Consider the following 72,089-nt stretch of genomic DNA (forward strand, 5'->3'; position numbering starts at 1 on the left):
TGTGCCAACTTAAAGAATTCGGAGCATGTGTCCAGTGCACGGTGCCTTTTCGTGGGCCATTGCGAATGGCTGACGCGGCATTGACAGCAGGAACAGGCAGCGACGAGACGGGGCGCCACCTGCCTCGGGCATTGACGTCACCTCAAAACTCGGCACGTGAAACAGTGTCCGCCGGGGTCGCGGAGTGGCATTCCCGGTGCGACCCCTCGGCTCTCAAATTTAACGCGGCCATGAAGCTTGACGGATGGGCAACAGAGGCTACAAGTCACGCATACGAACGCCAACGCATGCACGCAGATGCACACGCGCACACAACAACGTCTGTCACCGCCGAGCGGCAGCCGTGGTGGTGTCACCAGATAACCAGCGTGCAGGTTTTTTGCAGCGATTTGTTGTGACCGAGAGTGGGGGGGGGCAGGCTCACTGACGGAAGGTCGCATGGGGACACGTGCAGGTAGTGCGGTGTATAGGAGTGGCGAAGTGTGTCCCCGATAGGTGATGGGGGCAGTCAGCGTTTGCGAGTAACGCCGGTGTTTGTGGTTCTATCCTGGCGCATGGCAATACGTTCAGAAGCTGGATGCAAATTTAAGAGGTCTGGCTTCAGATGAGAGTTCGTGTCGCTTTGCTGTTCCTCCTCAATTGAAGGAGCGCAAACTACAGCAGTTTATTCTGTGGTCCATAGTTGGGGTTGCACTTTGGCGTGTCTTTTATTTTCAATTAGTGGTGGTGAAGGCTTTCTCAAAGGTCATGGTGGAGTGGTGAAGCTTCTAGCCGCACAATAACATCATAATCATCACCGTCATCACCACCACCACCATCATCATCACAATCATTATCATCAGCATCATCACCATCACCGCCACCTTTCCCGAGCCTCTTTTCTACAACGAATCTGCCCCAAACACCGCTGGTACCCAACAGTGGCCAAAACCACCGCCGCTGGCCAGCGCCCTGACTGACCACGGCTTCGTTTTGATCTGCCGGACTGAGAGACACCGAGAGAGAGAGAGATACATGCACCCACCCATTAGACTGCCAATGGCCCGGGACACGCTTAATGGGAGCTCAGCCTGCGGGAACCAGGGCGAGCCTGAAAGATCCGGGCTGGGTCGCGCCCCACAGTCTGAGCCCCGTCCCGTATCTCTCGGGGGGGGGGGGGGTTAATGGAAGAGACGGCCTCCCAATTCCTGTCGCGACCATTATGTGGGCGCCTGCGTCAATGCGAATGTCCATGGGGTCATTCGCTGCTTGCGGGGGGGGGGGATTGCCGTGTGGGTGGTGGTGGCGGTTGGGTGGATGTGCAGGGGCGGCGGTGTGGGGGGCGAGGGAGGAGGAGGCCGATTGGGTTTCCTCGCATGGGCGTAGGCGACTCGCAGTGACCCCGCGAACTCGAGCGCCCCCTCCCCCCTCCCCGCAGGCCCCCGGGCTCACCCCGCGCGACCCCAGCCGCGAGCTGCCGCGCTCGCCTCGATCGCCCTTTCACCCCATTAGCCACGCCGACGGAGAGACACCCGCACGCAGGCTACACCACACCGGTGCGCACAACGATAAAGATCCCCCATGTAGCCTTGAGCGGGCTTTTGGGGCAAGTGCTCACTCACACGCGTAAAAAAAAAACTAAGACAAAGATCCCACGCACAGCCTTAACAGACTGTTGGGACAAGTGCTGTGAGCAAGCACCTATGAAGGCCAGCACCTATGAAGGCCAGCACCTATGAAGGCCAGCACCACGCCCGATCGCCTTTTGTCTCCGGAGTGGCGACGTTTAGACATCGTATCAGGTACTCATTTGAGGCTGAGTCGACCTAGGGAAGGCCCAGGTTCCGGTTCAGATAATCGTCACTGGTTTTGGCCTTGAGCGGGAATCGAACTCGGGTCTCTGGGTTCGTAGGGCAGCGCACTAACCACTACACTAACGCTCCCCACACACACACATATACATGCACTTACATCCACAGACGCACGTACAGAGACAAAGATTCACCATATATCCTTCATAGGCTGTTGGGGCAAGTGCTGTAAGCTAGCATACCTACAATAATTACCCAGGACTGTCTGTCCTTAACGCTCGTGACGTCACTCCACATCGACCACCCCTCATTAATAATCATGCGCGGGTGACGTCACTTAATATGGAGTACTCCCCCCCTCACTTATATTCATGCGCAAGTGACGTCACTCCATATCGAACAGCCCCCCTCATTAATAATCATGAGCAGGTGACATCCTCCACATGGACCCCCCTCATTAATAATCATGAGCAGGTGACGTCACTCCACATGGCGGGCCGAGGCACCTCCTCCCCCCTCCTCGGCGTCAACTTACAACCCTCACTACAAAGGCAGAACCCTCACGTCACGTGATCTCCATAACGCTGTTGAGACATCAAAGTAAAAGGGACGTCATGATGAACAAGGGATTATAACATTCAAATGAAATAGGTCTGTGTCACCGCGCCTTAACGCAATGAATATATCACGTGGTGGTCTGATTTTCGCTTGCAAGTTTGAGATTTACTACAATACACCCGTCCTTGGACAGGCAAAAGGCTCGTCTTATAAAATGGCTCGCACGGCGCACGAGGGGGTTGGTTGGCCAACACTATGCCCGGCCGCCTTTGTCCCCAAGTGAAGATGTTACTTACACTCTGCACCAGGTATTACTACTTTAATGCTGAGTAGACCTAGGGGAGGCTCAGTACCGGTTCAAATATTTGTTGCTACTGTAATTGACCGTGAGCGGAAATCAACCTGGGTCTGTAGAGCAGTGCAGCGCTGACCACTACGCTACCACTGCACCTTTCCTTGGCGTACACGCACGCATATGAATTCACATACAAAGACAACACAAATATTTTAGGGCAAGTGCTGTTAGCGAGTACCTATGGTGGTCGGCACGGGTGGGTGGTCAGCCCCCACGCCTGGCTGCATTTGCCTCCCCAGTGGCGATGTTTACAACACCGCACCAGGTACTTATTTGAGGCTGAATCGAGCTAGGGGAGGCCCAGGACGGGATTAAATGTTTTTGGTCGTGAGCGGAAATTTCACTCGTGTCGCTGGGTTCGTAGTGCAGTGTGCTAACACACGCACACAGGTGCCCGAGTCGACAGGGGCGATCCCCTCTAAACAGTCGGGCGAAATTATAGAGAACACGGAATTTCACCTGAAAGCCTCTGCACGTCTCCCACAGGAGTGGAGTCCTCTAACGACATCTCCCTCTCAATACTCAATCAGCTTTTGGGTGTTGGGAAGATAATCAGAGGGGCATTGGACTGCACTGCTGTACCTTGGAATTCCCTCCCATTGTCTATTTCCCCAACTTCGTATCTTACTTAATCTAGCTCAATCAAAAAAATATATGTTCACTCTAATCCTGTATAACGTTAATGGTGCTGTTAGTTGCTGGCCACTTGGCATGCTGTGCCTTTGCCGCTCAGCAACCGTGGTATCGCAAACAGATGCACAAGTGCACACATTATCGAGGCGCTGCCTCTGACAGCGCTGCCTCTTATTACAACGCCGTTTCACTACAACGCTCTTTGTCCGTGGACGGAAACTTCCTGCGCGGTTCAAAAATTTGTTGCGCGAGACCCCCCCCCCCCCTTGTCTCTGAGCCACGCGCTCAAACCGGCGAAGGTGGCGGTGTGACGCTCGGTGGCGGCGAGCCAATCAGCGCCCCCCGCCGCCTCTGCCCGCCAGTCTTGGACACTCTCAGCGGAGCGCGCGTCGACTCGACCTTTGGCAAACACTTTTTGCTTTATTGTGATGACAAACAAAAACATAATATGACCCGCAATGTCTGCAAAAATGGCGTCAAGTGAGAGTGCTGGTTTATGTAGATACACAGTCAAGCAAAGTCATCAGATAGCCTACCAAAGATCACAGAGGTCCTGGAGACGTTATCAGAAAATGAATCAGACTGGGGAGCACAGCAGCACAGTGAGCTCCGACCTACATACCAAGTCATATTCATGTCATTATAATTAAAAGCTATTATTTAGTATTTATATAATAATTTGATCCATGTATCTTGTGTACAGTATCATTAAGGCTACTACCAATGAAGCCCACATATCACTCAAGAGTAAAAAATTGCAGTCGATAACGCATCTTCATTGGAATCATGTTTTGATGACCTCCTATAGCGATGTCCTGTATAACGCTCTGTTTACCAAGAAGACATCCTGAGTGCTATAAGAGGTATGCATGTACAGTGAACACGTACCGTACATAATACAAATGCTACGTTTTTTTACTTTTATCACGATTGCTGAACACAGGTCCGAAGACCCAAGCGGCCAGCAACAATCTGCACTGTTGAGCTTGTGATAAGAGTTAACACCTTCCTTGAATTGAGCAAGATTATCATTAATATTGTTGTAAGAACTTGAGAATAGTTATAATGGGAGGGAATTCCAATGTGCAACGGTAAGAGAGAAGAAGCAGAAGCAGTGTGGTAAATTGCACCCAGCGGGATCACCTTACTTGCGGTCGAACAAAACATAAACGGACGAAAGGAAACGAAAATAAAGATATTTTGCCACCTAGAATGTAATAACACTCATAGACAGCATCAAGAGTGCTTGGCCCGAACGAAGAGCGGACATGGTGTCCAGAGAGTCAGCGAAGTCAAACATTGACACCGCTGCTCTCAGTGCAAAACGACTTCTCAGAGAGGGGCAACGGAGAGGAGGGTATTACACCTTCTGCGGGAAGGGGAAGCTGGACAGTGACCAAGGATCCACAGAGTCGGCTTTGCAGTAACAAATAAGATTTCCAATGCACTCTTGGATCTCCCTACTTGTATCAACGAAAGGCTATTGACTCTCCACCTCAGCCCAAACCTACATGTTTAATGAGTCATTCTAAGACACTATTTAACAGGCAACAACATTTATTTCACACTTACGTAACACCGTTACACACGGGTCTAAATACACATATTCTCACTCTTGTTATGCATAGGACTACAACACACCTATTCTCACTCTTGTTACGGGACAATCTATAATCGGGTCAGCGCAGCCATGTGCTGCCTGTCCACAATGTCGAAGATGGGGACGAAGACATAGACGTAGCTCTTGGGTTCCTCTTCACACTCGACAGCCCGGATCTGTGATCGGGGCTTCCCTTTTATCCCTCTCGGCGCGGCCTGCCTCCACCCTCGGCCACGCCCCACGTCGTCCCGACGGTTCCTGGCTTCACCGCACCTGTTCCCTCTCTGGCTCAACCACGCCTCTATCGATAACTCTCCAGACGTACTCAGCTACTCCACCCCGTGCTCCCTCGTTCACCTTTGGCCCACATTACGCATCCTCACATAGCCCCTACCACCAGCCGCCCCCAACCACACTCTTACAGTGGCGTACTCTGTTGTGATTCCCTGCGGCGCTGGTGGGGGCTGCAATCCCCTACTCTGTCGGTAGGACTTGTCAGGCTTCCTCCTGCTAGCACCCAGCACCATGCCCCTAGTGGCCCACTGCGTGGAACTACACAGTGTGTTAGCCTCTGCACCTGTTTCACGCCACTTGGCACTACGTGCCGTAGTGATCCATTTAATATCACTACACATGCAACCAACATCAGCGCTTATGCCCTGACCCTTGACACAGATGACGACATCAAGGAGCAGTTCTACTCCGATCTCGATGACGCCCTCACCGCCATCCCGAGGAGCGACAAGGTCATACTCCTGGGCGACTTCAATGCCCGGGTTGGATGTGACCACAGCATCTGGAGCAGAACCATTGGCAAGGACGGGGTGGGAAAGTCAAAGGCAATGGCATCCTCCTCCTGACCAAGTGTGCTCATCGTCCACCTGGACAATGTCATCGTCCACACCAGTGATCTGTGAGACCTTATTACAAAGGCCATAAAGGAATCCGAGGAATGTTGGACCGACCACCGTCTTGTGCGCTCCGTGATGGTCATTCACCTGGCGCTGAGATACCAGAAGACCAGGAAGGCCGGCCAGAGAATGCTGAATCTCTCAGCCCTAAAGGTATGACCTCTGAAGTGTTCTGTCATCTGCAGAGAAGTGGAAGTCACAATAAAGAGAATAACATAACACTGCAGAGTTAACGGTGACGGTATCAGTCGCGTTACCTTTAACGACCGCGCGTATTGATTGACCTCTCGGTAAAAGAAACCCTGTAAATCCAAGCTTGCAGATTAGAGTGCACCGGTTTGAATGATGGTACCTTGGCACATAGTGCATGATGCCATTCATTGTAAGTTACACACCAACAACCCATTATAAAGGTATCTGTCATTTATTTTACTATTTGATTTGATTAAGGTATGATTCATTCGTTATACACATTGAAAGGAACTAGCCTTATTGTCCAGATTCTTAAATATATCGCGTGCAACAGATGGATTTGCCACACTGTTCAACAACAAAGATCCCCCGTATAGCTTTAACAGATTTTTGGGGCAAGTGCTGTTAGCGAAGGCAATCAACTTTCAAGATATGAAGCCTGGTTAAAATAATTATGCATTTACAAATCCAGACCTACCAATGGCACCATTGACTCTGAGGCCTATTGTTTTACATTCCGTTATCAATATAATTTATGATGAGATTATCGTGATGGAATGGTTAAGAATGTCAGGGAATGATAACTATGAATTCATCTTCATTTCATGCAATCTGCAGACGATGGCTTCTCACGCACCCGTCTGTGCTGCTGAATGTGAAGTCATCGCACACACCGTCTCTCTAACAGTGCAAACAGCGGCTTGATGGATGATAGCACATCAGCCAAGTGGTTGATGCAGCTGGTGACTTGCCAGGTATGGTCGGGTCTTGACGACGTGTATTTTGTCCTACGACGTCCAATGTACAGATGTGACTTCACCATAATAATTCACGGAATTGTATTACAAGTGGCTTTTTTTCGTTCGCGTAATTCATGGCACGTGACCTGGTGGCACAGTTTGGTGCAATACTAACGTCTGTAGGTGTAGGTCCCCCCACCCTTCTCTTCCGCCACATCCACTCACATGGTCTTTTTGGCGCTCACCCCAGACAATATACGGAGACCAAGCTCGGGTTTAATAATATTCTTCACGAACTCCAAAAGACGACTCCTGAATTTAGATGTCAGCTGAGAATTTCTAATCCTAAATGGCAAGGTGCATCTGGGCAACCGTGAAAGAAAAGCAGCAGAAAAATATTCCACAATCCATAATAGGTGTTTTGGTTAGATCGTGCAAATATGTATCCTGAAACTCGCCACCACCCGACACAGCCAATTAGAAAGGTTTGTCACGAAAACAAAACAAGCCTATTAGTTACTAGTTCAGCACACCGGTGTGTTGGAGAGTACATCCACATTTGCAATTCGATTACCATGACGTTTTGCCAGTAATTACAACCAGTCTCATCAGGCTACAGCCAGAATTGTGGTCACGAAAGTCTGCGTGTTAACATTCTTCCACAACATACCTGCATAATTATATGTGCCAGCCACGTCAGTCTACAGAGTTGCAGTCCTAGGACCTCGTGGTTCCACGTTCTGGAGAACATGAGTTGCCAGGGTACAGCATAAGAATAACAGGCCCGAGGGGTGAAAGGGAACAGCTCATGGAGAAAAGGCCCTGGGTGCAATGGCCATGAACTCCATGCCAGGACAAGGTCACTGACGCCTGGAAGCAGGAGCGGACTCCGCAAAGGTGAATCGCATTCTCATCAGCGCATATAGGGTCAGCACCGCGCCAGGCACAAGGGCAGCATGTGCCAAAGTGATTGCCATCAAAGGTGAGTTGCGTTGTCACCCACACAAAAGACTAAGAGCCACCGGAAGCACGCAATAGCTCGGAGAGCCTGGAAATCTGATACTCCCAGCCTAAGGTCTACCATTATCCCGAACACGTATTGAAGTGATAAGCTGCTTTGTATTTACATTTATGGGATTCTCTGCTCTCAGTCACATTTGATCCTGGTTGTAAGGTAATCAGAGTTAATCTGATAATCCCAGGACTCACTACACCCTGTTTCACCAGTTCCTTTTCACACTGGGACCCTGGATTATTGTCAAGTTAAGTCGAGTTCGACTTGAAATCCAAGTTCTCACTGTCCTCTGTTATGCATATGTAGTGACATCGCGAATGTCATTCTGTAATTCCGGCCCTAGAGAGGCACGGCGTGCGATGTATAGACATCGCGGACACCACGTATATGTGGGTGCAGTACCGGCCCTAGAGGGGCTCGGTGAGCACTGACTGGCAGTGCTGGATGGCACCATGCTCTGCGTGCAGTGCCGACCCCTACAGGATAGGGTGTGAGAGTGATGGCCAAGGGGATGGGGTTACCAAGGGCCATGGCACTCTGGTTGACCCCGAAGGGTACGTGACCGGTAAAGTCTACACAGGGCCCCCAGGTGGGGGCTAGGGGTGGTCACGTGTCAGGGCCGAGATCCTGCTGGAGGGTTCTCGAAGGTGGTCGTGGTTAAGGGCAGAGCCAGCCACACCATGGAGGATATAAGCCGGGTCCCGGAGAGGGACCGACTGCTGTTGTTCATCCTGAAGAATCTACGTTCTCCGTTCTCGTTCCGAGAAGAGTCACCAACACGTGGACCTGGACCCAAGCTGGGGTCCTGTCCATTGTAGCTACTCCCAGTGTAATTAGTGTAGTTAGCCTGGTGGTCCACCACCATAGGTTGTTATCTGGTTAAGGGTCAGTTACCCCTTTGTGTTGGTATTAATAAATGTGTTGCCTCCAAAGAGTACGTCTGCGACTCAGTTGAACTCACTACAAATATATCTCCCTTGCACCTCCCATCTAAATGATGTATTTGTTTATAGTAAAAAAAAAATGATAACCACCTTGATCAAATGTGCTCTATATATATAAAAGTGTAATGATTGTGGTATCATTACTGTGTGCACACGTATGACGTCACTGTGCTGGGAGCGTTACTACCATGTGGGTCGACACACACACATGACGTCATCCCGGCTGGAGGCGGGAATGACGTCAGGGCCGGTGCTAGACACGTGACCGGATCCCAGTGGGGGACGGGGGTCCAGGGGGACCTCGGGGGGCACGTGGACAGCAGGGGGGGCTTCGAGAGGGTACTCGAAGGGAGGCGTGGCCGGGGTGGGGCCCGGGCATGCCGAGGCCCATATAAGCAGCCTCCTCAGGAGGTTCGGGGCTGTTCCTGCAGAGAATGAAGACGCCTCGTGAAGATGCCAAGAAGAGAAGGCCTCCAGGGAGCGGACTGCCAGCAGCCACCTGGCTGGGTCACGCTGGAGTAGCTAAGATACAAGTGTGTGTTAGCTAGGGTAGGTCGGTGGTCACCACCCTATGTGTAGAGTAAAAGTAACTGTTGAGTAACCGTTGTGTTCATTAATAAGTGAGTGTTGCCTCCCAAGAAGTGTGTGCGCCTAAATTGAACCCATTACAAAAGTATCACCGTCTCTGTCTCCGCGTCTCTCTGTGTATTTCCATGGGTCTCTCCATATATTCCTGTTTGGTTCTGTATCTCTGTGCATCTCCTTGACTATCTTCATTTCTCTCACTGTCTGTATCGCCATGTCTCTGCACCTCTCAGTCTCAGTGTGTCTTTGTATCCCTGTTTCACTCTGTATCTGTCTCCCTTTGTCTCAGTGTCTCTCTGTCTCACTGTCCTTGTGTCTCCATCTCACTCTGATCAACAGCCTCGAAATAACTAAACTCCGAAAATTGACCCTGAGTAGTTCAGGGTCATGAGAGTAGCCAAAAGGTCATTGAGATGTTGAGAAGACGTCTCCGAGGCAGGGTGTCCAGGCAAGGACCGGCTTGGCCATGTGGTGGATAGGCCCGTAACAGCACATTCAACGATTTCCTGGGAGGCTCGGTTAAATACCCAGCCTGTGTCATTGTCGGTGGCAAGGATTACCACCTCACTATTTGTCCAGCTATCGAGAGGCACCTGCCTCAATGGTAACTATTTCAACTTAAAATGTTCTCAAAGTTTTCCCAGCCCGGGGAGCAATACATGTCTTCCTGCCACGTGTCGCCGGTCGAGCTGTCCCCCCACCACCGCTTGACTCTCCGCCCTTCCCTGGAGCGTGGGGACCCCAGAGGGGTGTGGAGGGCGGCGCAGGTGGAGTAAGAAGAAGGAGAGGCCCGAGGCCCTGAGCGGCCCGCCCCACCCAACTGCTACAGAGGGCACGGGAGCACACACTACCTGGCTAACATGAACATCAGGGCTGCCCCTGGCTCTCTGGCCCCCTTTTGGCTGTTCCGCTCGTTCTGGGCCCCTCTGCATAGCTCGTTCTGGGCTCTTTGCTTAGAGTGAACTCACTCGTAGTAAAATGCGGGTTATTATGAGAGTTATTGTAAAATATATGTTGATATGAGTGTAGAATGGACGAATGGGTTAACCCATAAAACACCCCTCATGAAGAGCAGGGGAATGGTTTGTTATATGAATCACCCCCTCATGAAGGGTACAGAAATACTCTTTGGTTTTTCAGTAAAGTCACTTAGGTAAAAAAGAAAAGAAAATAAATGAAAACAACTACAGCGACTTTGGCTGTAACGGTTCCACCTGAAGACGGAAGCTTGTGTTGCCTCCGAAACGTCGTGATTTATTTTAGTTGTTTTCTTTTATTTTATTCTTTACCTACGTGACTTTACCGAAAAACCAAAGAGTATGAATCCTTGCAGTCACGAAAGCTTCAAATCTAGGAACAGAAATCGTACAGCCCATATTGCGTAAGGGGCGTACGCTTGTGTTTGGGGGTCTTCTGACAATGTACGTACACATCGGGGGGGTGCGTCAAGCGTACGTACGCAGGTGGAGGGGAGGTGTAAAAAGTACGCATGCGTACAGGGATGGGGGAGGGGTCAAGTTTTGACAGATTTTTGCGTACGTACAAAATTGATGGCCCTTAACTGGTCACAAGGAGGGGAAATTGCGGCAAAAATCTGGAGCCACCATATTCATTTGCACGAGGTATTTTCTCAAAGAAGAATCCTTTTTTATATTTGGACCTAAGGCCAGGCCTCAGTAGAATCATTTAATACACTACCTGTAATAAGAGATGCATTCCTGTATGAAGAAAGTAGATAAATGGGGGAAACTGGTTTAAAATTAAATTTTTTAATTGAACAACAGTATAGATAATCATTCTGTATATTTACTGTATTGGCATAGATATGTGTCACAATATTATTACATAAACCAACAAAATGTCGTATATGGTTGTTTAACATATTACACCAACAGAAAGATGTTTACATGAGGTGAATCTTTTTACTAGGGAGAAGAAATGTTAATTTGTAAAAATGTAGATTCTTACCAAAAGTTATTCCCATGAGATAACTTCTGCCACACCAACTGTGCTACCTCTTATCTTGGTCCGCACCACTTGTGTCCCTACATGACCGACCCTATCCCCTTTTGCTGTTCTCATTGCCGTTACATTCTTATCAACCGTTATCATTCCTGTTGTTACCCTTAATATCGCTGTCCTCACCCTTGCTCTCATCCTTATCATTATTTTCCCTGCCTTAGGCCTAGTATCCTCTCCGCCCTCCCCCGCCCCTTTTTCCTTGCCCTGTCCTTGGATGTACTTTGACCATCCCTTTAACATGAACCTCCAAAGCCCACCATGACAGGCCCATATGTTATCATCCCAAAAAGTTGGTGCTATCTTCACCTCCCTGGTACCCAAACCATCTGACGCGTCCTTCTCACAGTCTTCCCCTTCCCCGCCGTGCCTGCCAGGCATTCCTCATCCCTTTCCTGACTCACCAACCCTCTCTCTCGTATGCACATTTATACAACTAAATCCTGTACCTGTGTACCACCCATACCCTGTTTATCCTATTTCACTTCATACGACTGGGAACAACACCTGGACCACGTGCAACGGACCTCTCAATAGCCATGTCAGTTTTATAGATCGCCCTCTAGACACAACGGGACACCACAGCCACATCAGGTACCCACTTTCAGTGTATGATCACACCTGGGAGCTTCCTGTGAGCCCCCCCCCCATCTATAATTTGCTATTCATTAAGGACAATGAGCTTCCATGGTACACATGAAGAAGAACAGTGAATACCCGGCATGAGGCGTCGTTTCGTATATGAACAAGACAGTCCCCAAGTGGTGATCGTCCTGATTAGATTGGCACTCATCGACTGCATGGGACAGCCTGTTTCTCAGTGTATGGTTGAATCACTCAACCATACTGTCTGTTTTCAGATAGGTTAACATACGTGTAGTGAGTCCAACTGAGTCGCTGACGTTGTTCTTTAGATGCAACACATTAATGTAACACGAATATTCAAAGGGGTAACTGCCCCTTTACCAGATACAGTCTGGAGTGGTGAACACCCAGCTAACTACACTATACATAGGAGTTACAGCTACGAAGGGTCGGACCCTCACTTGGGTCCCCGGCCACGTGTTGATGTCTCGTAGGACGTAGAGCTTCCAACTTGTAGACGTAGAGCTTCCAGCGACCCCGTCCCTCTCAGGGACCCACCTTATATCCTCCCGGGTCGGGGCCAGCTCCGCCCTCGGCCCCGCCCACCTTCTCGAGCGTTCTAGCTCCCTCTCGAGAGCTCTCCCTGGACACGTGATCACCGCCCGCTAGGGCTGGTACTACACCTGCCTAAGGGGTGTACGCAATGATGGTGCATCGCACACTGTGCTGTGCTAGAGCCGGCCTCACACAGCAACCCGCGCGGTGCTGTCTGCGACGTAAGTACATCGCACGCCACGACCCTCCCGGGCCGACACCATACAGTGACAAACGCATGCGCACCAAATACAAACACTTCAATTCCACCCACGTCAAAGTGCGCTGAATGCCTTGAGGAATCCAGATCGTCGTTGTCATGACAAATATGTAAAGATGCATCTTATTAACTGTGTCCGGCTGCCAAGGTGGTGTGAGCCATGAAATCCGTTTTAAACAAGACACCCGTTCTCATGTACATTTCCGAGTGGTGAAAGCATGTCATCCTTTCCCTCTCAGTTTGTCAATTTACCTTAAAGTAATTCCCTGTCCAATTTGTGCTGTTCAATCCATTGTTCTCACACCAACCTCAGATAATCGTCAATTTGCGAAGTGCCCTGCACGTTTAGCCGGCATCCTCATTGACCTTTAACATTCTCTTCATTAGCCTGAATATCACCAAACATGCCCTTACCCATCGCTCTCCCGAGTTAAGGTCATTAAAGACAGCAAACGTGAAATCGTGCCCTAGGATACCTCACTTGCTCTGCAAATGCTCTCCTTAAAATTTTACATGAATTTTTCATTTCAATGACTGAATATGTGTAATTGTTATTCTTTTGTTATTTTTAAGGCTTAAGGTCTGTGGCTGGTTACGTACGGTACTGTTTCCCCAAACCCAGGGATAGAAAAAGCGCAACTCAGCCTCTGATCGAACCAGGACACCCCGTACCCCTGCTTAACGTGAGCCTGTTGGCACAGAACATCGCGGGTCTAGAGGATACAACTCAGTCAGAAAGAATGTAGTGGGGAGGGGGGCAATGGCATAGATGGCGGAGGAAGGTCCGTGTGGAGCCCCAATGGCCGATATGACAGAAGGGCTACCTCCTGCCGTCAGGCAGGCCCGGCTTCAGCTCCTATCGGTTGGGGGGGGGCAGTAGAACTGTTGTGGTGGCCACCATGACAGCGATACACCACTCAGGAGAGTGAACTTTGGTGGTGCCAGAGGAAAGGTTTGGTGGCGTGGGCACCACCCAGCACACCCCCCTGCCATCGAGGCTGTTGAAATTACGCGCCTAGGATTTGACAAGGGAGATGGAGCTAGAGCGTGCCCCATACGTGACGCGCAGCAGTAGCCCCTGACTGTTGTGTGAAGTGGACAAGGGGGGCCGTAGGTGTTACGACTGCAGGTTAAAGAAGCGAGCGGCAGACGAGAGCCAACGACGTATATAGGAATGCGTGTCGAACATCTTTTGCACCATACGAAGCCAACCGTACTAAGCAAAAGGTGCAGGATGTGGCACGGAGATTGGAATGTGGCAGCTTGACTGGTAATGGTGGATAAATTGTTGATGCATTCCATCAAGAAAGTCAAATGGGCTTCAAGGCACTTGTAGCCCTGAGCCAGTGGTGAATATTCCTTATTCCTGGCCGTGGTTACCGGCCAGTGTTGACAATCAGATTCCTATTAGTGCTCGGCAGCACTATAGGAGGAAGTGATGTTCACGAGCACCATTTAAAGCTCGCGTCGTGCATGACGGGGCTGTGAGGCAAGTACCTCATATCCCGGCTGCTTTTGTCACTCTTGAGTATTGCTATCTCTCGATTTATGTAAGTTCGGTTTACGAAATTTAGCTTTAACGCGATTAACAAATTATGGACACTTTTCGATGAACGAAATCGAATTCTCGCTTGTACGAAATGTTACTACGGCCACACACCACGAGATCATCAAAGTAGAAGCACCCGGGAGGCTGCGTCGTCATCCATCAACGTCAGCATCACGATGTCCCTGCAGTGCAACAGTGACGCCTCCACATCGCCTTTCCCAGTCATTTCAACATGCAGCAGATCTTTGGGTGTAGATCCCCTGAAAAGGTTAATAATTTATAATGAACTAGCTTTACTACCCGGCTTCGCCCGGGACTTGGATTCACCACACCCAGCCACCTTTGTCTACCCAGTGGCGATGTTCACACACTACACCAGTTACTCGTTTGAGGCTGAGTCGACCTAGGGGAGGCCCAGGACCGGTTCAAATAATCGTCACCGGTGGTGGCCGTGAGCGGGAATCGAACTCGGGTCGCCGGGTTCGTAGCGCAGCGCGCTAACCACTACACTACCGCTCCCCCCCACACACAAATGCACATACACGCGCTTGCTGCAGACACACACAACTTGCAGGGTGCATTCGGCAGTAAACGACTCAAATAATAAACCAATGCTGCGCGAAGAACGCCTTAGACCTGCAACACATTTGTATTTCACTTTACCCGCGATCAGCAGGAACACTCCGTTACGCTTCCGCACACGGGTCACATGACAGATGTGACGTCACAGCTCACTTGCCGTGCGAAATATATGCATAATTGTGCCCCCCCCAAGTACCCACGTGGCTAATTTCAAGTTTGTTGCATGTCGGGAAGTACGCTAAACATTTAGAACAGACACACATATTCACAAATTTCCCTTTTATATATATTTTAATTCGTTTGAATATTTACATTCATAATTATTTTTGTATTGTGATAAGCGATATAGATATATTATTTAGGTGCGGAGTGATTGCCCAAACACATCCATAATTTTTTTGTTTAAAAATACTGGGAAAAACCATTCCGATTCACGAAATTTAGTTTTACGCGTCTCATTTGAAGAACACATCCCTTTCGTAAATCGAAGGATACCCGGATTGATCTTAACACACCACTGCAGGTACTCATTTAAAGCTACGTTGACAAAAAGGTAGACCCATGAACGGTTGAGATAATCACTTGCCACTGATTTTAGTTTTTATGTTATTTGCGCTCGGGCAGCTCGGGTCACCTGGTTCATAGCAAAGTTCTGAAGCACGATGCCACGCACGCACGGACACACACAAACATATTTGCCTTAAACAACCTTTGACGTGTTTCCTTTTCAAGCATATATACACACACACACATTCACGACCATCCTTATCACCCTTTGACCTCAGCAATCCACCAAAGTACACAGAAAGACAAAGATCCCCCGTATAGCCTTAACAGACTATTGGGGCAAGTACTGTTAGCGAGCACCTTTGAAGACTGGCACGGCGCACGAGGGGGTGGGCGGCCAGCACCACGCCCGGCCGCCTTTGTCTCCCTAGTGGCGATGTTTACATACCGCACCAGGAACTAATTTGAGGCTGAGTCGACCTAGGGGAGGCCCAGGACCGGTTCAGATAATCATCACTGGTGTTGGCTGTGGTTAGCGCGACTCGCTGACCGCGGCACTACCGCTCCCCACCACAAAGCAGCTGCACACACACACAAATACGCATTCACCTTAAATAACCCTTGATCCATTACCCTGCTTAATAATGATTGTTCTTTGTTTATTATAGCGTTACTTTCTTCGCTGCAACGTCTCTAAAGAGTGCTTTACATAAAACAAGCGACTCGCACCACATCTCATCCCAGACATTTGAAAGGGCACCCCAGTGTCAGCTGTCCCTGTGTGTCACAAGTTAACTCAGCACATGGCCTGCAAGCGGGCATGAGTCTGATGGTAGGTGGCGATGATTGCTGTTGTGTTAATGCCCTATTTGGGAAATGTGCAGATGATTTTTTACTCTGGCACATTTTTGACAGTGACAATTGCCGGCAGACAATGGCCTCCGCGTGTTAAATGATGGCAAAATATCTTTAGCGTCCACTGTGAAGCAGACAGCGGTTATTTTATGGTTAACACCCCCGCAGTAATAACCAGGGACGCCTGCTGGATTCGAACCGCAAACCAGTGCAACAAGCGGTGAATGCGCCACAGCTGGGCCGTGTCACGAGACACGTGCAGATCCATTGTAATAATGCGCCCTTTGACCTCTACAAAGACAAAGCCAAAGATTTCCCCGAAAGCCTTAACATACTGTTGAGGCAAGTGCTGTTAACGAGCACACAAATGGGTGGTGTCACAGCATAACTCATTGCCGGCCGCTTTTGCCTCCGCTTTGCCACTGATATTGACCACATCACAATGGTACAGCGTGTTACTCAGGATTTGTATTATTTTATTTTAAGTGTGTTTTTTTTTCTTCAGAACCTTTATCGTGGAGGAATCCGATGAGTTATGAAGCTCTTTGTTCACAGATGTCCAGGAGAGGCGGGTCGGTAAGTGAACTCATTGAGGCAGTGTCGACCTCGGGCGAGGTACAAAATACCCACAGGCACTGTGGCCGGGAATGGAACCTTGGTTTAATTGGGAGTTGCTTACAATAGTTGAACCGCTAAGATATTCTCATACGTAACAAAGACAAAGATCTCCCCCGTATAGCCTGAACAGATTGTTGGGGTAAGTCCTGTTTAGGCGAGCACCTATTAAGGCTTGCACGGCTCACGAGGGGGTCAGTGGCCAGCACCATGCCTGGCCACTTTTGTCGATGTTTACACACCGCACCAGGTACTCATTTGAGGCTGAGTCGACCTAAGGGATGCCCAGGACCGGTTCAGATAATCGTCACTGGTGTAGGCCGTAAGCAAGAATCGAACTCGAGTCATCGGGTTTGGAGCGCAGCGCGATAACAACTACACTCATGCTTGAACAAATATATGCATACACATATAAAGACAAAGATCCCCCCATATAGCCTTAACAGATGATTGGGGCAAGTGCTGCTAGGGACCACCTATGCAGGCTGGCACGGCACATGATGTTATTTCCGTGGCCGGAATCGAACCCAGGTAGTCAGGATGAGTATTAACCACTACACTATACAAAGCACATACACACACACTCGCACACTCCTACGCCTTAAGGTTAAATTTGTAAATAAATGTTCTCACCGTTATTAAAGTGACGATGTTCCGAATGTGGTGACTCACCTTCCTCAGGACGTTTTACAAATATTTCGAATGCTTTTCGACTGAAAAGTAAATTCCTGCTATTTTACTCAGAAAAACAACATTCCTTCAGTATTTTGCTCTAATCTTCATATAGTTGCCGAGTCAGCAACATTTTTTTTTAAACCACACACATGCATACCTTCACCTCACACAACCTCTCACCCTGCCCCTTCTGCATGCAATCGCTCCCCCTTTCCCTCACTCACTCACGCACATAAAGCCAAAGACCCTTTGCGCAGCCTTGTCGAAGCAAGTGCTGTTAGTGAGCACCGATCGAGGGCCACGCAGGTCACCTGGGGTGGAGGTCAGGGGTCAGCACCCACCGCACGTGTCTTTGTCTCTCTCTGAAAGCTCAATTTGGTAACCGTTCCATGCCACTACCCGGGCCAGCAGTCTATTTAAGGCTGAGTCAACCTATTGGGAGACCTACATCAGGTTTACGATGTGGACTGCGATCAGAAATCTAACCTTGGGTTGCCAGGGATCATAGTGTTAAAAGCAGTGTGCCAACCCAACGCTTCACCGGTCCCCCTCACACAAAGACGAGGTTGTTCCGTTGTGTGCTGCTGTAAGCGAATAGCTGTTGGAGGGCGGGACAGCACGTGAGGTTGGGAGGTTTGAATTTAAATGAGCTTGTTAACTGCCTTGGTTGCAATCCACGCGCGTGGCTTTGCCAAGTAAAATCGGCCACCATTTAGTTTCTAACACGTTCGAGCGAGATCATCGTCTAGTTGGTGGTGGTGCTGGTGGTAGCATTGACACTTTGGACAATATTAGGCAATGGTACTGTGATGTTACTTCCGGGTCATTTTCCAATGATTTTTTTTTCAAAAAGAGTGCAGCTCAGAAGCCTTCTCAACCGAGGAAAAGGGACGGCGTCCATTTCCGTTCACCACACCCCGACGTGCCGCTAAATGAAGTCACACAAAATGGAACGTGCGGGATGATCTTGCCCTGGCAAGCAAAGCAGCCACCTTCAATGACATTGAGACCACCTTGAACGGTGACCTAAACACCACGGAGATACATTTTCAGAAATGGATGCTCTGGCCAAACGCCTCACAAAACTAAACTATTTTTTATTTTAGTTGGTAAGGCCCCACTGAACTACATAGCTCTTGTTTCAGAAGCGACCTAGCCACAAATTATAGTTCAACGAAGTGGCTTATCACGTGGAAATGTATATCAGCCTAATACTCTAAATGCATGTTGATTCTAAATGTGGAGGGAAAACTCGAAGGACCTGTAGAAAAATCCACGCGGCCATTAGGGGGGAGAGACATGCAAACTCCAAATCTACAGGCGTTGAGTTTGGGATCAACCCCACTACCTCCAGTACACCAGGCGAGGTAGTTAACAACTCGTCACCATTCCATCTCGAGAACCGGATCGCGAAGCACACCATGAAAGTCTCCTTTTGTCGTCAGTAATGTCCAAGTTTGAGCCCTACTCGCACCTATCTAAGCATGAAGCTGTACCGCACACCGATCTTCCACGACCACCTGAAGAAGGTAACCACTAAGACGAAGACAATGGTCAGCCTAGTAAGCACGAGCCGGGTGCAGCAGCGTGGGCGTTACAGACGTTGGCAATGGCCCTTGCATACTCTGTAGCCGAGTGCTGTGCACCGGGTGGACCAGAAGTGGCCGCACTCGATTTGTTGATGTCCAACTGAACGCTGCGGTGCGGTGGTGCATCCACTGGAACCCTTGCGTCGACCCCAACACCCTGGCTTCATGTGTCGTCGCGCATCTTTCCCCCATCCATTCGCAACCTTGACACTGCAACCATCCGGGCCGTCGAATGAATTGTGGGAAATGTGCATCTACCCATCCACCAGGATCTCGATCACGTGCCTCACCACCGCCGCATGAGGTTGCACGAGTCCTTTTGAATCCACGTGGTTAGTCTTCAACATTGCGACTTCAACCTTCTGGCGACGCTCGAAAGCCGAAAGGAGTTCACAAGAAGGGTCAAAACTCCTCGCGAAAGACCCGATACAGATGATCCCTGGCTTCGGTATTCCACAAAGTTCATAGACCACAACCCGTGGAATATACGCAACCACGATTCTTCATGTAAAGGACGAAGAGAACTGGAACAAAACTACGCTTCCGTTCCGCAGTATTTACATGGAGCAATGCAACATATGCAATCACATTCTTCTCAAGTTTGAGAGTAGCTCCTACATGATGAGAGTGGACGCTGGTCATGTGTAAGTGATGATCCATAACCAGCCGTGTGGTTATAGCAAAATAAACCACGATAGGAGGGCGTGATTTTAGAACAGGAGACGTTGTAAAGAGGGCCCAATGGTCGTAAACTATATTTGTGATTTCAAGTACACTCTAATACTGTACACTTTAACTATAGCTAGTAACAAGCTATACATTCGGAATATAGACCTACTCATTATTACAAAATTTCAGTGTTTCTCCCATCAACTCCTCTGGCCAGGCGGCGTGCCGTGCCGGGCCTACTGAATATAAAAAAATGTGTAGTTTTAAAATGCTGTTTTACGATCGCATAGAAAATGAAATGATACTCAAATAAATAAGTCAAACTATGCTACAATCCCTAGAACCGCATCTGCACACAAACCATGGCAGCAGCAGATATGTATATTTGATGCAAAAATGGTACATTAAAAACTCTCCTGCAGTGCGAGGTGACTAGCCACCTAGAACAAAAACACGGAATATACGACTGGTGATTCAATGCCCGATTCATAAATGCGAAGGAGGCATCACAGCGATATACCACACTACTCCGGACACAATTATCTGGCTCAATCACCTCATTGCAAAATTTCAGCTGTTGCTCTATTTAATCGGTGGCCAATTGGCGTCTCCCGAGCCGCATGCAGCTCTTAAATCTCTTCAACTTGCGGCTCGATCGAAGGGGCAGAACGTACAACGATCTGCTATCCCAGTATCAAAAAATAATGTCTACCGTGCTGTGCCGAAAACTGCCAATATATATACACTTTTACAGAAACACTTTGCTATTTGCAGAACTCGTGGTTAATGTTTTAGCCAGATGAAAAAGAAGCCGCCACCGAGCCAGTAACTGAAAGTTTCACATTCCCATGGGCAGATGCCAGTCCACATTTTTGCATTGAGCGCTCTGTCCACAGCAACTTTAAGTAGAGGACGGGTAACACTGTAAACATGTAAATAGGTCGGGCAGAGGGAATTAAAGATGATTTAAAACGAAATTCCGCGTATCAATGCCTTTTGTTAAGCAAACCGACGCGTCACGGCGATTCACGATTTGAGATCATCTCATTGAGTCGCACACACACAATTGACGGAAGATAAATAAAAAATGGCATTCAGTGCCACACTTTTCACAACTCTAAGGCGAAACCTTCCCCAGCTCCATTTCAATTCAAACAATTGCGACACAAATCACCGGTTTACAAGTTTCTCTCTCCCGGTCGGTCTTTTCTCTGTTACCCCCCTCCCTCTCTTCCTCTCGCTCTCATTAAGCCAATCAATCCGTCAGTACTTGCAAGCTAAATATTTTTTTAAACAATTCGACTGCTCGATCACTCGCTTCGTATCTTTAGCCGCAGCGAACAGGCGAATGTGAGTCTTGTTAATATTTGAATACACTTTCTCCGCCGTCTATTTTTTATAATGACCAGCTTCATTCGCATGCTCAATCCGTTCAATTGAATTCTGTTTCAGAGAAAACAAAACTGTAAAAAAAAAAATCGGTTTAGCTTTCCAAGATTCATTGTCCTTATACCCCACGAAGAACTGCGCGAAACCTAGTAAAAAAAAAATCTCTGCGAGTTTGGGTCAAATCGGGACACTGAGCCTCCTAAACATTCACACGCAAAGCCACCCAAAAGTTGTGCCCACAGAGGCACAGTTTGCAGTGTTAGGGCAGAGACACCAAGCTGCTATTGCGGCTTTAACGATGCCGCTTCGAGGGGCGGCGGGGGCGGGGGCTGGGAATGCCCCCCTCCGGGTTTTTTCCAGCAACAGCAGCATGCATTTGTAGTTTATATGTTTTGTTCTTTTCTGCATTTTAAGCCGCCAAGGTTAATCTCGTTTGGAAAACAGCTTTCACATTTTCACGCAGCTTACCCCGTCCCTACTGGGAAACTCACCCGCAGTTATCCTTTGAAAGGACCGGCCCTCTCATCAGCATGCCCGAACAACCGCTTTGTAATGAGACCCTGAGAGTCAAAGGCGGCCCGAAGGTTTGTAGCTTAAGCAAACGCAGGTGGCAAGTACACGTCGGCCCAGAATTGTGCTTGTTATGTGTAATTTGTTTATCATATTTTTTTTATATTTTAAGAGCGTTTGATAGTTGAACTGGTCACAAACCTGTCCTGACCAATGTTGTGAAGTACGGCGCGGGGAGGCCTTAATCCAGCAGTGGATTGACAGTTTCTATAAAGAACTGGTCACCAACATCGGGCATGGCTATGTTCTTGTTTGGACAGAGAAGACGAATGAAGGATTGGTTACCCAGAGGTGGTCGTGACGGCCGAGGTCTGTACAGCCGTGGTCTGTCTACTGACCTCAAAACGAGATATGTCATTCTGAATGAACCGTCATTCATGCCTCCGTTGAAAAGGGTATTCTGGGGTGTACTCTTAGCTGGGTTTCAGTCGAGGTCTGCACCAATGTTTTAGTATAATTTGAGATATTTGGTTTAACACCTAGTAGTATTAGGGCTTTCACGACCAATATCCATAATCGTTTTTTAAAATTCGATCACGTAAATATAAATGTGAATGTTTGCTCTTCAACACACCGGTGTGCTGAACTAGTAACGAATTGGCACGTTTTGTTTACGTGACAAACCTTACTAGTTGGCTGTATTGGGTGGTGGCGGGTTTAACGACAGATGTTTATGCGATTTAACCCTAAAAACCTCATGATTGATGTATTTGGATTCGGTTTAAAATTAAAGTATTGCATCTCTTAAGACCATAAGATCTGAATAAAGAGATAAAGTATACATCAGATTGGGAATTATATTCAGGCTAGATTAGAATTGAAATATTTACAATAAATAAAATAATTATTGCATTTGTAGTGGGTTCCACGGAGACACACACTTGAACTTGGAGGCAATGCGTTTATTGGTACACCCCGACAGGGTAACTGCATAAACGGTATAACAACATAGGTGGTGACTACCACGTGTAACTAAGACCACAACCGGGTAACGTACTGCCTGACCCATGAGCCGAGCGTAACGATCGAAGAGCGAAGAGACGAAGCACGGCGGGTTGATTTCAGACAATAGCCCGGATCGGTTCTCGGGACCTCCCTGATATGCGCTTGAGCGTGGGCTGGCTCCGCCCACGGCCACGCCCCCTTCTGCATCCTACTAGAAGGTTCTAGGCTGCATGTCACGTGTCCCACTTGCCCCCCTCGGGCCCCCCTCGCTACCCTGTCCTGGTCACGTGCCCTCTCGGGTTCACCCAGAGTATCATGTCCTGGCGTGCCCTCTCTCTGCCCGTTACCGGAACCATGCCCCCTAGGGGCCCCTTCCATGGCCTATACACCCCTGGTGCCAGAGAGAGGCTCTAACACGCGTAATTCCTCTCTATTCTCAATAGCTGGCGCTAAGCACCGTAGTGTCTCAATATACGTCACTACACATTCATACGAATCTTATTCTAAGGTGTGCTGTTGGTCTCACCACCCTACCGTGCGCTGTGCCTTAATAGGCATCTCACTAACAACACTTGCTCCAGCAGACAATGGGGCTAAACGGGGGATCCTTGGCTCTTGTATGTGTGTGTGTGTAAAGCTTATAAAATTGAAAAAGAGAAAAACACATTCTTGGCAAAGTTAACCACGAGCTTCTCGATGCCAAGAAAATCTCACGTAAGCTCCGAGCGTTTACAATCAAACAACGGTTTGTACAATTTTTTTGGGGAACGACTTCACAAAAAATATTTTTTGGGTCTCAAAAGAGACCACCGATGCGCGTCCCAAAAATGTCCAATGCACTCGTAAGTTGTTTCATGCCCAGGGAAATTACGAGCGCGTCCGTGTGCAGTGAGGAGGAAAAACTTTGGCTGCCGAGGATTTCTCTTCCACTCTTTCCCCCCCACCCAGCCCCCCGTGGCTTACCGCTGGGTTCGTCCACCATGGCAGCATTTCCATGAACGGCCCTGCATAACGGGGAAAGACCTGCGAGTTCCTAGAAGAAACGTATTATTCTCAAAGGAGGTGGCTGGGTGGCCTAGGCATCTCTTACAATGCCCATTGAGCCTGCGGCACTGAGGTCCCGACGATTGAATTCTGTGCCGCGCTCCCACCGGAGTGAAACAAAAGTCAAAAGCGGGTTCCAGCTCGACCGAGCGTGGGGCAGTTTCCATCTAGAGCCCTGAGCCAGTGGTGGTAATTCCACATTCCTGTGACGGTAGGAGATGGATCACACGACGGCCGTCGTCGAGTCTTCCCCCACAATGTAGTTACTCATTAAATGAACTCCAACGCTTGTTTGGGTTAGAGTGACCCCCATGCAGAGATTTGCACCGGTAACATTCCTCCTGTTTGAGTGTGCACGCTATGGCCACGCAATCAGCTCAACAACGTGCCGGATTCTTGAGCGTGGCCAGCTTGGTTATTGTGCGTCTCATATCAGGGAATTAAACGATGAAATGAAGCCGGCTCGCTCTCTCCACCACGGTTTTCCTCGATCCAACGCCTCCGTCCCCTGCCCGTTATTTTAAATTGACTTAGCCAGCTACGGAATTCGATCAACGCACTCTCCGACGCTTCGTGTGTGTGTGATTCACTTGCTGCGCTGGGGTTTAGTGGCAATCGCAATAATAAGAATAATTAGCCCTGTTGGGATGAGCGCCTCACCACCCCGACACCCCTAACGGCAGCCTTGGTGATTCATGACGTCTTCGAGTCGCCATTAAACTCATGAATGCATTGCCCCATTACATCGTCTTACGTGCATTATCATTTCATGTTATGTTTCCTACTGTTTTGTTTTGTGCTCCACTCGCCGATTTAAAAGGTGAACACGAGTGTAGTCTTTGCATATGATTTGCATGTAACTTGCAAATAGGTTTTATTTGCGTGCACATCTATGCTGTGCATTTCACTGAATTAATGTGTGCGCTTTGTGCGGTAGAAAACCGGAGTACCCAGAGGAAACCCACCACTCATGAGATGAGATTTTAGACCCAAGAGTCCACACATATCGGCCCATTAACACAGCTGCTTTATTGTCATGTCCTGACCATAAAGGAGTTTTTTTGGGTGAGATCGTGTAAATATAACCGTGTCATTAAACCCGCAAACGCCTGATGCAGAGCAATTAGTAAGGATTGTCACGTAAACAAAACGTGTCGATCAGTTAGTAGTTCAGCACACCGGTTGTGTGTCGGAGAGGAAACCCACGACAACATTTACAATTTGAGTCCCGTGACGTTTTTCCGGCAAAAACAACAACACCAACCAGCAGCATCATCAGGCGAGAGCCAGAATTGCGTATAAATCGTCCCTCCTGTTTCTGTCTTAAATAGACGGGGGATGAATGTGACGTCGTCACTCGTGAGCCAATCAGGTGCGAGGAGCTGAAGGGGCGGGAGGGGGGTAATGTATTCATATAAATTACAATGGATATATTATTGGTTTGGTTATTTACAGTTAATCATGTTATGTACATCACGCATGTCTGTACATTATGTATGTACATTCTGCCGTGGATATGTATAAACATGATGTATGTACATACAGTGAGGGAAGAAAGTATTTGATCCCCTGCTGATTTTGTACGTTTGCCCACTGACAAAGAAATGATCAGTCTATAATTTTAATGGTAGGTTTATTTGAACAGTGAGAGACAGAATAACAACAACAAAATCCAGGAAAAAGCATGTCAAACATGTTATTAATTGATTTGCATTTTAATGAGGGAAATAAGTATTTGACCCCTCTGAAAAACATGACTTAGTACTTGGTGGCAAAAACCCTTGTTGGCAATCACAGAGGTCAGACGTTTCTTGTAGTTGGCCACCAGGTTTGCACACATCTCAGGAGGGATTTTGTCCCACTCCTCTTTGCAGATCTTCTCCAAGTCATTAAGGTTTCGAGGCTGACGTTTGGCAACTAGAACCTTCAGCTCCCTCCACAGATTTTCTATGGGATTAAGGTCTGGAGACTGGCTAGGTCACTCCAGGACCTTAATGTGCTTCTTCTTGAGCCACTCCTTTGTTGCCTTGGCCGTGTGTTTTGGGTCATTGTCATGCTGGAATAACCATCTACGACCCATTTTCAATGCCCTGGCTGAGGGAAGGAGGTTCTCGCCCCGTCCATCGTCCCTTTGATGCGGTGAAGTTGTCCTGTCCCCTTAGCTGAAAAACACCCCCAAAGCATAATGTTTCCACCTCCATGTTTGACGGTGGGGATGGTGTTCTTGGGGTCATGGGCAGCATTCCTCCTCCTCCAAACACGGCGAGTTGAGTTGATGCCAAATAGCTCCATTTTGGTCTCATCTGACCACAACACTTTCACCCAGTTGTCCTCTGAATCATTCAGATGTTCATTGGCAAACTTCAGACGGGCATGTATATGTGCTTTCTTGAGCAGGGGGACCTTGCAGGTGCTGCAGGATTTCAGTCCTTTACGGCATAGTGTGTTACCAACTGTTTTCTTGGTGACTATGGTCCGAGCTGCCTTGAAATCATTGACGAGATCCTCCCGTGTAGTTCTGGGCTGATTCCTCACCGTTCTCATGATCATTGCAACTCCACGAGGTGAGATCTTGCATGGAGCCCCAGGCCGAGGGAGATTGAGAGTTCTTTTGTGTTTCTTCCATTTGCGAATAATCGCACCAACTGTTGTCACCTTCTCACCAAGCTGCTTGGCGATGGTCTTGTAGCCCATTCCAGCCTTGTGTAGGTCAACAATCTTGTCCCTGACATCCTTGTAGAGCTCTTTGGTCTTGGCCATGGTGGAGAGTTTGGAATCTGATTTATTGATTGCTTCGGTGAACAGGTGTCTTTTATACAGGTAACAAGCTGAGATTAGGAGCACTCCCTTTAAGAATGTGCTCCATATCTCAGCTCGTAACCTGTATAAAAGACACCTGGGAGCCAGAATTTTTTCTGATTGAGAGGGGGTCAAATACTTATTCCCTCATTAAAATGCAAATCAATTTATAACATTTTTGACATGCGTTTTCCTGGATTTTGTTGTTGTTATTCTGTCTCTCACTGTTCAAATAAACCTAACATTAAAATTATAGACTGATCATTTCTTTGTCAGTGGGCAAACGTACAATATCAGCAGGGGATCAAATACTTTTTTCTCTCACTGTACATAATGTATATACGTCCTGCCGTGACCACTCTGCAACTCGGCGTGTTTTTTGAGTTTCACCGATCGGCGTAATCCACTAAGGCAGGCGACACACTGCAGCAAGCCGCCGCGATTCACCAATGAAATATGAGACCGAAGCCCTTTGGGGCAAAAAACCCCGCCTCCTTTAATTTCCGATATCACCCGAGGGCCTCCTCCGTGTTTGGGCTTTGTCGGGGGAGGGACACACACACACACACGAAATGTTCGCTGAGTCACTTGAGAATCTTCAAAAAATGTCACAGAGTCCTTCCCCCCCCCCTCCCAGGGCTCACATCCCCTCCACCGCTCGCTCACACACACACACAAATGCTTCGCTCGTCAGTTATGTTGGTGGTTGGGACACGCGGCGTGACAAATCGGCCACGGTGTCTCCGGCGCTCTCCGCACTTGTGGAGTTTATCTCGGGTGCTGCTAATTCAGGTTCGAGGAGAGAGAGAGGAAGGGGGTGGGAGACAGCCAAGTGCTCTTTTGCCTGAGGATTAGTCTCTATTCTCTGCAATGCACACATACTTTCGGATGTCTATCTCCCAGTAATTGTTTTTTTGGTTGGGCTTGTCCTTTGGAATATAACGGGGAGGATTTTCTTCTTGTTCATCTACATGGGGGGAGCATGGCGGTGTCTCGTGGACAGGTAAGCAGAGGTCAAAGTGCCCCCCCCCCGCCCAACTCAAACGAGAATTCAGCAGATGTCGTCCACGTTGGTGACCCCGAGCCTGCAGTGTAGATGCCTGTCTAGTTACGTTCTCCTGTAACGCCGCGTGTTGCTTCCATAAATGAGACTTGGATATGTAAAGCGGTGGACGTGATCAGGGGACACGTTATAGTGATAGGGTTTTACCCGTTCAACTGGTACAAAAACTGACACCTTTATACGAGGCATCATGTTTGCAATAACCACAACACAAGCAGTCAAAATGCAAACAAAAATAAACAACTCTGATAATGATATGCACTGTCCTTGAAGTTGATTGGTCCACACCCGAGACAGCTTTCCTTAGAGCCTAGTCTCCATTGGTGTTGGACCAGATGACGCCAAAAGTCCACGCGTAGCCATATTTCCCGTCCCGTACGTCCTCTTCTCAGCTCCCTCATTCTCGAACATTCCATCAGCCGTTGCATCTGTTACTTTGCAGTAAAACTCTCACCAAGCCAATCCAATGCTCGCTGGTTTGACAGAACATCAATCGTTAGTGACTGTTCTGCCTGACCAATGAGAATTATCCCGGAACAGCGATTAGCCAGTGGGTAAAGGCCAATTTATAAAATTAGGAATGGATCATCTTGGGCGTTATTTACAATAGTCTGCGTTCAGGAATTGTGGCGAGATGTTAACTACCTTGCGTGGTATGAAGGAGGTCGTAGGTTCAATCCCGACCTTGACGCCACACTATATATTTGGAGTTTGCGTGCCTCTCTCCCCGTGGTCGCGTGGATGTTTCTCTAGGTCCTCCGGGTTTTCACCTCCATGTTTAAAAAACATGCGCTTAGAGTATTTGGCTGCTATAGATTTCCACATGATAAGCCGCTTTGTTCAGCTATTATCTGTGGCCAGGCCAGAGCTCCATATCTCAGTGAGCTACACCTGGTAAAATAAAAACAAGTTTAAGAGTTTAGTGTAAATAAAGGAAGCGCCTATAGAAGGGGATGTTGGGCTGAGTTAACCCCTCGCTTGCTGGTGTCACCATAGTGAATGACAAAGACAGCTCGTGATATAAGCCTCACTGAATGACTTAAAAATGTAACTTGAAAAACCCAATATGCAATTGTGAATGATAGCTGTGCTCTTACGGAACTCTGTTGCTGTGGAAGGCTGTGGGAAGTGGACTGCAAGATCTCTGGTACTCTGCAAGGCCATGGGAAGTTGACCAGAGATCCCTGATGCTCCGCAAGACTGTGGAAATTGGACCGCAGAACTGTGGTGCTCTGCAAAGCCACGGGAAGTGGTTCACGGAAATCTGGAGTTGAAATTCAGTCATGGAAAGTCTTAAGCTACTAGTGAGTAGGAGGTTCACTGTTAAGAATTTGATCAATGCATTGGCACATTAAATTAATTATCTGAAAAGCGTGAACATCTTGTGTGGTGGAGGGTTCATGACAAGGAATTTAGAATCCATCAGCAAGGTTCACATCTGGATGAAGTTAGCAAATGGTCACCTTGGTAACTTGACCCACTGTTGATAATGGAGTGGTCACTTTCTCAGCAAAATGTCGATGAAAACAAATGTTTATCATGTTTCTATAAACATGGCTGCTGGACGTTTGCGGTGTGGCAGTGGAAACATCTGGTAGCTCCTGATGATGATCCAAACTAAATACTCGGATTTATGCAAAATTTAACGTCACATGAAGTGACGTCTTGGGATCAGAAGTCTTCAAGTTTTTAGACAACCAACCCCCACGCAAGTGAGGAAGGTGGTACAGCCCGCTGCTGAAACGAGTCAAGACATTCTGAGGTCAGCATTGTTGCTTCTGTAGCACCCAGAAGTACAATCATCACCGCTAGAATGACCTTTTCTTCAAACATATCTCAGCTCTACAAGCACACATTGATTTCATGCTGCAAGAGAAAGCAAGTTTCCCCATGAGTGATTCTCTACCGCTGGAGAGAGGCAGAAAGCATTGGACACTTGGTCTGATTAGGAAGGGTTGTCTCCAGAATCCTTGAGACGTTTTTCTCCATTGTCCTCTTTTTTTTTGTACACTTCTCCACTCATTTAATTAACGCACAAATAAGAATAATTTCAAACAATAACATTTTTTTAAGTTAATGTCACGCTATGACATTGCACTTTTTTTTCTATAATTCTTAGAGCGCAGAGCTTTCACGAATCAAGGCATTGCCTTCCACAGATGGGTACAATCTCTGATAATTTCACAGTAGGAGATGATGTTGCTACATGTAATCCCATTTGAGAACATTTCAGATAATTGGACGAATTTGGCAAAAATGTGGATCCTGATGCCGGAGCACAATGTCCTACTCGTTTAGAATAACCTCACTGGATCTTTTCAGGTCCCCTGTGAAGTGTTAATACACGCAGTATTAACCAGGACGGGCTGCCAGATTCTGCCGCGAACTTCTACAACAGGTAAGTCATGCCGTAGCCAGAAAAAAAAAACATTTTGAAAAATGTTACGTCAATTAATTTTCTTTCACAGAGCATTTACACTTTGTGGTTGCACCACACCTCGCATGTCAGGCCACAGGCATTGAAACGCCCGCGGGATGTTTCTGAATAACTGGGTAAAGGGTCAAAGGCAGTTTAAGGTGACTTTGTATCTCGTCTCAATCATCGACCCGTGACACGTGGCTCCATCCCAAGACCCCTCGCCAGGTAACCTATTGCATTTCACATCCGCCGCCCCTTGACCCCCTCCTGCAGATGTGTACACAACGACTCCGCGTGTCCATCGGATTCGAGAACCAAGTGGACTCGGCGGAACTGAATCTCACCCAGAAGGAAGGGCACGCCGCTGATGGCTGCTTGCGGCCCGGGAATTGAACTCGGGTCGCTGGTTTTGTCGCGTGGCTGCATGAGGCGATTCGCCACCACTCTCAAACACAAAGGACAAAGCTCCCCACGTGCAGCCCTGAGCAGACTGCTGGGGCGAGTGCTGTGAGCGAGCACCTGTGAAGGAAGGCCAGCACCCCGTACGAGGGAGCCGGTGGACAGCACTTCACCTGGCCGCCTTTGTCTCCCGAGTGGTGATGTTTACACACCGAAACCATGTACTCCTTTTAAGACTGAGTCGACCTAGAGGAGGCCCATGACCGGTGAAAACATTCGCCTCTTATTGGTCGGGTCACGGTGTTCGTAGCGCATTGCACTCACCCCTGCGCCACCGTTCCCCACAACACACGCGCAAACACACACAAGGACGAATCTCCTTGTATGTACATGCACGCAGATGCACACATCCAGGGGAGAATGAGTGACTCTGCTGCGGATTTCCCATCACTCAAATCACACACTCAGACCCTCCTCCCTCCACCCAGCTTCCCCTCACACACGCCGATTACGAAAATGCCTGTGAGTCACCTCATGTCACAGCGACTGTCAACACAGAGCAAACGCCAGCAGCACGACTCAGCACCAATTTTGGAGAGAGAGAAGAGAGAGGAGAGAAAGAAGAATTGATAGCACGCTTCGGTCAACGAGCGAATCGATATCTCTAACTCCTGGATGTTGGGAGTCCACAAAGTCACCCGGGTGACCGAATCCCAACCAACTGGCTTGAAAAATCGGAGAATGTGGGGGGGGGGGGGTCTTTACATTCCATGATGATGGGCGGGCAGGGGGGATCTAAACGCCAGATGCTGATGGAAACGACCGTCAGGGTACGTTCAATACAATCGTGCAATCTGGCAGAAGGAAGGAGGAGATGGCAACACACGGTGTGCTTCGTATTGGCAGTCAGCACGGTACGGCCTTGTTATGTCTCCCTGATGCTGTGTACATGTTGTGGATTTATTAGGGATCGTCAGTGAGGAATCCAGCATGTGAGAACGCATCAATTCATACATCCATGTTTTGTCGTTCACAATACATGCATTGAATCATAAATGTGAAACCTGATATGATGTATGTTGAACTTCTTTCGCACTGTACGTAGCCAACCGTGCTAATAGGAGGTGCGGGGGAAGGATAACAGACTAAACACAAAAAGCACTTATTAAAAAAATTAGTTTTAAATCCTGATTTGAAAGTGCATAGCTCCACTGGCTCCTACTATCGGAAGGAAGAGCGTTCCAGACGGCCGCAGAAGCGCATCTGAGCGCGTGCGATGCGGTGACCGTCTTTGTTCGATGGCCAGCCAGAAGCCGCTGCGAGCATGAGCGGAGTTCGTGTGAAGTTTGACGAGATCACCAGGGTATCGTAGTTCATGTGTGGTAAGCACTTTGCGTGTAATGAGTGCGACCTCATTATGTACTTGTTAAGCAATCGGAAGCCAATGCAGCTCAGCCAGCACTGGACGGACACGGTCTGATCTCCATGTATTTAGATGTAGTTTAGATGACGTATTTAACTTACTTGTAAATGATACAACTGCGGCTCGTGGAGTGGAACAAACCTCTACAATCTCAATGGGGAAGAGAAACAATACAAACTGAAGGGTCAAATTTACACCCGTTCAATAACGATTGCATCAAATCTCAAACCTGAATTGTGGTGAGTCATCAAATTGCGGCGATGGTTGGCGGGAGTGGGTGAATCAATCTAAAGTTGTCGTCCGTTTACAGAATCCCCCGCTCCAATGTGGCCCTACGGCCGTAACGCCACGGATGTGCCGAGGGTTTGTGATGGCACGAAGAGTCGGACGTACGTACAGCGCTTGGGACGTGGAGTTTTTTTTCTATTTGAAATGTTCCACGCAAAAGGTCATGGGACCTCTTGTGTCTGAGTCATTGTTGCTTAACGAAATGACCAAACATCCCCAACAGCTGGCATGCATTCTCACCACCACTCATACCCCAGATATTTGTGTGTGTGTGTTGTGGGGAGCGGTAGTGTAGCGGTTAGCGCGCTGCGCTTCGAACCTGGCGACCCGAGTTCAATTCGAGGGCCCTGCTAAGCTGTGCACTCTGCCCCTCGCCCTCGCCCCTCACCCTCGCCCCTCACCCTCGCCCCTCACCCTCGCCCCTCACCCTCGCCCCTCGCCCCTCACCCTCGCCCCTCCCACTCGCTCCTCTACCTCGCCCCTCACCCTCGCCCCTCACCCTCGCCCCTCACCCTCGCCCCTCGCCCCTCACCCTCGCCCCTCACCCTCACCCTCGCCCCTCGCCCCTCACCCTCGCTCCTCGCCCTCGCCCTCGCCCCTCACCCTCGCCCCTCACCCTCGCCCCTCACCCTCGCCCCTCACCCTCGCCCTCGCCTCTCACCCTCACCCTCGCCCCTCACCCTCACCCTCGCCCTCGCTCCTCACCCTCGCCCCTCACCCTCACCCTCGCCCCTCACCCTCACCCTCGCCCTCGCTCCTCACCCTCGCCCCTCACCCTCGCCCCTCACCCTCACCCTCGCCCTCGCCCCTCACCCTCGCCCCTCACCCTCGTCCCTCACCCTCGCTCCTCACCCTCGCCCCTCGCCCTCGCCCCTCGCCCTCGCCTCTCACCCTCACCCTCGCCCCTCGCCCTCGCCTCTCACCCTCACCCTCGCCCCTCACCCTCGCCCCTCACCCTCGCCCCTCACCCTCGCCCCTCACCCTCGCCCCTCACCCTCGCCCCTCACACTCGCCCCTCTACCTCGCCCCTCACCCTCGCTCCTCACCCTCGCCCCTCACCCTCGCCCCTCACCCTCACCCTCGCCCCTCACCCTCGCCCCTCACCCTCGCCCCTCGCCCCTCACCCTCGCCCCTCACCCTCGCCCCTCACCCTCACCCTCGCCCCTCGCCCCTCACCCTCGCCCCTCGCCCTCGCTCCTCGCCCTCGCCCCTCACCCTCGCCCCTCACCCTCGCCCCTCACCCTCGCCCCTCGCCCCTCACCCTCGCCCCTCACCCTCGCCCTCGCTCCTCACCCTCGCCCCTCACCCTCGCCCCTCACCCTCGCCCCTCACCCTCGCTCCTCACCCTCGCCCCTCACCCTCGCCCCTCACCCTCGCCCTCGCCCCTCACCCTCGCCCCTCACCCTCGCTCCTCACCCTCGTCCCTCACCCTCGCCCCTCACCCTCGCTCCTCACCCTCGCCCCTCACCCTCGCCCTCGCCTCTCACCCTCGCCCCTCGCCCTCGCCTCTCACCCTCACCCTCGCCCCTCACCCTCGCCCCTCGCCCTCGCCCCTCACCCTCACCCTCGCCCTCGCTCCTCGCCCTCGCCCCTCACCCTCGCCCCTCACCCTCGCCCCTCACCCTCGCCCCTCACCCTCGCCCCTCGCCCCTCACCCTCGCCCCTCGCCCTCGCTCCTCACCCTCGCCCCTCACCCTCGCCCCTCACCCTCGCCCCTCACCCTCGCTCCTCGCCCTCGCTCCTCACCCTCGCCCCTCACCCTCGCCCCTCACCCTCGCCCTCGCTCCTCACCCTCGCCCCTCACCCTCGCTCCTCACCCTCGTCCCTCACCCTCGCCCCTCACCCTCGCTCCTCACCCTCGCCCCTCACCCTCGCCCTCGCCTCTCACCCTCGCCCCTCGCCCTCGCCTCTCACCCTCACCCTCGCCCCTCACCCTCGCCCCTCGCCCTCGCTCCTCACCCTCGCCCCTCACCCTCACCCTCGCCCTCGCTCCTCACCCTCGCCCCTCACCCTCACCCTCGCCCCTCACCCTCGCCCTCGCCCCTCACCCTCGCCCCTCACCCTCGCCCCTCACCCTCGCTCCTCACCCTCGCCCCTCACCCTCGCCCCTCGCCCTCGCCTCTCACCCTCACCCTCGCCCCTCACCCTCGCCCCTCGCCCTCGCCTCTCACCCTCACCCTCGCTCCTCACCCTCGCCCCTCACCCTCGCCCCTCGCCCTCGCCTCTCACCCTCACCCTCGCCCCTCACCCTCGCCCCACGCGTTCGGAGCGTGACTCACGCCCAGCACCCAGGGCGGTCACAAACCTCGAGGCTGCTTCGCCCAAGCAGAGAGTGATGGGCAACATTTAATGAGCGTGCCAATCATTATTCTCCCACGAAAGCCTCACGTCCATAAACCCGTGTCTGTTTTGTATGTGAACGTTTGGACAATCCCAGTGACGAGTGTTTAGAATGTGGGAGGAAACGGGAGTCATCGCTACCACCGTCATCATCGGCCATGGTTCGGAATCAGAAAACAAGAAGAGACATTTTTCTTTGCATTCGGTTTCAAGAGCCGCAATGCACTGTGTGGTGGTGCATACGAGACGGTGGTGGCCCTTCCTAAACCACGCCACGAAGTGGTCCTGAAAGAGCCGCATGCGGCTCCGGAGCCGTAGGTTGCCGACTCCTGGCCATTATAAATCCACTGCTGGATGACATCTTCCCAAGCCATGAGCATTTCACACGATGATGTAACACTCAGTCTTGTGCCTCTGTGCTGGCCTAAACCAAAACTAATTTCTATTTTATTTTACCCGGTAAGGCCCATTGAGCTTTCCAGCTCTTTGTCAGAAGCGACCTGGCCACAAATTATAGCTCAACGAAGTGGCTTATCGCGTGGAAATCTATAGCAAATATGGAGGGGAAAAACCAGAGGACCCGGAGAAAAATCCACGCGACCCCAGGAAGTGAGAGACGTAGACCCCAAATCTACGGCAGGCGTTAGAGTCGGAATCGAACCCACGACCTCCTGCATACCAGGCGAGGTAGTTAACATATCGCCACCGCGTTTATTCACTCATTTGACTGCAACTCCGCTGTTAGTCTCGGCCATCATCACGTAGGGCTATGTTCCAATTCATCAAGTTAAACTTTTTTTAAAAGCTCCAACCTCCACTCGTCCAACTCTCTATGTAATCACTGTGATATCTGTCAGCGTTCAATAACTGCCCTTGGCCCGCACACTCTGCTCTGTTTTTTTCGGTTGTGTCCATCCAACAGATGTCTCCACTCGTTTCGGACACGTATTGTACAAATGAACCTGGAATGCCTAGAGAAATCCAACTCGGCACTCTCATCTCCTGACCAACCTCACCAGTCCCAAGGTGACAATGACGCTCACCCACCCAGTAGCAGCCAGGCCCGACTGTGCGCAGCACAGTTCAATTCATACTGGGTTGCATATTATGAGCAGTGCAAAATTAAAAGAATGCAGTTTGCCAAACATCCCATCACAGGACCCTCCTGAGAAGGAGTCTTAAGGCACAGTGATACTTCCCTGGACAAATACATGGTATGTATGTAGCCAGACGCAGAACGCACAGTTAAGGAAAAATAAGTTACACAAGGAAAGCCAACAATGTGGTAAAGTGTCAGTCGTGTTTGTCTCACATTCACGAGGCTGTGAGTTCAATCCTTCTCAGTAGTCGACTTCGCCCATCATCATCATCATCACGATATTGGGCAAATGAGTTTGAAAGTTCACTTCCTGGAACTGCTTCATGTGTTTAGTTGTCCATCCCCCGGCACCTCAGATTAGCACGGTCGGCTGCGTACGGTGCGAAAGAAGTTAAACATATATATGCATCATCCCTCGGGGGGGCGATAAAATGGGGGCACCGCTTTGTGGAACGACGGTCGCGCTTGTGCTGTGCCATGTCATACGAATGTGGAATTTACACACGTGGGGGCTTCGGATCTCCAGTCGAGGTGAGCGCCACTCGGAGTGCCAGTGTGGACGTGTGGGGGGGGGGGGGGGTACGACGGCACTCGGGGTGACAGTGTGGGCGTGTGGGGCGGATGACGCCGTGACGCGAGAGATGAGGAGCAAGAGGAGTCGCGCAATTCGAGGCACCCGACCGCACGTGCACCGCGCCACGGCAGCACGGCACGGCCGTCGGGGTGAAGACAGCATGGGGGCACAAAGCCGAAGAGAGAGCTAAGACGTGGAGAGAGAGAGAGCTAAGATGTGGAGAGAGGGAGAGCTAAGACGTAGAGAGAGATAGCTAAGACGTAGACTTTTGACTTTTAAACAACTTTTATTGCCGCCAGCAGCAAAAGCACTGGAGGCGATTTCAATATGAAATACACAAAGTCACCAGCAAACAAAAGAAAACAAACGTTACAAATCCACGCGCTGTGGCGCTGAAAGCACCGCGCACAATACAAAAGAAAAGTCACGTGGTGGTTGTGGTGTCATCGCGCACGCCACGGTGACGAGCGAGCGCTTCAGAAGGTGAACATGAGGGTGCCGTCCACGCTGGTACAGAGGGCCTTTCCGGCTCCCCAGCGTTCGAAGAAGACGTGCACATCCGCAACGTGTGTGTGGTATGCGTGCTCCAGCCGGAGCCGCGCCTTAAGCAGGCCTCTGAACACTGGAAGCACAGAGCAGCCGTCAGTGTCACCATCCAGCATCTTTTTTCTCGTTCTGTACACCGCCATCTTCGCTTGCGCGCAGGCGAAGTTGGCGAGGTCATGGCGCTTGTTAGCCAGGTAAGGCACCCCATATACGAAGCTGCTGTTGTAGAAGGGTACCCCCAGTTTCCTGAAGATGTCTCCCAAAAGGCGGAAAATTGGTTTGAGCCGCTGGCAGTGTAAGTATTGGTGGGGCAGATCCTCCCTGGCACCGCAGGAAATGCACAAGTCTGTTACCCCTGGCGAGATTCGGCTGAGCCACACGGCCGATGGCAACGTGCAGTGTGCCAACCTCCACTGGAGGTCACCGCAGCGTTTGGCTACGGGAGACTTGTACATTTGTTTACACTGAGGGGCGGCTGCAATGAGGGGAGAGAAATGGTCTCTCCATTTAGTGTCCGGTATGTCGGCCAGGTCCCGGGAATGCAGCGCCTTTACGCAGCACGTGTAAAGCGCTGTGTTTGGGGCACTCTTGAGGGGCATGTTCCTGCAGCCTAGGAGCTTCAGTAGCTTGTCGGAGTCGCTGTGGCCGGGGGGCTTCGCGCAGGAGAAACACAACTCCGGGAAAGAGGAGGAGGGGGGAGGGCCGCCACCATCCCCCGGTGCTTCCAGATTAAGGCGCAGCTCCTTCATGGTGCGGAGCACGTCCCGCAGCAGCTTCTCCCCAGCGAGCATGGAGCGGAGCCCTGCGGTGTTGGCGATCTCAGCTGCGGTCTTCCACTTGGGCTGGTGGGTCTGCACGAGGTGGAAGACTTTTCGCAGCCCTGCTGATGTGAGGCGTAGAGCCAGGGTCCTCTCTCCTCTGATTCCCTGGAAAAGGTTGTTGCAGAACAAGGGCTCGTTCAGGAACTGCGCGAGGTCGTAGGGCGCGCGTGTTCTGCTCAACTCGAAGCTCCGCCACGCGTCCAAGAGGCTCTGGTGATAACGTGGCAGCCTGGTGTAATCGACCAGGCTCAGGTCCATCAGGAAGAGCTCCTTTCCGTACCCCAAGCACCCCCTGCATTTCTCAGCAGGGCGAGGGCCGGCGACTTCCAGGGTAGCTCCTCCCGGTCGTACAGCAGCCGCCTGACTGCCATGAGCCTGAAACTCATGACCCTGGCGGCGACGTCCACCAGACCCTGGCCGCCCTCGCTCACCGGCAGGCAGAGAACGCCCGGCCTGAGTCAGTGCTTCCCTTGCCAGACGAAGTGAGCGAGTGAGCGGTTAGAGAGAGAGAGCTAAGACGTAGAGAGAGAGCTAAGGCGTAGAGAGAGAGAGAGAGCTGCTCTCCAAACGCGGTTTCACGCTCGCACAACAAAAGGGACAAAGATTCCCCCTCCCCGTGTAGCCTTAACAGACTGTTGGGGCAAGTGCTGTGAACGGGCACCTATGAAGGCCGGAACGCCACACGATGGGGGTGGGTGGCCAGAACCACGCCCGGCCGCCTTTGTCTCCCCAGTGGCGACGTTTACACATCGCACAAGGTACTCATTTGAGGCTGAGTCGACCTAGGGGAGGCCCAGGACTAATTCAAATAATCGTCACTGGTGTTAGTCGAGAGCGGGAATCGCACCCGGGTCGCCGGGTTAGTAACGCAGCGTAGCGCTAACCACTACACTACCTTCCCTCCCCACCCACACTCACCCGAATAAATACGAAGGCAATACCGCCCCCTTCCCGCATGCCGAGTTGGCTCGGCATGAACGCGAGGCTGCGGACAGATTCATTCCCAGAAGGACCCGCAACAAGTGGGATGTGTCGAAAGGATATTTGAATGTTATTATTTTTTATGCCGAGGGACAGATACGGGAAGGGGACGTTACCCACCGTGTGCTTATTACTCTCGCTACTAATTATACAATTATATATATCCCCACACCGTGAGTGAATTGTGCTGCGTGCTGACACTCACCGACCACGTAGCCACGAACCACATCGTTGGGGTCTCCAGAGGATGCCTGTCCGAGGGTGGCTCGGTTCTCTGTTCGCTCGGACATCCCGGCTTGGACGCCAGAAAGTGTCCGGGACGGCAGTGTCACAATCACCAAAGTGATAACCAGAACGTCTACAACAGCAATGCCAACGAGTCTGAGTCAATTTCGGTGAACGATCTAATGTTAATCCATTCAGTTTCCCATAAGCGAGTGTAAAGGGAAATTTGACTCGAGCCGCTTGTGTAAACCGGTTTCTGCACTTCGGCACCTTGGCTCAAAAAAAAAACAATTACGGTGATTTAGGCCTTTTAGTATCGATGCACGCGGAGAATACTCTGAATTTTAAGACAGGATCGGGTAGGCAATCTTGAAGTTCAGACTCCTGTGGAACATCTAAAAGGTTGTAGATATCATGTAGAAGAGGTGGTCGTGATGGTTGGGACACGGTGGTACGGTCCAGGAAGACAGGGTACCGAGGGAGGTATTGAACCTGCGACACGGAGGTCGGTGGGCAGTCGATGCTCCGACGGCGGAATACTGGAGATGAGATCACGAAGGTCGCACGACGTCTCTGCAGTATTTGTTCTGTGATTACCTCCTGAGTTGTATCTTCACCTCTGTTCACCTCAGTGGGTGGAGGCGAGAGTCACATGGATCCCCCATCGCTCTATTACCATGCACAGCAGCAGTCTTGTTCTCCTTTAGCGCGGTAGTTGTTGCGTTCCTGAAGGACACCGCGTTATGGAGAATTCGCGTTATAATAAATGACATGTAATATAAGAGCAAGGCGATAACACGTGAGATGCATACGCAAGCCGAACAAGAAGCGGACGGAGGGAGTGTTTTCAGCAGCTTGGACTGTATATGTGTGTTAAGAGCTTCATGGCTCATCTGATTGTCCCGGATTAAATAAAAAAAAATGTCTACGTCGATGGTGGTTCAACGCCACGTGGATGACTCCTCAACGTGGGTGGAGGAATCGATGAGTAAAGTTTACGGGAACAGTAACCACACGAGCACACACCGCTTGATCGGAAGTCAGCAGCTGTCCCAAGTTTCGACTGGAGACTACACAGTCTTGCTCTCCTATAACGCGGTGGTTGTTGTGTTCCTGAAGAATGCCGCGTTGTGAAAAAATCGCGTTATAATACATAAATGATATATAATATAGGGGTAGAGGACAGTCCATGATAACACGTGAGATGCGTACGCAGGCCGAACAAAGACTGAGGCGCGTGGGTATCATCTAGAAGTGTCTAGCAGCATCCCACTGCCTTGTGTGGTGATGCTGCACCGAGGCCGCCGTACGACCGCTTATTCCTACTCGCGCGCAACGTAGTTCTGTTCACTCGATCGCGTTATATCCCAATTGAAATCCGCGTTATAGACAATGCGCTCCCTCGTGCATTCACCACGTCATATATCCAATTCGCGTCGTGCAAACAACACGCGGAGAACTCGCCTGTACATCGTAATTCAATCACCACTGTGGATGGACTCATCCCTGCCGTGATGTGGAATATCCAATTGCAGCAGAGGCTCAGGGCTGTTGTCAGGAGGTGTCACCACTCAGTGCCCATTAAGTTGAGAAACCCAACTTGAGATTGGGGTGGGGGGGTTGCTACTAAATAAAACAACAGCTCTACTTTCTATCTGCCACGCATATCCCGGCCACCTCTTTGTGACCTCTCGACAGATTCACCACATCCTCATTCTTACGACTGCCTTATCAAGTCGGCTCGTCCTGCTCCTCGCATTGCTCCTTCACTCCACACGCCCACGGATGGAAACCCGTAACCGTCCTTTGACCTTTGCCCCATCCACAGAGACAGATTGCCTCGTGTTCTACTCGGAGTGGTGCTTTGTTGTTGCTCGGGGAGAGACGCGGGCTGCGTGGCTGCGATGCGTCACGGGCAGTGTTGGCTCCTCCACAGGACATCAGCGTCAACGACTCCTGTAGAAAACACAGTCTCCAGTTTACGACGGTCCGATTTACGCCGTTCGTATGAACTATTTTTTGTTTGTGACTAGGTAAAGGCCCACTGAGCTGTGTAGCTCTTTTTTCACAAGCCACGTGGCCATCACAATGATAGCCCAACAGAAGTGGCTTGTCATCAACACGCGGAAATTTATTGCAGCTGGATACTCTAAACGCACGGAGGCTGCGTGGCCTGGATGCTTCACGGGCAGTGGTGGCTCCTCCACAGGGTCCCAGTGTCAACGACTCCCACTAATGTGCAAATGTACGCAATGTCGACAATTTTCTACTATCATGAGCCAACTATGTCTGTGTGTCCCGCGTGTGACGTCACTCCACGTCGGCCATCCCCCCTCATTAAAAATCATGAACAGGTGACGTCGTCACATGGACCCCCCCCCCCCTCATTAATAATCATAAGCGGTTGACGTCACTCCACATGTAGCACCCCTCCTCATTAATAATCATGAGCAGGGGATGTCACTGCACATCGAACTGCCCCCCACATTAATAATCATGCAGAGGTGACGTCTTCCAAATGAACACCCCCCCCCCATGAATAATTAGTGGGTGACGTCACTCCACATGGGGGCCGAGGCGCCTCCTCCTCCCTCCTCAGCGTCAACTTACAACCCTCACTACAAAGGCAGAACCCTCACGTCACGCGATCTCCGCAACGCTATTGAGACATAGAAGTAAAAAGGCCGTCATGATGAACAAGGGAATATAACCTTTGCATGAAATAAGTTTGTGTCACCGCGCCCTTACAAATTGCACACGAATTGATGCAATGAATATAACGTCGCGTTCTGCTGTTCGCTTGCAAGTTTCAGATTTACTGAAATACACCCGTCCTTGGACGCGAAAAAGGCTAGTCATTAATAATCGTCATCATATTTGCATGGATATGCCGTTGCTTATACGCCTCAGTGACTCAAAGCGCCTTAAATCACACATCTCACCTCGAACATTCATTCGAAGGGCACCCCCAATGGCAGCTGTGCTGGACAAGGTGATTCAGCAGCTGGCCTGCAAGCAGGCAAGAGTCTGCCAGTAGGGACTGATGATTACTACCTTGTGTAATGCCAATTAAGTAAAAAAAAATCTAATTTGGATCAGAACGCTAGCACGCAATGGCTTACTCATTTCGAATGACGTCACTGGATCTTTTCCATCTATCGTGAGGCAGACGGTGCATATGTCTTGGTGCATACACGTGCAATATTAACCAGGGCAGCTTACCGGAGTCGAACCACGAACACCTCCAACAAATGGCGAGCGCGCTACCGTTGGCCCACGTCACTGACCCGTAGCAAACATAGGCGGTTTACAATTTACGACTGTCCGGTTTGCCACGATCCACATATACGACGTTCATATTTTTATATATTTATTTATTTAACCAGGTAGGGGGCCCACTGAGCTGCTATGTGCCTCTCACAAATGATAGCTCCTCGAGAAGTTTGAAGTCTCCAGAGCCACCTCTGATTCTCCGATTCCTCCCCACACACCCGAGCAGAAATAGCGACCGATTTGTTGCATTTATTTGAACTATAACATGGCTTAGGTGTACCTAAAATCATTAACAGTTAGGTTGTTTCTGAAAACCAGTCATCAGAAATGGCTTACTTTTAAAGGCCACTCTCCCATCACTTGGCTTGAGTACATTTGAAGTGTGGTGTGTTTTTGGAGCCTCATCTCGCACACCTGGCAACAGAATTGTTGGTAACTATCAAAACGCGAGAATTCATTAAAAGGTGTCAACTGAAGCTGACGGAGCTCCATAAGATAAGATAGAGATGTGTTCCCAATGTTTTATTGTATGTATTTGAAACATTTGAAAATCGGGCTTAGATGCGGAATTTAAAATGTTCAAAAAAAGTGTATTATTTTGCATTGATCCAAAAGTATGCCATCAAAGGAACAACAGCAACCTCCATTTCCCACTAAGTGGCGGTAACATAACCACAGTACTTGTGCCAGGCTAGGTGCACTTTGAGGCCACGTGAAGTGTCGAAGCTCGCTGACGGGAGGTCGCGTGACAGACCCAGATTGAAACGGTTAACGGAGTGAAGCGACTGGTAATGCACTACCTGTGCTCCACACTGTGCCAACTTGCTGCATTTTAGCTGCCTGGTGCTCTGCTCACTGTCTTGAGCGTCGCTCCTCCGCCCTCCTTTGTTGTTGAAGGGCAACAGCCTCCAGCTGGCCAGAATAGTCTTTCACGAGCCTTCTGCGCAAGGCCCGATTTTAACACGGCTGGTGCGAGTAATCAGCAGCTCCAATCAGTTCCAAATATTCCTCGACCAAATAAGCCAATTTTTTCTCTAGCCCATACTGTGCTCATTTAGCCCCCCTCTATCTGGCCAAACAGAAGCTGCTTGGGCATGCAGTGGCTGGGCATATGGGATACATGATCCAGCCAATGCTGCCTTGCCTGGGGGAGAAACTCACTAATGGGACTGTGTCCAGATATTTTAAAGATCTGTGAACTCCTCCCACAATCCAGCCTTTATAAACCGAGAATGGATCATAGATAGGCCAACCTAAATGTTTCAAACCAATGCAGATGCTCCTTCAATGGTGTCCACGTTTCACAAGAATGAGAAGAGAGGACATAACTGTAGCTGAGAAGACCCGAAGATTGGTATGGAGTGATAGGCCAGGTATCTTCCACACAGCATTACGCAGCCAATGAAAAGATAATGCCGATCGACTGATTCCGAGCGAGACCTCTGCTGCCAAACTGGAACTGGTCATCAGGACACTTCTCAGATATGATAACTCCTCCACTTTCTCTACAACTACCCCATCACTCAACGTGTGTTGAGGGGTGAAGTTTTGGATGACATAAAATACCCAGTCAGATACTTTGTTTTGTGGGGCTTGATGGTATGGCCCCACCTTTTTGTAACACGCTGTAGATCAGGAATAGAGTCTCCATTGTTTTCTCAGAGTGAACATCAATTACCAGATTATTAGCATACATGGTTGACCAAAAGGGAGCCATCACTTGACAGCAGCTGGGCATTGATCAGCCTTTTTATTGTATTGATACCAAAGGGAAATTCCTCTGGTACAGCCATGGCAGGCTTCTGGAACTTAATAGTAAAAAAAATATGCTAAATAATGGGGCAGACAGACGACATCCCTACCGCACCCCAAGGTGACCAGAGAAAAGCTCTGACTTCCAACCACGCCACTTTACCCAGGCCTGAGCAGTATTATGAAGGTCATTTAATCATCGATTAATAAGGCCAGAACCAGTCCACCAGACCTCCTCTGTTCCACGGAGATCCAGGCAGTTGCCGGTCCAGCTTCTAACAGAGGAATGGCAGCATCTCCTCCACAGTGAGCACTCTCTTCGCCAAGCCGCAGTCTTTTTCTGCTTCTTCTGGAGGAATCCCGTGGTGGGGAGGGGGGGGGCGTTCAACTGCAGGGGCATTTCACTCCTCAGTCTGCCAGGAAAGGTCTTGGCAAGGATTATTCAACATTGTCTAGCCAGGCATGCTGAGAGGCTTGCGGAGCTACAATGTGTTTTCAGAAAGGGCGGTCCTGCACAGATGCCATATTTTCTGTCCATCTGCTACAGCAGAGGTGTAGGAAATTCCAACAAGACCTACATCTCTGCTTTATTGACCTGGTAAAGGCCTATGATACCATCGGTAGGCCTGGGCTCTGGGTTTTTCTTTGTGCTTTCGGAGTCCCTGACTCTCTGCTCACGATCATTAAGGACCTTCATGATGGTGAGCGGCCCCAAATAAAACTACGTGGCCAGGAGTCAGAGCTATTCCCTGTTCACCTTGGGGTGCGACAGGGATGTCCTCTGGCTTCCACATTTAACACCTATTTCGACCACGTAGTTTATGAAGCCTTCGATTGCTGTACTGGATTAATTTCCATCTGGTACAGATACAATGGGAGGCTGATCGATGTCCTGGTGCGGTCAAGGGATGGCTCCCTATTGGTCAACCACGTTATGTATGCCGATGATCTGGTAATTTCTGCTCACTCAGAGGAGGAGTTGGAGGTGCTGCTGCTGAACCTGGAGCTTGCCACTAAGAGGTGGGACCTTACCATCAACCCCACCAAAACTAAGCACCTGCCTGGGTATTTTGGACCATCGGACACTCCACCCTCACAACTTCCGATTTGTGATGGGGCAGTTGTGGAGAGAGTGGAGAGCTTTCCAAAATCTGGCAAGTGTACTCGTGAGCGGCTCCGGTTTGACAGCAGATGTCTCCCTCCGAATCAGTTGAGCGGCATTATCTTTCCATTGGTTACGTAACGTTGTGTGGAAGTTACCTGGTCTATAGCTTCAGGTCCTCTCGGCCACAGTCATGCCCTCCCTTCTCTACGCTTGCGAAACGTGGACCCCCCTAATGGAGATCTTCGCCGGTTAGAAACATTTAGGCTGGCCTGCGCTACGATCCATCCTGGGGTTAACCAGGCGGGATTGTGTGAGAAGCTCACAAATCCTTTAAAGATCTGGACAAAGTCCCATCGGTGAGCTCCTCCGATGCGTTGGCTGGATCATGTAGCCCGCATGCCCAGCCACCGCATGCCTAAACAGCTTTTGTTTGGACGGATAGAAGGGGCTAAATGGGCGCGGCACGGGCTAGAGAAGAGATGGAGTGATGTGGTACAGGAGGATGTGGAGCTGAGTGGACTTGCCGATGACTGGTACCAGCGGTCTCAAGATCGGCCTCTGGAGGAGGCTCGTGAATAATTCTACTGGACAGTTGGAGGCAGTCGCCCTCCAACAACAACGGAGGGCGAAGGAGCGACGCTCACAACAACGAGCGGATCGCCGGGTGTCTAAAGCACAGCAAGTTGGTACAGTAGGAGGCACAGGTGGTGTATCAGCCAGTCATCTCAGTCAGTCGACCCGTGGCACCTGGGTCTGCTCCGTGACCTCCTGCAGCGAGCGTTCGACACTTCACGTGGCCTCAACGTGCACATAGCCTGGCACAAGCGTCGTGGTGATGTCACCGCCACTTAGTGGCGAATGGTGGTTGTTGTTGTTGAGTCCTTATATGTTTTTGTTTTATGTGTGTGGGTGTGTGCGTGCCCCGTGTGTGTCTGTCCTTGTGTCTTTGTGTGCGTGCCCTGTGTGTGGGCAATTGTGGTGACTCATTGAGCCTCTTCCGACAAGCAAGCCAGAATCAGGACTCAAGGTAAGTGAAGATAAAACCGATTCTTTTTCCTATTTGTTAGTTTATTTTATGTTTTACTTACTATACATTATTTTCTTTACGATGTTACATGCAGTCGAGGACTGCCTGTGGCATTGGAAGGCTGATTCTAATCAGTTGTTACACGGTGTGTTCACAGCAGAGAGGGTGGTAACGCCTTCACCTCAATTAAATTACCAACAAAAAAAACTAATGTAAAAGAGCCTAATAAGCTTGTTGAACCGTAACACATTTCATGACACTGACCGTATGGGCATTTAAATACGTCACATTGTTGTGTTCCGATTTATGAACTGACCCAAGAACGAATTGTGTTCGTAGGTCAAGGACTGTCCTTAATGCTCATAGCACTTAACAGTGTAACAGACTGGACACCAAAAAGGTGGTCGGGGATTTTGTCATCCAGGAATAAACTATCACTTATATGGCATCACCGACTTGCTTCTCCCACAAAACGCAATAGGAGCATGAGATATTTGGTGATGCCATTTTTGCTACCAAGAAACACAGGTTAGATTATTTCGTCTGCTAAATGATCCCAAAATACAAAGAATGACCTCAAGATGTTCTTTTAAAAAATCCGAAAATGTTAAATATTTTAATCCGAGACTCGTCCCGACCATGGGACGATTTCAAACTGTGTTGCAAACCGAGAAGCCGCCACTGAACTGGTCAATGACCATAATCTTGGCCTTGAATCCAATATCAGTCTTGGACTTAAATTTGGAATCTCTTACCTTGGCTATGGGACCTCCAGCCTTTGCCGTGACTATGAGATTCCTCGCCTTGGTCTTGTCTTCAAGATTCAAAGTGTCAGAGACCTCAGGAATTGCTATGGCTTCGGGCCATTGTCCTCAGGAGCACCCGGGATTATGCAATGGTTGTGTAATGTGCTATGACTTTCAGATTGTATGTGTGCACTGATCTGTGTCTGTGTTAAAATGTTTTTCATTCATAAAAGGCGCACAAGAAAAGCAATTACGCTGATTGAACATGATTCCTATGGCCTACATTAATATTGAGAACATTTTCTTCACGGATATGCATTTTGGCTACGAGAGGGGTAAAACTTTAACAGTTGAAGCTGTATAATTACTCGCATGGTTCCGTGTAAGCTCTTTAATAGCACCCGTTCCCAAGTGACATTGGCAGATTGAGGTCAGCAAAACGGTTCTAGGCAATTGAGGCATTGAGGTCAGGGGGAGGGGCACTCGGGGGGGGGGCATAAATGGGAAGGCGTGGAAGTTCAAGTGCCTTCATTCATCATGCGATTTGTGAATTTCCGCTTTTGTCTGTTGGTTAAACTTTAATTCTTGCAGGACCGAAACGTTTCTTCGAAGTCACTTCATCAAAAATTAGAATACACACAAGGACAAAGGTCCCCCGATAGCCTGAACAGACTGTTAGGGCAAGTGCTGTTAGCACCTATGAAGGCAGACACGGCACAGGAGGGGGTGGGTGGCCAGCACCACGCCCGCCCGCCTTTGTCTTCCCAGTGGCGATGTTTACACTTCGTACCAGGTACTCATTTGGGGGTGAGTCGACCTAGGGTAGGCCCAGGACTGGTTCAGATAATTGTCACTGCATACTGTACATCGGCATACACATAGTGACATACTATTTTATTTTATATTAATTAACAATTACTACTCTATTGACCACTTTACACATAATAACGCTTGCCTGAATACTAATAACTATAAGTGCAGTGTTTACAATTTAATTATTAACACACTATACTCTTTGGTTCTTTCGGTAAAGTCACGTAGATAGAAAATGGAGAGATCACGACGTTTTGAGCGCAACACAAGTGACCGTCTTTAGGTGAGAGAGAGAAAGCTACTGAAACAAGGTCTTATGTAGGCCTGAGATGGGTGCAGCCTCAGGGTAAGAGGACGAGCTTAGTATGTCGCAGCATCGGTGACTGAGCAAGAAGGATATTCAGCCCGTCAATGCAAAGACATCCAACCTAATAATACAACTCAGAGAGTCAGCTAAAATTGCAGGAAGGATGGAAACATTACAGCAGGTTAAGACTTTACCTTTGAATTTGGGGTTGAAGGGTTGAATTTCGTAGTCACCCCTAAACACATCCCAGTGGATGATATAATTGCCCAGGTCGATGTAGCCCTCAAAGGCTTAGGACACATCCCGGCAGACATAGCAAGATCTGAAATCGCTGCTATCCTCAAAAACGCTAAGAAACCCGTTAGCAACATCAGCAAGGACGAGCGTTTTGAACTCGCTCAATTAAAACAGAGAAATTATATTGTCATCCTCTCAGCCGACAAGGGCAATGCCACTGTCATCATGGATAAACCCACATACAACAACAAAATTCAGGACCTAATGGATGGTAGTTATACCAAAATCAATAGAGATCCTACCAACCGCTTGGTTACGAAAATCAACAATGTCATCACTAACTCCACTTCTCTAATCGAACCAACCAAGTTGCTCTCTCTAAAACCTTCTGCTGCTAGACCACCCAGATTTTATGGCCTTCCAAAAATCCACAAAGAAGGTACCCCGCTTTGTCCCATCGTCTCCACCATTAACTCTCCCACCTACAAACTGGCCCGATTTCTGCCTGAGACCCTGCTTCCTTTCACGAGCAAGTCCACCTCAGCTGTACTTAACTCAGCTCACTTGGTTTCTATAATCAAATAAATCTCACTGTCTCCAGTTGATTTGCTTGTCAGTTTCAATGTAGTCTCTATGTTCACCAAGGTATCTGTGCCTGACATCATTGCAATCATTGAAGACTTGGTCCAACAGGAACTGAATTCTGATGTGCCAACTTTGGTGAGGCACTGCCTTACCAATACTTAGTTCACCTGGAATCGTACATTCTACAAACAAGAATGTACCCCAATGGGTTCTCCCTTATCGCCAGTTGTAGCGAATATTTTCATGGAGAAATTTGAGACAGATGCCATCCAGACATCCTACGTCCTTCCTTGTGGAAGAGATACGTAGATGACACGTTCGTCATCTGGCCACATGGCCAGCCAGCACTAAGCGAATTCTTCAACCACATCAATTCTATACACCCAGCCATCAAATTCACCATGGAAGTGGAACGGGATGGCAAGTTACCATTCCTGGATGTTTTGATCGAGAAGAGACCTGATGGGTCGTTTGGACACTGTCTACAAGAAAGTCACCCACACGGATGTCTATCTAAAGCCTGACTCCCACCACCATCCAGCCGAGAAGAATTCACTCATCAAAACATTACACCATAGGGCCCATTGCATCTCCGACCAGCACCACCTAGCCAGTGAGCTGGAGCACGTACACCAAGCCCTCAAGATGGATGGATATTCTGACCGTACAATCCACAAACCTGTCTCCCCAGCCATGGGGAGACAACTATCTGAGGACACAATCAAAACCATCACCTTGCCATACATAGCAGGGTTTACCAAAAATATTTCCAAAATCTTAAACAAACACAAGATTCAGGTTCGTTTCAACACAGTACACAAAATCCGTGATTTGATCCCATCTGTAAAGGATGTGATTCCTGACATGCAATATCCTGGTGTCTACAAACTGAGTTGTGGCTGCGGCAGCAGTTACATTGGGAAAACGAAACAACATGTCTCGGACTGTGTTCGCGAACACAAGGCAGATCTGAAGTACGGTAGGACCAATACCTCTGCCGTTGCTGATCATTGTTTTAACGCTATGGGCACACATGAAAGAGATTTTTCCAAAACAAAGGTACTCTGCAAACCCACAGGCTATCATCGGAGATTTGTTCATGAAGCCAGACACAACTTCAACCGAGAAGATGGGTACAAATTGAGCAATCATATTGGAAGGACGTGATTAACCTGGTAAAGTCTTAACCTGCTGTGATGTTTACATCCTTCCTTCTATTGTAGCTGACTTTCTGAGTTGCATTATTAGGTTGGATGTTTTTGTATTGACAGGCTGGATGTCCGTCTCGCACAGTCACCGATGCCGCGACCTACTAGTCAAGTCACCGATGCTGCGACATACTAAGCTCGTGCATTGACATGCTAATCTCTCACAATGCAATAGCCACTTCCACAGCCTCAGGGAGACCATCTCTAGCCCCGCCCTCTTACCCTGAAGCTGCACCCATCTCAGGCCTATATAAGACCTTGTTTCAGTCGCTTTCTCTCTCACCTGAAGACGGTCGCTTGTGTTGCGATCGAAATGTCGTGATCTATTAATTTTCTATCTACGTGACTTTACTGAAAGAACCAAAGAGTATGGATTCCTGCAGTCACGAAAGCTTCAAATCAACATATTAACATATAACTATCAACTTATAATTATTAACTAAATATTTACAATTCGCCACGTGTAATAACTACTGAAGGTTAATGCCCAACATGATGTCACACTGACGTGTTAGGATGCATGCGGGTACCTCGTGGGTGATCGATCGGAATGAATGACCTGGTGTGTCATTTGGATTATTCACTCTCGGAGAGGCTGCAACGTAGCCGTCGGCCGCTATTGTCGCCGCTGGAACCTGGCGACTGCGAGCGGGGTGTGCTTCCCACCCCGCAATTGAAGAGGTGGCTGCGACGTCTGGAGCCTGGGGAGCCGCTTGCTTAGTGAAGGTGGGGTGAGCTGGCATGCATGAGAGCGCACCGCCATTGCACGATGGGCCTGCTGCTTACGGGGGGAGCAGGTCGCATCGTTGGTGTGATGGGCACAGCGAAACATTGCTTCCAGGGACTTTTTGACGTCGGCCGTCAAGTATTGTGTTCCTCGCTGATGTAAAACAACACACAGCCTAAGTATGTGGGAGTGACCACAAGAGGGAGAAGAATTGGGCCAAGGGTCAAAGAGGGGGTCTATCGGTGAAGCTACTAGAACCCGCGATACACTTCGGGAAGATGGGCGTGGCCGGGGGTGGAGCAAGGCCGCGCTGAGGGGATATGAGGGAAAGCGGAACGGGGTTCTGGGTGTGCGGGGAATTTGGGGCCCTCGTCGTCATCATCTTTGTCATCATCGTCGCTGCTGTCTCCTCGTTGTCCTCATCGGCGCTATGTGGTTGCCTCACTATATATAGTTAGCATCGTCATAAGGGGGGGGGGTCAGACATTTGTGACGATGTGTGACGAAGGGGTGGGGAGGGTTTGAGAAATGTGACGTCACATCAAAATGCGCAACTTTAAATAAATATAGACAACACATTCTACTTAATTAAATAGACTTTTAATAAATGTTTTCTCCTACAACATCAGAGTGCAGCGCCACATTAAATATGCATGACAATAGTTTAAAGCGAAGCGATTTGAAGCATGTATTATTTTTTTTTGAGAGGGGGTCTGACTTTTTGTGACGCCGTGTGACGACGGGGAGGGGGGGGGTCAAAAATCGTCTAAATATGCATGACGTCATTTATGGACGGCCCCTAAGTCTCTATATAGTCTACCAGCTGTAAAGTCAAACTTCGCCATGTCGCTGTATAGTCAGCCAGCTATACAGCCAGTCAGAGATGCGTTGTAGTGACTGTCTCATTAAAGTCGTAACTGTATGTCAACGAGAAATAAATGAGAAGCCCTCCTACAGTCATTGTCTGAAGTCGATACGTTACACATGTAGTAGCATACACACACGTGTAGTAGTAGTATACACACGTATAATATACACACACGTGCAGTAGTAGTTTCCACGCACAGACGTGTAGCAGTATCCACACACGTGTAGTAGTATATACACACATGTAGTAATATACACACACACACACGTGTAGTTGTAGTATAGTGTATTAACGCGGTCTGACCACGGGAAGGGGTACTGACAGCAGGGGGCAGTACACACGTCAGCAGGAGGAGATCAAAAGGGAAGCCTAGGACCGGGGTCCATCTGGAAGCCAAGAACCCGCTAGTAGGTTCTAGAAAGGGGGAATGGCCAGTGCGGGGTGAGGCCACGCCTGGAGGATAAGAGGGGGCCCGGGACGGGGGCTCGGGGCTGTTGCTGGAAGTGAAACCCCCTCGCCGTGTTCCTGATCGTCACCTTCGTCGCCGCTGTCTCGACCACCTGAAGACGCCGCTAGCTAGCCAGCCTGTCAACTGTACTTGCTAGGCAGTGCCATCAAGAGATGGATGTGCGACTGGAGTGTAAGCATGTAGGGCGTCTGTAGTTCCCTGACGTGTAGGAATAAAGAAGGCGTCTCGGAGTGAGTCACTACAGTAGTATACACACACGCGTGTAGGAGTATACACACACGTGTAATCTTAGTATACACACACATGCAGTTGTAGCCTACACACACATGCAGTTGTAGCCTACACACACATGTAGGATACACACTTGTAGTAGTATACACACATGTAGCAGTAATATACACACATGTAGTAGCATACACACGTGTAAGAGTATACAAACACGCGCGTGTAGAAAACACACGCGTATAGTAGTAATAGTATATATACATTACTCTTTGGTTCTTTCGGTAAAGAAAGAACCAAAGAGTACACGTGTAGTAGTTTACACACGCGTGTAGTAGTATACACGTGTGTAGTAGTATATACACATACCTGTAGTAGTATACACGCACTTATATAGTAGTGGTATACACACGCGTGCGTGTGCACATAAACATGCCAACCCATACGGTTTACCCATATTATTGTACAGGGAAATTGAGTTTTCAGGTCCAAACGGCATACAGCCGTTTTAATACGGTCAGAACAAATATTTTTGTTTGTCTATTTGTTTGTGTTTCTCCTTTGTGATGGGACTTTGTAGCATGAAAGTTGAGATTCATGAGGGGCACGGGGCTGACCAATCAGGTCTGAATTGGTCTGTAATAAGGTAGGCACTGACACGTGGTTGACAGGTATGTGTGTAGTAGTAGTATTCACGCACGCGCGTGTCGTAGTAACATTCACACATGTAGTTGAAGTGTACACACACGTGTAGTAGTATACACATACGTGTGTGCATACTACTACTACTAGTATACTATACTCACGCGCCGGAGTGTGTAGGATACTACACAGCATTAGTAGTCGTGTATACTACGACTACTACTACACACACGCGTGTGTAGTCGTATACACTCCATGCGCGTGTAATATCCTACAGAGTACACGACACTCAAGCGCGTTGAGTGTATATACTACTACACGCGCATGTATGTAATCTACACTCAGGCGCGTGTAGTATCCACTCGCTCGCGTGTAGTATCCACGTGGGGGAACACTCAAGTACTCGGAGGAAACCAACGCATGCGAGGAGGGTAAAAACTTAAACCCCGCACATATGCAATCCAGATAGAAATTAACCCACTTGCTGACATACCCCGGTTACAAGTCGAGAGACAGACACCTCGATGCCCAGATACCACGTGCAGACACCTCTGTGTGTGCCCACCAACCCTCAAGTGCCTCCACAGTGCTGGGTTTTCATCAGGTCACGTACATAAGTCGTAGCCACCAGTGCCCGGCAAGTGGACACGGTTAACGTATCGGCGCCCAATAAATAAGCTCATTCTAATCGATCGGCGCATCACCACAGCATTCATAAATACAATCAATATGAATGCTATCCTGCTACAGGCTAGTATATCCATGAGCAGTTGGGTAATATTTGTATAATGTTAATCATTGAACCAGAACAATTCGAATAAAATCAGATCCAATTAATTTGGAACGTGAAGATATAGCTAAAATCTGATTGGTTGTTCCAGTGAGGTCACGACCCCTATTTGAGAAGCCTGGTGAGGTGAGGCCGTCATTCTGAGTTCCCGGATTCCATCCTGAAAATGCTTGACGAAGTTTCAAATGTCACGTGGGATTTTAATTGCTGCTTAAGTTAAACATTTCGCTTGTGAGAACGTTTTTTTATCGGCTCGTGAGATGAAACCAGGGAGTCGACCCAATTGCTTTTCAGGTACGATTAGGGTTGCCAGAAACCCACTTGACCAGGTTTAGTTTTTTACTTCAAAATAGTCGTGGAACGTTCAGTTTCAGTTAAACCATCACACGAACTCTGGTCATCATCGCAGCAGCTTTTGGCGAGACATAAGACAAAGACGGTCACCGCATGGCGCGCTTTCAGATGCGCTTCTGCGACCGTCTGGAACGCTCCGTCCGATATTAGGAAGCCACTGGAGCTATGCACTTTTAAATAATATAGATTGGCAACTCATTTCTTTAGAACTTATTTTTGTCCTATTTAGTTTGTTGTCCTTCCCCGCAGCTCTGATTAGCACGGTTGGCTACGCACGGTGCAAACGAAGTTCAACATACATACAACCTTTTGCTAAAACCCATATTAAACAGGTTAACATATTAAACAGGTTACCATATTAAACAGGTTAAGACTATGGCTACACGTGTGCATATACTACTACACGTGTGTATATACTACACAGCCACAAGCAACCAAACTTAACAGGAACTGGGTTGGATAAGTATTCCACGCCGCATATTCCTCAGGTAGCCGGGGGGGGTCGCAATTATAATAAACAAAAGGATCAACGTCTCCACGGACACACTTGAAACTAAACCCCCAATGTATATACGTCTTTCTCACAGGAAAGCTCCAGGGAAGGGAAAACACACTGTTGAGTGTATACAATCCACCCCACATTAACTCGAAACACTTCTCCACTATCGTAGCCCTGATCGAGAAAAGGACAGGGGAGATAATTGTGGGAGGTGACTGGATTTGGTTCAAGACCCCAATTGTGACAAATCGTGCATGTCCACCTCAGACTACAATGCCAAACAGAGATTAATTTTAGATTCAAAGGATCAATTGATCGACCCCTGGGAGGACCCTAAATCCACTGTATAAAGACAACACCCATATCTCTAAGTTACACAAGACACTTTCCATAATCGACTACTTCCTCACTTCTAAACCCCTGCTACCGCATATCACAAAGGTCAAGATCTTGGATATGCAGCTGTTCGACCATGCACCGAGAGTTATCCACCTCATCCTAGATCCCGACGAAAAAGTAAGCAACTTCTGGTCCCTAGACAGGCGGCTACTGGAAGAATAATATACTATCAAGGAAATATGTAAATAAATCGAAGAATGTATTCAAATCTACTCGACCTCAGACCCCATCCCCTCTCCCCAAATAATATGGGACACGCCTAAAACGTTGATAGACAAGGGCTCAAAACAATCCAGGAAAAGCAACAGCAACTGGATGTGAGCCTTGCCAGTCTCCATTATAATTATACATCAGCACAGTAACCAGAAACTTTAAACAGAATAGACGGCGTGAACGTGGAACTGTAAAGGCTGATGAACGACCAAACATTCTTGATATTCAGGAGAACCAGACTGTTCTTCCATGACCACTCCCCAACCACTGCTAAACAAGGATTGTCAAATTCCGGCGGCACCTATCTCACATTGCATATAGATCCCCCAATGACCAGGTTTGGACAGATAAAAACGCACGCTTTAGGAAATGCTGCGAAGTCCTGTACACCTCTAAATTCCCATTTGAGGAGGATATTGACTCTTTACTCCACAAGCCAGGCACCCTGGAGGATGCTCTGAGCAGCTACAGGCCCATTTCCCTTCTGAACGCAGATAACAAAATCCTAGCACAGACACTAGTGAGCAGACTGGACAAGGTCGTACCGATGATTATATGTGAGGGCCAGAATGGGGTTCGTTAAAAGTAGCAACTTTGCTGAAAATGTTAGGACTCTGGTTAATGCGGTACAGATAGACACGAGAGACAACCTTTCCATGTTCGCCCTGACACTGGACGGAGAAAAAGCATGTGATAAAGTGGAGTGGGCCTTCCTATTCTGGGTGATGGATAAATTCGGTCCCCTCCCCCAATTTATTGACATGTGCAGACTTCTTTATGCAGACCAAATGGCCTCTGCAGTAACGAATGGCCTTGCCTCCCCTAGTTTTGCTCTTAGCAGAGGCACAAGGCAGGTTTGCCACATTTTGCCATTGCTATTTACCCTGGCTATGGCACCATTCGCTGAAAGTGTCAGGAAAAACCAGAATACCTCGGGAGTAAGGTTTGGCTCAACAGAAGAAAATGTTACCTGTACGCAAATGACGTCCTGATAATTTTCACTAACTTGGAAGTGTAAATCCCAGCTATTCTAGAGCTGGTGAACGAATATGGGAAAGCGTCGGGATACATGCTAAACATGGCCAAATCAGAGCTGATGCCCCTATCGCCATCGAGCCCCAAGCGCCCGGAAAATCTGTTACCCTTTATTAAATACTAGCGGGAAGTACCCAGCGTTGCTCTGGGGAATAATATCTTTCAAAACTTATCTTAAGAACATAACATATACATACACAAGTACTAAGCTATTGTGAAAGCCCGGTGTTCCGTTTGTATGTCCATTTGTCCATCCAAAAAATTATAAGAGGCTTGAAGAAGTCCTAATTGAAAAGTGATAGAAAGTGGCGGGTAAATAGTTGATCTAAAAGGTTTCCGAAAATTGTCGACCTCCCCCTCCCCCCCTCAAAAAATATTTGTATCTCCCCCATAGGCATATATACCTACACACCCTACATACAATAGTGTCTAGTGACTGTATAGTAGTATATATTGACCCAACAGTAGTACCTACTGACTCTATAGTCGTATCTACCGACTCTGCATCAGGATATACTGACTATAGTGGTATCTACTGACTGTACTATTATCTACTGACTCTATAGTAGTGTAGTGGATTAACGCGCGCCAAGAGGGGAAATTGGAAACACGTGTGGGTTATGGACAGTGGGGTCGCATCAGGGCAAGCACGTGTTGCTGGGGGATAACGGCCGGAAAGAGACGGCTCGTTAGGCGGTTATGGGATGCAGGGCAGTGATTGGCTGGTTGTTGTTGTCAGGGACAAGGTGGCGCCAGCAAGTCTGGGGATGGGAGCTGGTGGCGGCGGGGAGTTGTTGCTGGGAGCTGGACGGAGATGGAGAAGAATAGGTTAGCAGTGGAGACGGAGAAGAAGATGATATGAGAGATAGAGTAGGATAACAGTGGAACGGGAACAGAGAAGATACGAGAGGGAGAAAGACAGTCGGAGTGAGATGGAAAAGCCGAGAGAGAGTGACAGTTGGAGTCAGACAGAGACGAGAGAGAGCGACAGTCGGAGTGAGACAGAGACGAGAGAGAGTGACAGTCGGAGTGAGACGGAGAAGCCGAGAGAGACAGTCGGAGTGAGACGGAGAAACCGAGAGAGAGCGAAAGTTGGAGTGAGACGGAGACGAGAGGGAGAGACAGTTCGAGTGAGACAGAAACGAGAGAGAGAGACAGTCGAAGCGGAGACAGGCGAAGCAGAGAACGCGCTGAAGTCTCGGTTGTGGAATGTGAAGAGTTTTGTAATAAAAAGTGACGACGGAAAAAGAAGAAGTTGTCTGCGTCAAGTTGAGCACTACAGTAGTATCGAATGACACTACGGTACTATGTATCGACTCTATAGTAGTATCTACCGACTATAATAGTATACAGTAACTATAGTAGTAACTACTAACTCTACCGTAATATCTACTGTCTCTATAGTAGTGTGTACTCACTGTAGTAGTATTTACTGACCGTAGTAGTAGTCGTAGTATCTACTGTCAGTAGTACTAACTATACAGGAATATCTACCATGGTTGTGGAGGCGTCTCAGACTCCTTGCTGGGGGTACGCGATGGTGACATTGCGGTGAGGCCGGGATTCCTTCCGGGGCCTGCCAATACTACAGCACAGAGGAGCGCGAACTCTCCTGGTGCCAGCTCCTGGTGGGATTGTGGCAGTGTGGGTTTGTGGGTGGTGGCGATGATTGGGTGGGACGCCTGGATGTGGTATTACTGGGTCACTCATTTTTGTTGCATCGTGTTACTCAACGATTATGTGATGCTTGATATCCCGTGAGTTATTGAGCTGTGGTGCATGTGTTTATCTTTGCATCTTGTGGTGCCCTGTATTATTTATTCGTTCATAACTTTCCTCCCCACGTTCTGTTTTACCCAGAAGTGATATTGTATATGCCTGTGGATTGTTTACGTAAGGCAGTGTGAGATGCCATGGCATTTAAACGCTCAATACATGTAACCTCATAGCCCTGATGATCGTAAGACTTTTAAACGTGTAAATATGTTGTAAATGTGTAAATTAGCGACAATGAACGTGATAGTCATGCCCTAGTTCCATTCCTGGTCATGATGCACGAATGCCAGATGAATATGGCATCTACCTGTTGTGTCGACAAACACCATTGTCACTCGACATGAACAGGAGTAACATCATCCGTGTGTTGTTTCAAATCGTTTATGTAGATCATGAAACTTGTGTTAATCCCTCCCTCTCTCCCTGCATCACTCTTCTCTCTCTCTGTATCTCTGTCTCTTTCATGCACGTTGGCATCATGCCGTGTCCTCAAATCACCTCATTCAAAGCCGTTGTTACTGCAGCCTGTGAAGTTAAAATGCACATGAAGACAAAGACATCCCTACATAGCCTTCACAGACCGTTGGGGTAAGTGCTGTTAGCGAGCACCTATGAAGGCCAGTTCGACACACGAGGGGATGGGTGGTCAGCAACCACACCCGGACGGTTTTGTCTCCCCATGTGGCGATGTTAACACACGGCACCAGGTCCTCATGGGAGGCTGAGTCGACCTAGGGGTATGTCCAGGATAGGTTCAGATAATCGTCACCGGTGTGGGCCGTCAGCGGGAATCGAAATCGGGTCGCCGGGTTCGTAGCGCAGCGCATTACTGCTACACTACCGTTCCCCACACAACAATCGCCATTCGCCACTAAGTGGCGGTGACGTCACCACGACGCTTGTGCCAGGCTATGTTCACCTTGGGGCCACGTGAAGTGTCGAATGCCCGCTGGCAGGAGGTCACGGGGCAAACCCAGATGCCACAGGTTGACTGACTGAGATGACTGGCTGATGCAACACCTGTGCCCCGTACTATGCCAACTTGCTGTGCTTTAGCCATCCGGCGCCCCGCCCGTTGTTGTGAGCGTCGCTCCTCCCACCCTCCATTGTTGTTGAAGGGCGACTGCCTCCGACTGCCCAGTAGCGTCCTTCACGAGCCTGCTCCACAGAGGCCGATCTTGACACCGCTGGTACCAGTCATCGGCAAGTCCACTCAGCTCCACATCCTCCTGTACCACATCAGTCCATCTCTTCTCTAGCCCGTGCCGCGCCCGTTTAGCCCCCTGGATCCGGCCGAGCAAAAGCTGTTTAGGCATGCGGTGGCTGGGCATGCGGGCTACATGGCCCAGCCAACGCAGCCTTGCCTGCCATAGGAGCTCAACGATGGGACTTTGTCCAGATCTTTCAAAGAGGTGGGGCATAAACAGGAAGTGGGTGAGGGCTAAGGAGGAAGGAGATGGGGCTTAAGCAGAAAGGGACAGGGCCCTTTCTGCTTAAGTGACCTTCAATGAAACCAGAAAGGCCCATAGCTGCAAACCCGCAAATATGAAACAATCAAATGAGTGCAACAGTAGTATAAACGTTCTGCGGAAGATGCGACCATAGGCCAACCAGTCTCAATAAATGAATCATATTTCAGAGAAAACTGAGGTTCACTTTAAGAAGTAACTATCGCCATTCACAGTATACAGTGAGGGAAAAAAGTATTTGATCCCCTGCTGATTTGTACGTTTGCCCACTGACAAAGAAATGATCAGTTTATAATTTTAATGGTAGGGTTATTTGAACAGTGAGAGGCAGAATAACAACAACAAAAATCCAGAAAAACGCATGTCAAAAAATGTTATAAATTGATTTACATTTTAATGAGGGAAATAAGTATTTGACCCCCTCTCAATCAGAAAGATTTCTGGCTCCCAGGTGTCTTTTATACAGGTAACGAGCTGAGATTAGGATCCTAATCTCAGCAATCTCAGATTAGGATCCTAATCTCAGCTTGTTACTTGTGTAGTGGTGATACGCGCTGGGGTAGGGATCGGGTGCCAGCGCGTAGTGATTGGCTGTGTGTGTGGTGACGCGCGCTGACGGTGAAGGATCAGGGGTCAGCGCGGGGTCGTGGGTTATGTGGTGCTGATTGGCTGTGTGCCGGTGACGCGCTTGAGAGGGAGTGATCGGGTGGCAGCGCGGCGTGATTGGTTGGGTAGTGGAAACACGCGCTGGGGGAAAACGGATCGTAGAAATAGCGCGTCGTGATTGGTTAACTAAGGAGCGATGCTCACGTCGAGGTCCGCATCCGCTCCGTCTCCCGTGAGCAGGGACTATATAAGGTGATGCACACAGGCGCACGGGGAGAGTGTAACCAGCAAAGACTGAAGACGGAGAGGAAGAGATAGGGCCCTGTGGTACCCAGTCCCGCTGTCCTGTAGGGACCGGGACTCTGTGGAACCCAGAGGCGGAGTGTAGGGTGAGCATGCAGTGTGAGCATGCAGTATGTGTAGCCAGAGGCATAGGGTCTACACGAGACGAGTGATGCGTGTGTAGCCAGAGGCATAGGGTCTACACGAGACGAGTGATGCGTGTGTAGCCAGAGGCATAGAGTCTACACGAGCTAAGTGAAGTGTGTAGCCAGAGGCATAGAGTCTACACGAGCTAAGTGAAGTGTGCAGTTAGAGGAATAGAGGTCACACGTTGTAACGTTGTATCGAGACAGTAGTCAGAAGAATAGAGACCACACGTTGTATCGTGACAAGTCAAGATTTAATAAAAAGTGTGTTACCCGTCAAGGAGTTTCCTGCCGTCATTTCCAATACTTCACTTGTATAAAAGACACCTGTTCACAGAAGAAATCAATCAATCAGATTCCAAACTCCCCACCATGGCCAAGACCAAAGAGCTCTCCAAGGATGTCAGGGACAAGATTGTAGACCTACACAAGGCTGGAATGGGCTACAAGACCATCGCCAAGCAGCTTGGTGAGAAGGTGACAATAGTTGGTGCGATTATTCGCAAATGGAAGAAACACAAAATAACTGTCAATCTCCCTCGGCCTGGGGCTCCATGTGTAATGCGAGCAAGGACAGGGTGGGCGCTGCCTCCGCACCACTCACACGGGCCGGTGTATTGGAGAGGCAGAGCCTGGTCGTCGGGGTGAGTGGGGGCAGAGACAGGGGCAGTAAGAGAAGGTGGAGTTTGGGTCACGTGAGAGAGGGGATATAAGGAGAGAGCCGGAAGAGGAGGGGGGACAGAGAGAGAGTGAACCACGGAGGGAGCCACGCTGGCAGTGGAGGGAGAAGTGGCGCCATTGCCACGTGGTTGGGGGTCATAGGCGTACTGGGATCCAGCGTACGCGGGGTGTGGCCAGGCCAGCGGAGCATGCGGGATCGCACGGAGATAGAGGGGGCCAGCGGAGTGTCCAGGGTACCCGAAGGGCGGTGTGGCCAGGCCGGGTGAGGAGGGGCCGACGGAGACGGTGTGGGCGAGAGCCACACGGAGCGTGCGCGGGGCGCATGAACACGGAGACGGTGAGGGTCTTAGAGAGGACCGGCAGGTTACGAGGAAGAACCCAATAAAGGACCAACTGGTGTCAGAAGTGAACCAAGATGTCTAAGCATCTTAAAAAGAAGAACGTACCTGCACCATCCTCAGACGACGAAGACGAGCTTCCAAATGAGGCGGCGTTCCCGACGATGGAAGGAGGGGGCGAAGTGCGGACGGGCGACACGCCAGGGGTGCAAGAAATCGTCGCTGCAGCGGGGCCGTCTGCCTCGACGGGCGCCGAGGAAGGCTGGCGGCACGTGACGGCTCAACTCGAGTTGCTGCGGGCCACGCTGACACAACTGTGCGCCCTTGTGACGACGGTGGCGACGCCGGATCGCCCGAGCGAGGAGCCATCCGCCATTGGGGCCCGCGTGATGCTTCCCGCCCTCTCTGCCACGCGGCATGATGCCGCCATCTTGGGCGGGGCCGGGGACGAAGCGCGGGAAGCCGCCATCTTGTCACTGCGGGAAGCCGCCATCTTGTCACCGCGGGAAGCCGCCATCTTGTCTCCGCGGGAAGCCACCATCTTGTCTACGTGGGAAGACGCTATCGTCTCGCCACCGCGTGGAACACCGTCAGCGGATTACGGCAACTCGGGGACCCGCAGCCATCGTCTGACGACGCTCAAGGAATTCTCATTTGGCGGCGACTGGAGTGCGTTCGCCTGCCGCTTTGAGGCGGCAGTCCGCTCTGCAAAATGGACGGATGCGGAGGTTCTAGAAGTCCTGCCGACGCTTCTCGATGATGAATCGGTCAGGTTTTTCTGCTCCATTGAAGCCGCGAGGAAGACTACGCTGAAGGCTGTATTTGAAGAGATGGCAGAAGCTTATGAGCCCCCAGACGATGCACATCGCAGGTTTATTCAATGGCAACGGGCTCCGGAGGAATCTCCCGTGGCTTACCGGGGTGCCATCTTGGAATTTGCTATGGCCGCATACCTGGACACGGAGCCTGACTTGCTGGAGTCTTTGATTTTAGGAAAAATGTTGGAGCTGTCCAGGGATTTGGGCATCCCCATGCCTGTGTGCGGCCACGAACAACTGACCTCCCGGATAGCGGCTAAGTGCCTGGACGCGGAATTCAACCTGCGCCGGTGGAAGCAAGTGACAGCCTGGACGAGGAGCCCCAAGATCGAGGGCGGTGCCACGGGATGGGATCCGTCCAAGGCCGTGTACGTGCGGGACGAGAGGGGGCCTGCGGAGTTGACGGCAGCAGCGACCCCGCCGCCTACTCGCGTGGGTGTGGAGTTGGGGCCGGGGCCACCGTTGCGAGATCGCCAGGACAGGGGGGGCGCCGGACGACGGCCCGACCTGTTGTGCTTCCGCTGCGGCCGTCGGGGGCACTTCGGCAGGGAATGTTGGGCTCGCCCTCGCCCGCCGCTCCAGCAGGAGGCCCCTGCCAAGGAGGCGACGCATCAAGAACAACCACGACAGGCAAGTCGGTACGCATCAGACACCCGGCAAGGCCTGTCACCTCATGCATCACTTTCGCCGCGGGGTCCGGATAATGTTACTAACGGGGGAGCGCTGGAAGGGCCGCGGCTCTCGCTGACGCAGTAGCGTAAATTGGCACGGAGGGTGGTTGCGGCCGCTACCGGGTCGTCCACTGTGCCGGGTTCCATCCAAGGGGTGGACGTGCGTATTTTGGTGGACTCGGGTGCGTCCGCGACCATTATCTCAGACGTTATATTTCACCTCCTGTCCATTCCTCCGGAGCGGGTGCGACCGGTGTACGACTCGTGCATAGCGGCGAATGGGGGAAGTATGGGCATTGTGGGTCAGGTGGACGCCAGCATAGCGGTTGGGGGTGTTTCGGTTTCTAGGACGGTGTTGATTTCTAAGTCCCTCGCGGTGCCCTGCTTGTTGGGAACGGATTTCCTGGCGAAAATGCCCATTAAGATTAGGGTGGATCAGAATTGTATCCAATTACCGGGGGGCCGCCATCACCCTGGGGCCAGTCCGTTCCTGACCGCCAGGTGCAGGCGCTCTCCGAGGTATCGGTTGATGTTCCACCTGGGTCGCAAATGCTTATTCCGCTGCGTTATCGGAAACTAGTGCCGGGAATCGAGGGGGCGGCAGGTGTGTTGTTGTCGCCGTCCAATGCTATAACGGGGGGCTTGACGCTGGTCGGGGCGCAGACGATTGTTCGGGCGGGTCAACCCCCGTTTTTACAAGTGTTGAATGGGACCACAGATAATGTTAGTGTGCCGGCCGGAACGGTTTTAGCTCATGCTATGACTGCTTTCACGGCCCATGACGATGGGGGCCCTCGGGGCCTCGTAGGGGGGTCTCGACCTCCACGGCACAGGACGATCGCTGGATTGCAGAATTGGGCTGGAAGAATGTGTTCTTAACTGGGGACCAACGGTCCGCGCTTCGCACGCTGTTGGGAAAGTATTCCGACGTTTTTAGTTCGGACGATTTCGATTTGGGACGCACTTCTCTGCTCTCCCACCATATTGATACGGGGGATGCCGCTCCGATTTGGATGAACCTGCATCGGTTGAGTCCGTCGGAGCGGGATCATATACGGGGCGCGGTGGACGATATGCTGGCCGCCGACATTATTTCCCCGTCCAACAGTCCGTGGGGTGCTCCAGTGGTCCTTGTGAAGAAAAAGGATGGGAAATTGCGGTTTTGTGTCGATTTTCGCAGGTTGAATAAAGTGTCGGTTGCGGACGCATACCCCCTGCCGCGTATGGATGACTCCCTCGATGCCTTGTATGGGGCAAAATTTTTTTCTACTCTCGATATTTCATCGGGATTTTGGCAACTTCCTCTGGACGAGTCCTCGAAGGAAAAGACGGCTTTCCATACGCCGCAGGGCTTGTTTCAATTTAATTGTCTCCCCATGGGATTGAACGCCGCCCCGGCGACGTTCCAGCGATTGATGGAACTCGTGTTGACCAGTCTGCAGTGGGACACGTGTCTGATATATTTGGACAATGTTTTCGTCTTCAGCTGCACGTTTGAGGAACATCTGTGGAGATTGGACGCGGTGTTTGCGAGGATGCGTTCCGCTAAATTGAAGTTTAAGCCTAAAAAGTGTCACCTGTTGCAGCGATCCGTGCGCTATTTGGGCCACATAGTCAGCTTGGACGGGGTGGCCACTGACCCGGAGAAGACGGCGTGCGTCCGGAACTGGCCGACTCCGGCCTCAGTGGGGGACGTGCGTTGGTTCGTCGGGTTCGCTTCTTATTACCGCAGGTTCGTGCCTGACTTTGCCACGATCGCGAGGCCTTTACACCTCCTTACGGCGAAGGGCCGGAGGTTCAGTTGGGGACCGGCGGAGGAGGCGGCATTTCAGAGCCTACGCGATCGTTTGGCTTCGGCGCCGACGCTGGACTATCCGGATTTTACTCGGCCATTTATCGAGGATACCGACGCGAGTGACACGGGGATTGGGGCCGTCCTGTCCCAATCTAGGGACGGCGTTACTTGTCGGGAACTCTTGGCCATAGTACATTTTCTTCGCCAATACCGGCCGTATCTATACGGCCGTACGTTTATTGTGCGCACGGATCATGATGCTCTGCAATATGCCCTGAGGGTTGATCAACCGTCTGGCCAATTGGCACGATGGTTGGAAACCCTGCAGGAGTTTTCATTTGAAATTCAGTACTGGAAGGGATCGCATCACGCGAACGCGGATGCACTTTTTAGATTGCCGCAGGGGTCCCCGTGCGCTTGCACTTCGGGCACAAATAGGTGCACGCGGGTTCCGCTGCCACCTCGGACGGTTATGTCCGCTGTGGAGGTGCCTGAGGCTCCCGCGTGTCCAGAGTCGGCTGATGGGGTTTTGAATTTGCCACGTTCGGTATGGGTTCGCGAACAATTGTTTGATGACTCACTGGGGGCCTTGCGGGGTCGGGCTGCGAAGGTAAGGGGTGGCCCGCTATCCAATGGAACGCCAGGAGCTGCTCTCCGGGATGGCTTGCTGATGTGGAGGGAAGGCTTGCACGATCGCTGGCGGCTTGTTGTGCCGGTGTCGCTGCGATATGAATTGATTCGGATTCTGCATTCCGAGAAGTTATTACATCTCGGAGTACAGAAAACCTTGTTGACGTTACAGCGGGATTATTTTTGGCACTGCATGACGACTGATGTCGTCGGGCACATTCGGGCGTGCTCCGACTGTGCCCGACGGAAACCGCCTAAACACCCATATGTTCCGCCAGTGCAGTCCATACAGGTGTCACGGATTAATGAATTAGTGGCGTTGGATATTTTGGGGCCCTTTCCGCCATCCGCTCGGGGTAACAAATTTTTATTGGTTGGAGTGGAATATCTTTCCCGCTGGCCGATGGCCTGGCCCTTAGCCGATCAGTCAGCGGCGTCTATCACGGAGGCGTTCCTGTTCGGATATGTAATGGACAAAGGGGCACTGGAAAGGTTGCTTACGGACCAAGGGCGAAATTTTTCTTCTAAATTATTGGCTGAGATGTGCGCTGCACTGGGGACCAAGAAGGTACGGACGTATCCCTGCCATCCTCAGACGGATGGGATGGTTGAATGTCTTAATCGGACCCTATCGGCAATGCTCTGTCATACGGTTAGTGAAAAGCAGGCTGATTGGGATTTGCATATCCCCGGGGTGCCCTCCGCGTACCGGATGACGCCACATGCGTCGACGGGGTACTCGCCTTTCTTTTTGATGTACGGCCGCGAGAACGTGCCGCCGGTGGACGTGCAGCTGGGCACGGGGGTGAAGGGTCCTGTTAAGCCTCTCCCCGATTATATTCGGGACACCGTTCGTCGCGTCGCTGAGACGCGGGAGGGGGCCCGATTGGCTACTGCCAAGACCCAGGCCCGGAACGAACGCTGTGCACGACGCTCGCATGGTGAGTCCCCCTGGCGGGTGGGGAACATGGCCTGGCTGCACTGCCCGCAGGTACCGGTGGGGACCTCCCCTAAGTTGCATAGGCCGTGGCAGAGGCCGGTGGTGCTTATTGATGTTCCTAGTCCGCAGTCCGCGCGTGTTCGGTTCGGATCGCGGCGTTGGTACGTTCATACATCCCGATTGAAACCCTATGTGACCCCGTGGACGGATGCGTCATCTCCTAATGTTGCCTTGCCGGTGTCTGTCGCGACCGACGCGCCACTGACTTTTCCTGTTCAAGCGCGCCTGTCGTGCCTCCTGTAGACGGACCGGCGGTGATCCTGCCGGACATGGTGATTCCTGCTTCGGGTGGGCCTACCACGGCAAGGGGGACACTTGACCCCGCTGCCCCTACAACTCCACCTCGGGCGCAGTTGCGGGAGGCCTCGTTGGCGAACCTCATTGGGGAACGGGACGCTGGGAGGGACGGGCCTCCAACAGCGGCGGGCGGTTCCAGTCCTGCCGCTCCTAAAACCCCGTCACGGCCACGGTCCGCACGGGGGGGTACCCCCGTGCGGGACGGCCCGGCGACTCGCACGCGTTCTAAATCCCTTCCCTTTGGTTAATTGTCATTGTTCTTCTCTCCGTTGTCGTCTTATGCCAGTGTGTCATGTGTTGCTCGCATTATTGTTGTTCTGTTGCAGCCGAGGACGGCTGGCTTTTTCATCAGGGGGGGGGGGGGGTTGTGTAATGCGAGCAAGTACAGGGTGGGCGCTGCCTCTGCACCACCCACACGGGCCGGTGTATTGGAGAGGCGGAGCCTGGTCGTCGGGGTGAGTGGGGGCGGAGACAGGGGCAGTAAGAGAAGGTGGAGTTTGGGTCACGTGAGAGAGGGGATATAAGGAGAGAGCCGGAAGAGGAGGGGGGACAGAGAGAGAGTGAACCACGGAGGGAGCCACGCTGGCAGTGGAGGGAGAAGTGGCGCCATTGCCACGTGGTCGGGGGTCATAGGCGCACTGGGATCCAGCGTATGCGGGGTGTGGCCAGACCAGCGGAGCGTGCGGGATCGCACGGAGATAGAGGGGGCCAGCGGAGTGTGCAGGGTACCCGAAGGGCGGTGTGGCCAGGCCGGGTGAGGAGAGGGCACACGGAGGGGCCGACAGAGACGGTGTGGGCGAGAGCCACACGGAGCGTGCACGGGGCGCACGAACACGGAGACGGCGAGGGTCAGAGAGAGGACCGGCAGGTTGCGAGGAAGAACTCAATAAAGGACCAACGGAGAGCGACATCGTGTGTGAAGGAGTCCTTTATTACACATGCAAGATCTCACCTCGTGGAGTTGCAATGATCATGAGAACGGTGAGGAATCAGCCCAGAACTACACGGAAGGATCTTGTCAATGATCTCAAGGCAGCTGGGACCATAGTCACCAAGAAAACAGTTGGTAACACACTACGCCGTGAAGGACTGAAATCCTACAGCGCCCGCAAGGTCCCCCTGCTCAAGAAAGCACATATACATGCCTGTCTGAAGTTTGCCAATGAACATCTGAATGATTCAGAGGACAACTGGGTGAAAGTGTTGTGGTCAGATGAGACCAAAATGGAACTCTTTGGCATCAACTCAACTCGCCGTGTTTGGAGGAGGAGGAATGCTGCCTATGACCCCAAGAACACCATCCCCACCGTCAAAAACGGAGGTGGAAACATTATGCTTTGGGGGTGTTTTTCTACTAAGGAGACAGGACAACTTCACCGCATCAAAGGGACGATGGACGGGGCCATGTACCGTCAAATCTTGGGTGAGAACCTCCTTCCCTCAGCCAGGGCATTGAAAATGGGTCGTGGATGGGTATTCCAGCATGACAATGACCCAAAACACACGGCCAAGGCAACAAAGGAGTGGCTCAAGAAGAAGCACATTAAGGTCCTGGAGTGGCCTTGCCAGTCTCCAGGCCTTAATCCCATAGAAAATCTGTGGAGGGAGCTGAAGGTTCGAGTTGCCAAACGTCAGCCTCGAAACCTTAATGACTTGGAGAAGATCTGCAAAGAGGAGTGGGACAAAATCCATCCTGAGATGTGTGCAAACCTGGTAGCCAACTACAAGAAACATCTGACCTCTGTGATTTCCAACAAGGGTTTGCCACCAAGTACTAAGTCATGTTTTGCAGAGGGGTCAAATACTTATTTCCCTCATTAAAATGCAAATCAATTTATAAAAATTTTGGCATGCCCTTTTCTGGATTTTGTTGTTGTTATTCTGTCTCTCACTGTTCAAATAAACCTACCATTAAAATTATAGACTGATCATTTCTTTGTCAGTGGGCAGACGTACAAAATCAGCAGGGGATCAAATACTTTTTTCCCTCACTGTATATATACAGAAAATTATCAGACTCGATGGATTAACTGGATATGAAAAAAATGCGACCTATTTAACACATTGTTACAAACAAAACTTAATTGAAGAACCATAATACTATTGGTCTCCTATTACACAACATAATGTTTTTCAGGAATATCAGAGGGACTAAATAATAGTAATTTAGAGGTTAACCAGACAAGCGAGTAAGCTGGAATAGCAGAGTTTTCTGTCATGGACAGCATACACACAATCACATGCCAAAGACCATTTAGGCCTGCCTCTTATAGATGATAGTCAACCTGGTCTGTGCAGAGCACTTGCGACGTTCTTCGCCAATAAAATAGTGACGATCAAGCCTCGAGTTTCTAACTTGAAGGCAACGGCATTCTCCCGGTCTTCCATCTGAGTTTGATCAACCGGGAACCAATGCAATACTCGAGACCCTGGCACCAACGTCGGTGGCAGAGGTGTCGATGTTCATCACACGGCTGCCAAAAAAGTCGTCGCCGCTTGACGACATCCACACGTCCATTCTAAAATCATGCTCGGTCATTTTTACAATGCTGATTATCCACCAGGCAAATATTTTGTTTTTCCAGACCGGTTCAGAATGGCGCAGGTAATACTGCTCCTGACAAAAGTCGGCTTGAGCCACCCTGCAAACTATTGCCTGATCTCAAACCTAAGCCCCTTTTTTAAGTGGTTACTTCCACACATTGCTGCAATGGGCAGATTCAACCCATTGCAGTCGGCATACAGGAAGTTCCCGTGCACTAAGGCGGTTCTACTAAAAATCACTGATGACCTCTACAAGATAATGGATTGGTTTGGCCTCGATTTCTCAGCCAAGAGATACTCATCGGGCGGCTAAGATTAAGGTTCGGTGTATCAGGTACAGCACTGGGTTGGATTGATTTTTTTCGACATGGTCGATCACAGTTCGTCAAGCTGGGTGACGTACAGTCATCGACTATGCCGTGCCTAGTCGGCGTACCTTGCTGATCTCGTCCAGGAACATAAACCATCACACAAACTCCGGTCATCCTCGCAGCGGTTTTTGGATAACCATCAAACAAATATGGCCACTGCATCGTATGCTTTCAGATGCACTACTTTGGCCGTTTGGAACGCTCTTCTTTCCGATATTAGAAGCTATTGGAGCTATGTACTATTACATCTAGATTAAGTCGCTCAGAGCGCTGTCGGAAGCTCCAAAACTAAGTCCCTAGACTTCCCCTGCGTTGAGTCACTCACAGCGTTGTCGGAGACTCCAAAACCAAGTCCCAATACCGCCGCTGCGTTGAGTCGCTCGGAGCGCTGTCGGAGACTCCAAAACCAAGTCCCGAGACTTCCGCTGCATTGAGTCGCTCGGAGCGCTGTCGGAGACTCCAAAACCAAGTCCCAATACCACCGCTGCGTTGAGTCGCTCGGAGCGCTGTCGGAGACTCCAAAACCAAGTCCCGAGACTTCGGCTGCGTTGAGTCGCTCGGAGCGCTGTCAGAAACTCTAAAACTAAGTCCCGATACCACCGCTGCGTTGAGTCGCTCAGAGCGCTGTCGGAGACTCCAAAACCAAGTCCAGATACCATCGCTGCGTTGAGTCACTCGGAGCGCTGTCGGAGACTCCAAAACCAAGTCCCGATACCACCGCTGCGTTGAGTCGCTCGGAGCGCTGTCGGAGACTCCAAAACCAAGTCCCGGGTCTGCAGTTGCGTTGAGTCGTTGATAGTGCCCTGGACTTCCGCTGCGTTGTTTCATCACCCAAGAGTGGAGGGTGCGTAATGGTCGGTACGAACAACGGTCGTCGCGTCTCTGTTTCATTGCCACGGTGACTTGTGATTGTCGATACGTGGGGCGCTGTGTTAAGCTGGTGAACGACGAGTTTATACCAATGTAGAAATTACATTAAATAGTAATATTATTCTTTAATTTAATTTCTACGTGACTTTACCGAAAAAAAAACTAAGAGTAATTCCTGCAGTCACGAAAGCTTATAATCTAGTTTCATACCAATGCGTCGCTATTATTGTTGCCGAGAGTTTTTCAGAGTTGGTTGTACTGGGTGTTTTGTTATTGTAGACACGCGTGGGCGCTGCGCTGAGCTGGTGAACTACGGTGATATGTTGATGTGTGCCGTTGGAATTTCGAGAGTTTGGAAGAGTTGGTTGTACTTGGTTGTCAAGAAATAATTATTATCCGCCATAGTTGGTTATTGTTCTTGTGCATAGTGCGTCAATGGTGCATAACGAACCAAGGCATAGTTGATACTTTTCAAATCTTGTTAAAATTCTCCATATTCCGGATCGACTTATTGCCCACCTTTCTGTCGCCTTTAAAGCACTTTCAGAAATCCGCGTTCGTGCCCTCTACAAAATATTTAGGGAATTGCACGGGAGAGAAAATAGATCCTAACTCCTCTCTTTCCTATCTAAAAATGCGAGTAACCCTCACAAACTGCTTTTTGTGTTTATTTTGTTGTCCTTCCCCCCGCACCTCCCATTAGCACGATTGGCTACGTATATTGTGAAATATGTTCAACATACATGCATTCATACGTCACCAAGGCCTTTTTATACGTCTATGAATTAAACCAAATAAATTAATTAAGGTGAAACAGCTGACCAGATTACATGATGACAATAACGAGATACAAATCAAAAAGGGCTGGAGCAAATCAGGTCTGACCTGTTCTTCACCTGAGGACGGCTGCTTGCGTTGTGGCCGAAACGTCGTGAGAATTATTTTATTATGTTTTATTTTTATTATTTTATTATTTCCCTTCTACGTGACTTTACCGAAAGAACCAAGAAGATTTATATTTTTTCTTTAAAATTTCAAACGATTCCAATAGTATTGATTTGAAAACCAATTAACTTTTAATCAATCTATTGTTGCGGTGCCCCTGGTTCGAGAATAATATTTCGATGAATCCACTTCCCCTGATATTGAGCAAGCAGAGCATCGGCTGTCGGATCAGCCCAATAGCCAATCACCACGTGGCATTTGAATCACAATTGCTGGAAATGTCGTTTGTGGCCGCTATATGATAATAATGCGGGTCAATCGGTCAAAGTTTTCCGGTCCAGGTTGAACCCAATAAAAATGGAACCCTCGGCCAACGATTCTATCTACATACCAACGTTTGACCCAAAGTTGCATGTTTACTGGGGTTTTTCTGTATCCGGTCTTCGGGTTCGGCAGTAAGAAGCCTCGGTGCTTTGCGGAACTTCCAGTGCGGCTCGAGTTCTGAGGCTGTAAGCGGCACTTCGATGATGCCTGTGTACACAATGGTTGGGTGATGTTGACTTCGGGAGGGGAAAGATCCGAGGACGGTTCCAGAAGCTGACGGGAGGCCCCTCATCGATTGTTCCCTCGAGAGGCGGCAGAGGCCACGGACTCTGCTCTGCGCTCCACCTCGCCGCGTGCAGAGTTGTTTGTTATTCGCGGGCGAAACGCGGATGGACGTCATCGTCCCGAGTCCGAGTCTGCGAGCGTCATCGCCTCCGTGTGTCGATGTGACGGCATCCCCGTTGTGCGTGGTGGCTGTCAGTCGTCGGTGTCAACCGCCAGATGAGGAAGTGACCGGAGCGTGGTAGTTGCCCACTCGGTATCAGGTG

This window comes from Lampetra planeri, chromosome 18, assembly GCF_965212315.1.
Source record: "Lampetra planeri chromosome 18, kcLamPlan1.2.h2, whole genome shotgun sequence".
Classification (NCBI taxonomy): Eukaryota; Metazoa; Chordata; class Hyperoartia; order Petromyzontiformes; family Petromyzontidae; genus Lampetra; species Lampetra planeri.